Below are 50,959 nucleotides of genomic sequence, written 5' to 3'. Positions count from 1 at the left end.
TAGGTCATCACAGAGCACTGAGTAGAGTTCCTTGAGCTATACAGTAGGTTCTCATTAGTTATCTATTTTATTCATAGTACAAATAGTGTATATATGTCAATCCCAATCTCCCAATTCATCCCACCACCACCCCCATTCCCCCCTAGGTGTTCATACATTTGTTCTCTATGTCTGCATCTCTATTTCTGTTTTGCAAATAAGATCATCTATACCATTTTTTTAGATTCCACATATATGCTTTAATATATGATTTTTGTTTTTCTCTTTCTGGCTTACTTCACACTGTATGACAGTTTCTAGGTCCATCCACATCTCTACAAATGACCCAATTTCCTTCCTTTTATGGCTCACTAATATTCCATTGTATATATGTATCACATCTTCTTTATCCATTTCTCTGTTGATGGACATTTAGGTTGCGTCCATGTCCTGGCTATTGTAAATAGTGCTGTAATAAACATTGGGGTTCATGTGCCTTTTTGAATTATGTTTTTCTCTGGTCATATGCCCAGTAGTGGGACTGCTGGTTCATATGGTAGTTTTATTTCTAGTTTTTTTTTTTTTTTTTTTTTTTCTATTCTTTTTGCGGTATGCGGGCCTCTCACTGTTGTGGCCTCTCCCGTTGCGGAGCACAGGCTCCGGATGCGCAGGCTCCAGATGCGCAGGCCCAGCGGCCGTGGCTCACGGGCCCAGCCGCTCCGCGGCATATGGGATCCTCCCAGACCGGGGCACGAACCCGTATCCCCTGCATCGGCAGGCGGACTCTCAACCACTGCGCCACCAGGGAGGCCCTTATTTCTAGTTTTTAAAGGAACCACTATACTGTTCTCCATAGTGGCTGTATCAATTTACACTCCCACCAACAGTGCAAGAAGGTTCCCTTTTCTCCACACCCTCTCCAGCATTTATTGTTTGTAGATTTTTAAAACAATTTATTGGAGTATAGCTGCTTTACAATATTGTGTTAGTTTATATTGTACAGCAAAGTGAATCATCTGTATGTATACATATATCCCCTCTTTTTTGATTTCCTTCTCATTTAGGTCACCACAGAGCACTGAGTAGAGTTCCCTGTGCTATACAGTAGGTTCTCATTAGTTATCTATTCTATACATAGTACCAATAGTGTATATATGTCAATCCCAATCTCGCAATTCATCCTACCACCCCCCTTTTTCTTGGTATCCATACGTTTGTTGTATGTGTCTCTATTTCTGCTTTGTAAATAAGATTGTCTATGTCAATTTTTTCAGATTCCACATATATGTGCTAATATACGATATTTGTTTTTCTCTTGCTGACTTACTTCACTCTGTATGACAATCTCTAGGTCCATCCATGTCTCTACATATTACCCAATTTCATTCATTTTTATGGCTGTATATATGTACCACATCTTCTTTATCCATTCCTCTCTTGATGGACATTTAGGTTGCTTCCATGTCCTGGCTATTGTAAACAGTGCTGCAATGAACATTAGGGTGCATGTGCCTTTTTGAATTATGGTTTTCTCTGGGTATATGCCCAGTAGTGAGATTGCTGGGTCATATGGTAGTTCTATTTTTAGCTTTTTAAGGAATTTCCATACTGTTCTCCATAGTGGCTGTATCAACTTACATTCCCACTAACAACGCTTGAGGGTTCCCTTTCCTCCACACCCTCTCCAGCATTTATTGTTTGTAGATTTTTTTGATGGCCATACTGACTGATGTGAGGCAACATCTCACTGTAGTTTTGATTTGCATTTCTCTCATAATTAGTGATGCTGAGCATCTTTTCATGTGTTTGTTGGAGATCTGTACGTCTTCTTTGGAGAAATGTCTATTTAGGTCTTCCACCCATTTTTTGATTGGGTTGTTTGCTTTTTTTGATATTGAGCTTCATGAGATATTTGTATAATTTGGAGATTAATACTTTGTCAGTTGCTTCGTTTGCAAATAATTTCTCCCATGCTGAGGGTTGTCTTTTCATCTTGTTTATGGCTTCCTTTGCTGTGCAAAAGCTTTTAATCAGGTCCCATTTGTTTATTTTTGTTTTTATTTTCATTACTCTAGGAGGTGGGTCAAAAAGATCCTGCTGCAATTTATATCAAAGAGCGCTCTGCCTGTGTTTTCCTCTAAGAGTTTTATTGTGTCTGGCCTTACACTCAGGTCTTTAATCCATTTTGAGTTTATTTTTTGTGTATGGTGTTAGGGAATGTTCTAATTTCATTCTTTTACATGTAGCTGTCCAGTTTTCCCAGCATCACTTATTGAAGAGGCTGTCTTTTCTCCATTGTATATTCTTGCCTCCTTTATCAAAAATAAGGTGACCATATGTGTGTGAGTTTGTCTCTGGGCTCTGTATCCTGTTCCATTGGTCTATATTTCTCTTTTTGTGCCAGTACCATACTTTCTTATTTACTGTAGCTTTGTAGTATAGTCTGAAGTCAGGGAGCCTGATTCCTCCAGCTCCATTTTCTTTCTCAAGATTGATTTGGCTAGTCACCTCCCGTATACTTTAAATCAAATCTAGATTACTTATAATATCTAACTCAATGTAAATGCTATGTACATAGTTGTCAGTTTGTGACAAATTCAAGCTTTGCTTTTTGGAACTTTCTGGAATATTTTTTTAAATTATTTTCCACCCATAGTTGGTTGAACCTGCAGATGTGAAACCCGTGGAAACAAAGAGGCAACTATATACACATGACCAGCACTTGTAATACAAAATCAGCTCAAGTTCAAAATGGAATGCTTCTTTATACCAACCTAAGGTTATGGGTGTTAGTCAGGACACCAGAAAACTAATCTTTTGTGATCACTGTCTTTTTTCACCAGGATGGCCCAGATTAAGTTCTGGATATACAGGCTTAAAGGAATAACAGCATGAATAAAAGACAGAAAATTAGGCCTAGACAAATATGAAGATGTTTCATGTTCAGAATACACTGAACATTGTTTTAGAATAGCTGGTACCAGGGAAACTCTTAGACTTTGAACACATCAGGAAAAAAGTGCTTGCAAATAGTATGTGCAGATTCTGTTAGTGTCTCCTTCAGCATATTAAACTGAAAACATAATGAGTGTGTCCATTTTAGAAGTTCTGAAAGAGAATACACATTGCAAGGAAGGCACATATACAGGTCATACTGTCAAGCTGTTATGTGTATTTGTTCTCCTTTTTTTATTTCTTCCTCCTTTCTATCATTCATCCAAGCATCCACAGATAAACACATGCAACAAAACAGTACCATATTTCACTTAGGAATATATGCATATGTAATAAAAGTATAAGTTCCTAAGAATGAAAACTCAAATTCTTTATAGTAGTTACCTCTGAGGAAGGAGACTAATGTAACCATAAAAGAATTCAAAGTGAGTTTCAACTGCATATGTAATGTTTTATTTCTTAAGTTGAGTACATAGAAGTCTGTTTTATTCTTTTCTGTAACTTTTTGAATATCTGAAATATTTAATAACAGGTAATGTTTCTATGAGCTTTAATTTTCATTTTTAAAATGATCCATACAAATTTAGAAAAAGTGGAAAACATAGTAAAGTACAGAGATAAATATGTAACTAATCAGTAACACTACCACTCATTAATTTTTAAAAAATGTATATTGTCTGGCATTTTCTCTCATTATAGTGTTTATGCATGCATATAACAATGAATATACATACATCATTTGCAAGATTAAGATCACATACATAATTTTCAGCATCATGCCTTTTTCACTCATCATGATAGCCTAGGATATTAACTTGAATTTCTTTAGCTGCTGTAATTTGATATATTTTAGAAAGTTTTATCAGTCTGTATATTGCTTTTTTATGTGAATTATCTGCTGATATCATTTGCCAATCTCTCTATTCATTGTGTATATATACACAAATATATATCATTTCTATGTATGTATTATTCATATGACAAAACTGAGCCCAAATGACCAAACACCTTGGTCATATCAAATACTTGTAAATGAGTTTAACTCATCTATTAAAAAGTTTCGCATATTGCCTATCAAAGCAAAATCCAACACAACGCTTTTTCAAGTGATATACCTAAAACAAAGACAGTCAGAGAGGTTAAAATTCTAAAATAAGCAAATATATACCAGGCAGTTATAAATAAAAAGAAAGAAAAGGTTATAATCTTGGTGTTTAAGGAGTAAGAATTGAGATCAAAATGGATTAAAAGAGATTTTTAAAAACACACTTGATAACTGTAAACACTAAAATTCACAAGGAAGATGTGTTATTAATATTTATGTCCACAGACACATAACAAAAATATTCATAAAATAAACACCACAGGAGGTGTAAGGAGAAATAGAAAAAAACACCAATAATATATACTTCTACTATAACTTGCCTCAATCAAAGAATATTCAAGTGGACAAAAATTTCAGTTAAGTATAGAGAAGCTCTAAAGAACATAATCCAAAGGGTAGATCTTATGTATTGAACTCTGATGCCTGCTAATAGAGAACAAAACTACAATTCAAATAAACATGGAATATTTATGCAAATTGACTGTATCTGAGGCTCCTAGACAAATTTGGGACAAAGTGGAAATAGATTAATTTTGCACAATTTGATTACATAAATGATAATGAAAATACAACATATCAGAATCTACAGCTAGAGCAGTTGTCAGAGGGAATTTTTATAGAATTAAATAACTATAACAATAAAAATTAAAATAAATTAATATTCATTTCAAAAGCCTGATAAAGAACCACAATATAAGTTTTAAAATGCAGAAGGAAAGAATCATTAAAGGTAAAAGTAGAAATGAATGAGTTAGAAAAAACTACAGCAGAACTTAGGTCAAGAAAATGAACAAATCCCTAGGTAAATTAATCAAGAAAATAGAGGGAAATGAACATATACAACATGTAAAATGTCAAAGGAGAAATAGTCATTCAGTTTTATCTATTTTTATTTTATTTATTTATTTTTTTTGACCATGCCAAGTGGCTTGCAGGATCTTAGTTCTCAGACCAGGGAGTGAACCTGGGTCCTCGGCAGTGAAAGCACCAAGTCCTAACCACTGGACTGTCAGGGAATTCCTGAGAAATAGTCATCTAATCAAAGAAAAATTTCAAGATTCTTAAGTGAATAATTTACACAACTCTATTTAAATACATTTGAAAACACAGATGAAATAGATGTTTCTAGAAAAATGCAACTTATAAAAATTTACCCCAGTGGAGACAAAAAGTTCAAACAGACAAATTGAAGAAATAGAGAAATAGGTTAAATTTCTCCCCTGAAAATGTAGCAGGCTCAGATGCTTCAGTGGGAGAATTCTACCAAACCTTTTTGTTTGTTTATTTCTTTTTTTGGTTTGTTTTCTACCAAACATTTAAAGGTAAGATAATCCCAATGCTACTCACACTATTCTGGGGGTATGGAAAAGAAGAAACACTTCTAAATTCTTATGATGAAGCAAGTATATAATTGATTCCAAACCTAATAAAGATTGCATAACAAGTGAGAATTATAGAACAGTTTCCTACATGTATATGAAGGAATATTCTTAAGTAAAATATTAGCAAACTCAATCCAACGGCACATTAAAAAGTAGATCATAACATGTGTAGCTTATTCTAAGAACAGAAGGCTGTTTCAATATCAGGAAATCCATTAATATAATCTAGTGTAATAATAGAGTCAAGGAGAAAAATGCCCACGTCTATAGATGCTTTCAAAAGGTATTTGAAAGCATTAACACCCAGTAGAAGTAGTGAAATGTTAACAACAACAGACAGTGATAATATACCTCTAGCAAAAAATTCTATACAGAGAGATATACTCAAAAAAACAATAAATAGGGGCTTCCCTGGTGGCACAGTGGTTGAGAGCCCGCCTGCCAATGCAGGGGACACGGGTTTGTGCCCTGGTCCAGGAAGATCCCACATGCCGCGGAGCGGCTGGGCCCGTGAGCCATGGCCGCTGGACCTGCGAATCCGGAGCCTGTGCTCTGCAACAGGAGAGGCCACAAACAGTGAGAGGCCCGCGTACCGCAAAAAAAAAAAAAAACACAATAAATAAATAAAATTGGAATTCTAAAATTTGTTCAAGTAACCTATGGGAAAGCAGGGAAAAGAAAACAGAGAAACAAAAAAGAGAGGGAGCAAACAAAACAAAAAATAAAATTACAGACAATCCATTACATATCCATAATTATATTAAATGTAAATCATTTAAATATACCAATTACAAACAGATATTGGCAGAGTGGATGAAAGAAAAGAATGTGACACAACTCAATGCTGCCTATAAGTAACTCACTTCAAATACAGTGATATAGGTTGTTTGAAAGTGAAAGGATGTAAAACGGTAACAACAGTCAAATTTTATTGATAGAAAGCAGGAGTGGATATATTTGCATCAGATAAGGTAGACTTCAGAGCAAAGAAAATTACCAGACACACAGAGGGATATTACATAATGATAAAGGGGTCAATCCACCAACAAGATATAGCAATCCTAAATGTGTATTCATTGAACAGCAGAGCTGCAAATTATAGACATATAAACATATATCTACGTTTCAGATATGACTGAAGTAAAAAAAATCCACAATTTATTCAGACTTCAAAACTCCTTCCTCTAAAATTGATACAACATCTAGACAATCTCTGTCATTTAATTGGTGTGTTTAGACCATGTACAGTAATTGTTAAAATATTTGAATTTCAGTCTACCACTTTATTATTCCTTTTCTGTCTGTTCCCTCTGGTTTTCATTCCTCTGCTTCCTCTTCTTTGCATTCTTTGCTTTCTTTTGGCTTATGTGAACATTACTTGATACTTCATTTTAATTTTTCTATTTTGATTTTGACAATGTCTCTTTGTATAATATTTTTGGTTTTGTATAGCCATTTTTTTTTTTTTTTTTTTTTTTTTTTTTTGCGGTACACGGGCCTCTCACTGTTGTGGCCTGTCCCGTTATGGAGCACAGGCTCTGGACGCGCAGGCTCAGTGGCCATGGCTCACGGGCCTAGCCGCTCCGTGGCATGTGGGATCTTCCTGGACTGGGGCACGAACCCGCGTCCCCTGCATTGGCAGGCGGACTCTCAACCACTGCGCCACCAGGGAAGCCCCTGTATAGCCATTTTTAGTGGTTGCTATAAAACTCCCTATTCAACTTTTCAAAGTCTGTTTAAAATCAATATTTTACCACTTCAAATGATATGTAGTAACCTTACCATCCTGTAGATCCCTTTGCCCTCCGCTCTTAAGGTTATGGTTCTCTAATGTATTTTACTTACATTCACTGATATGTCATCAGAAAATATTATTATATTTTTTGCTTTCAACAATTAAAAATTTTAATGAACTCAAGAGGAGATGAATAGTCTATTATATTTACCCAGATATTTACCATTTCTGTTGTTTTGCCTCTGCAAATACAGTCATGATATTTTAAAAATCTAAGATGTTTTCCTTCCTGTAATATTGTAACCTGCCTTTATTCACTACTAATATATACTGAATGTCATTCAATGTCAATAATCTGCCATTTACATTATAGGTTTTGGTGCTTGCAAAAAGATTGATGCTCATAAAAAATGAAAGTATTAAAATTAGCTAACATTTTCTTTCGATCAAGTAACGACATTTAATTCTCACATCTACACTGTGAGGTTATTCATCCTCATTTTACAGATGAAGAAACTGAGAGACAGGGAGGTTAAGTACTTTTTCTAAGCTTGCACATTTAGAAAGTGACACATTGTGAATTTGACCCATATCATAATGGCTACAGACCATGAATATTTAGGGTGATAGTGTTTGAGACATAGAATCACACAGATAGTATCAAGTTTCAGGAATAAAAACATGCTGATGTACACTCAAACATACCATATATTTCCAAAACAATAAAATCATTAGTAAATTATCTCTTAATCTCTTTAAATGTCGCTTCTGTTTTTAAATTTTTATCTTCATACTGTGTCCTGTTTGTATTTCAAGCAATATAGAATTATATTCTAAATATTAAATGTATATGTTTGTTTACATATTATGTATAAATTTGCATATTTATATGTATAAATATATATTTTATATTCATAAAATGAAATCACCCTGAATCTCACTCTTGCCTTACTCTCTGCTCTGAGCCAAAGGTGTTCAATATCAATAGGTTGTTGTGTGTTCACCAGATGTGTTTCTTTGTAGGTGAATTATTATCATATAGTCACAGACACACAAAATACACATACCTTTTCTTCAATATTAGAATCACATTATCCCTAGTTCTTCAACATGCCTTTTTTCATCTAAAATAGTATATCTCTAGTTTTCATTTGTACTTCATTAGATAAACTGTTTTCAAATGTTTGTTGAACATGTATATTGCTCTTTACATGTATTCTGTGATTATATATGTATTAGTTATCTATTGATGCATAATAACATACTCCAAAATAAAAGCAGTTTGAAGTAACAAACATGTATTAATTCACCATTTTGGGGGGTCAGGAATCTGGATGTGGCTTAGCTGGATGCTTCTGGCCCAGAGTCTCTCACAAGGATTCAATTAAAGTATAGGCTGGGGTTACAGTCATCTGAAGGGTCAATTGGGTGAGGACCCACTTCTAAGCTCACACTTTTGTCTTTTGCCAGGCCTCAGGACCTCACTGGTTGCTGGCCAGAGACATTGGTTCCTTGACATGTGGGCAACACACAGCATGGTGGCTGGCTTTCCTCAGGGTGAGCATAAGAGTGTACTTCAAATGAAGCCACAGCCTCTTTGTAACTAATCTCAGAAGTAACATCCCATCACTTCACAAATATTCTATTCCCTAGAAGCAACTAACCTCAGCCCACATTCAAGGAAAGGTGATTACAAAAGAGCATGGATACAGAGGTGTGGATCATTGAGTGTCTTCTTGGAGGTTGCCTACCACTTCATTTGCCCATCTGTTATATATCACAAGAATTAGCCTATTATCACAACATTGTAATTCAACTATACTTCAATAAAAATAAATTTAAAAAAGAATTACCCTCATATAATTTGAAAATATTTACTCTAGCCTTTTCAGACAAGCTTTGCTGATTATTTTGCCATACAAAAGTTTTTAATTACAATACTATTTTAATTAAAAATATAATACAATTCACTATAAAAAATAGCAGTATATTGGATAGCATCAATTGCCCAGATACAATGGGAAAAGCTCTAGAATAATTCCAGCTTTAACTACTGAGCAGGCATTTGCAGAGAAATTTCCCTGATTTACTTAACCATCTCCAAACTTACTATGGTCTGACCTGAATGATGGATTTAATAACGTGTAACTTGAATAAATGTTAAAATTAAAGGAGACACAGCTTAGAGCTCCACTTGCTTACGTTAGTTTAAAAACATTAATATCCTACTCTCCAGATCATCTTTCCCAGAAGAAACACCTACTCTTCTGACTGAGCCCCTGTCTGCCATCTTAAAAACCAGTCAGTTCACACGGTCTCCATACCCAGGTCTTTTGACCCCAGGAACAGGATTTCATTTTCTTCATTATCATCATCATCATCACCACCACCACCACCACCAAGATTGGCTGTTGAAGAGTGAGCATCGATGAGGGAGTGTAAAATGACCAGTCCTTAAGCCCTGGTGGCCCATCATCTACATGCTAGATCACTGAATATATGAATGTTCCTCAACGTTTTTTCATTATCATCCACTTTATGGAGGATTTTTAGACACTTTTTTCCCTAATCATTGCCCCATCCACAGAATGTGAAAATTTTAATACCAGAGATGTGGTGTATATCTGTTTATGTACCTTGATCTTTCTGGGGGCAACACAACATAGTACTATCTAAGATCTCTTCACCCCTAAGAATCAATTTTCAGTTCCTTGGAGGTGATGCTGCTTCTGTTATGAATGCAAGGTATATTGTGATGTGGGCAAAAGTTGAACCCCCATTTTTGCCCCTAACTTCATGTGTGATGCTGGAATACTTGCTTAGCCTCTGTAAGCCTGCCCTTGGTCATCTGTAAAGGAGACCCATGATGTCTTTCTTACAGAACTGTTGTGAGGTGCAAATGAAAAACCCTGTAAAGAGTGTATAACATACAGTAGGACTTCAACAAATGTTAATCTCAACCCACCTTTCTCCTCTCTCCCAGAGAAAAAATGACTTTTACCTAAACCAAACAGTATAACTGCCATAAAGACCACCTGGAAATGTAGCATCAAGACGTAAAATGTGTAGAATGTGTATAATGAAGTTTTGGGACCACTTCTGTTTTGCAGGATGACTTTTCTGAGGTATTTGTGGTAAGGGAAGATCATCAAACCATCTTTTGGTGTTCCTACATCATCCAGTCACATAATTATAGACAGTCTGTTAGTTTTCTGCCACATTAACTCTCTGCTTAGCATGGCCTGTGATTTTACATGTTCACCCTCTGAGGGCTAGCTCATCTCCAAGAACCCTAGGATACCTCCCTGGGTCTCTGTGTACTGAGAATACTCCCCTACTGTCTCTTTAGAGCAAACAAACCTCCTGACAGCAGGGACATTCTCTGTTCCACCAAACTAGGCAGAGTTCCGCCAACTGTCTGTATCCCAGTCTAATTCTTCTAATTATTACGCTTTCTCATGTGGTAGCCTAAAGAGCGAAGGTGTTTTGCTTTCAAGCGAGAAGCCTGGGGGTGGAGGAGTGTGCAGCGGCATTTCCGGTGTGGGGGACTAGCCGGCATATCTCAGTTGCCATAGAAACCTGACGTCAATATGGCGACCGTGACGACTTTTCCACAGAGACAGACGTGGCCTGACGAGAAGAGGAGGTCCCGCCTTCAGGTGTTTGAGACTCAGCTGAGGGTGTGGGTCCCGGCGGTGAGGGCTGAACAGCCCTAGGGTGTGGGGAGACAAAGGGATCCAAGTCGTGTCTTTCCTGCTTTGGGAATCGGTGTCCCGGCTGTCTGGTGAGGCAGAGAGGTGTGCCCTTGGGGTGCCTCCCGGCCCCAGTGAGTGTGGTGTCTTGCTCCAGGGGTGTCCTGGAGCTATTTGCCTTTTAAAAACAGGGGCGAGGGAGGATAAGGCAAGGTCTTGGGTAGTGAGAGAGAGGGAGAGAGCACGTGCGTGTGTGTATGGATGTGTGTGCGCGTGTGTCTGTCCTATTTAGTTCCTAGCACATATTAGGAACCAAATTGGGTTATTGTTTCTTTTGGGCAGCTTTCCTTGGCCAGCTTGGTTAGCATGGTGGCTCAGTGACTGCTGTGGGATTTAGTGCAGACAGATCATCCATTTTTGATTCTTGGCTGAGTCATCTGTTACTATGATAGTTGTCAAGTGTTGCTTTTCTGATTCCCTCATTCCTTCCAGATTTATTAGTTGGCACTTAAGTGCACGGTAGAGCCTTTCCCTCCCCCTTATTTATGTATTTATTCATGTATTTATATCTGTATAACTCACAGATTCCTACTTTGCTCAAAGGGTTACCTTTTTTACATTTGTTACTATCATTATATATTTTGATGCTCAAATTGTCACAGAATTGGCCAGTGTTAGTCCCTTCTGGTTGGCTTCTATGTCCGTTGACACCTCCCTAGAACTTTTTGATCATGTACTTTGCTCTCAGATCCTGACGATCTCCCTGTCTGTAGAAAGGAAATAATGATACCCACTTCAGAGAATTGCTTTGAGGATTTGAAGAGGAAAAGTCCAAAAATTACAACCAACAGTGTATGGCATCTAGTAGGCCCTCACCAAATTGTATTTCTCCATTTCAACATTACCTCCTTCATTCTGTCAATTTGATGCCTCTGACATTACCATAATAGCATGACCTCCAGAGAGAATAGTTGGACATGTTAAACAAGCAGGAATAAGCGCACATGTCCATGATGTGAGAGCCTCAGTGTCAGTGCTGTGTGTGGAGGGGGCTGTGTGATGGAGCTGGGGAAGAGGAAAAGTATCATTGCACAACTTGCAGTGAACTGAGTGGGGACAGACAAGCACATCCTCAACCCCTTCCCCTGCATTTCACGTGTTTGCCCATCCTTTCACATTCCTCTCTATTCCATCTGCTGTCTTATCCTCTTACTCTTCCTTACAGTGGAACATCAGAGAAGGTATGGACTCTGAGCCACAGAAACAGGATCCAGTAGAGAAGAACCAAGTGTGATGTTGAATCTGCTAGGCAAGTTCCTGGAGCAAGAGTGAAGAGATCAGGCCCCATCACTGGGGTATTTTAGGTAAGTCACCACCCTTCCCTCCATTGTCTTTTATACAACAGGATAACAGTACCCAATGCTTCCGACCACCCAGGAGTATTGTGGAGTTTAGGTATGAGCCCATGTGGGAAAGCAATCTGTGATTGTAGGTGGGAGGGAAGGACCAGTGCACTTTCAAGTAATAATATTAACAGACACGCCACAGATATCATAGAACTCTGGTGCATGGTTCCAGATGCATGGTAGGCATCAGATTAATGCTACACAAATGTCAGCTGTTTAGCTCAGGATTTTTCCAAGTGTGGTCCGTGGACCACCTCATCAAAATTGTCAGGTGGTGCTTGTTAAAATTGCAGATACCTGGGCTCACCCTAGGTTGCTGAGCCCAAACCAGGGAGGTGGGGTGGTAGGTATCTACTTTTGAATAATTTCTTCAGTTCATTATGGTACTCACCCAAGTTTGAAAAATACTGCTATAGATTTGCAACAATATCTTCTTAAAATTTTGAGTCCTTTGATGTATAATTTTGTTGTCATTTGTTCCTGACACGCAGCTTTAAATCTGTGCCTGCTCCTTTGTGTTAAATAGGTTAACAATTCCTTGATTTAAGTAATATTTATTCAATGATGTGTATGAGAGGCACTGGGGACACAGCACAGAGAACAAGACGGGCAGGATCCCTGGAACTTTCATTCTAGTTTGGGAAAACTGGCAATAAGGAGGTAAATCAATAAACACGGCAATTTCATATGGGATTTGCACTTTGAAGAAAATAAACACATAAATAGAATAGAAAATGACTGGGACAGGGATTATTATACAATAGATTATTATCCAGTAGTTGTCAGTGAATCTCTTTATCAGGAAGTGACATTTGAGTTGAATCCTGAATGACAAGAGGAAACCAAGGCAGGCCTTTGGGTCATTCACCCTGTGGTGTGAGTCACACCAGTTGTTCCAGGAACAAAGGACAAGCTCAAGTGGCAGTTGCTTGGCAGACAACGTGCAGATGGTAGGAGATGAGGTCAAGGGCAGACAGGAGCCACATGGTGTGGGCTGTGTAAGGAGTTTGGAGTTTATTCTGAGGGTGGAGGGTTAGACGGTGGGAGTGACATGCTCTGATTCACGTGCTCACAAGGTGACTCTGGCCACTGTGTGGGGAATGGACTGGAGAGGGACAGGATAGCTATGGGGATAACCATTAGGAGAATTTGCAGGGTCCAGGGGAGAGACGAGGGTGGATCAGCCCTGAGCTGAAGTGGTGTGCAGAGGATGGGTGTCCTGGACAGGGCCTGTTGGAGGTAGGGCAGGAGGGACCTGCAGTGTGTGTGCATGGGGGGTATGTGAGGATAAGGCAGGATCCTGCATGGAGCCTCAGCTTTATGTTTGGCCATGTGCAGAAATGGTGGTGTGTTTCCTGAGATTAGTTGTTCCAAGTGCTTTTGAGACGTTCTCCAAACAACGAGGTCATTCAACAGTGGTTATAGTGAAATTTAGTGATTTAAATATGCATCAATTGATGAATAGGATTCAGTTGTTAGATCATTAAGCTTTATTAAAGACACATGCAAACTCAGTCTATCAAAATGATAAAAAACTTGTATTTCTAAAAATCATCTAGCATTTATTGAGTTGTTATTGTGTGTCTAGTACTGTTCTAAGAGTTTTCATGTATTAATTCTCAAAACAACAACCCCTGAGGTACAGATGATTGTTTTTGCCATTTTACAGAAAAGGAAACAGAGACACTGAGATACTTTCACTCTCCCAAGATCACAGAGAGTACAGTATTCCAATGTATCTGCAGTTGATTTTTTTAAATAATGTGCTTCTTGATCATTTTTCCTTATAAAAACCAAAATACAAGGCAATATTTTTAAAAACTTTTTTCTTCTATGATCAGTACAGTAAGTCCCCTACATACGAATGAGTTCCATTCCTAGATCATGTTCATAAGTCCAATTTGTTAAGTCCAACAGAGTTAGCCTAGGTACCCAGCTAACACAATTGGCTATATAGTACTGTACTGTAATAGGTTTATAATACTTTTCACACAAATAATACATAAAAAAACAAGCACAAATTTTTTTTTAAATTTTAATCTTACAGTACCTTGAAAAGTACAGTAGTACAGTACAACAGCTGGCATACAGGGGCTGGCAGTGAGTGAACAGGCAAGAAGAGTTACTGACTGGAGGAGGGAGAGGTGGGAAATGGTAGACCTGAAGGATCGTCCTCAATAGGAGATGGAGGGCAAGCTGCAATTTCACTCATGCCTGACGTTGATGGCACAGGTTTTGGTTCCTTGCTGGATTCAATTCTATCTACCCTCTTGAAAAAAATGATCCAGTGATAGCTGGGTAGTAGCTCTTTTTTCTCGTCATAGATGACATTTTAGTACAGGATTTCATTCTGAATGGCTGCTGCAACCTTCGTGTACTATTCTACATTTGGGTCCTGTTCCTCAAAAACTAGCAGTGCCTCCTCAAATAAAGAAAATCCTCTTGCCATTTCTTGCATCGTGAATCTCTTTAGTTCTTCAGTTACTTCTTCTTCCTCTTGTCTCTCCTTGTCCTTTCTCTGGGCCTCCAATTCCATCCAGTCATCATTAGTAAGCTCCTCATTTTTCACAGCAACAGTACTGTACAGTAAAGTACACAAAAGCACAACCACTTGTAGAGGATGCACACACGTGACAACGTACGCCAGACATGTGGACTAACTTACGTGACTGGACATGCGAATGCACATTTGCATTTTTGAAAGTTCGCAACTTGAAGGTTTTGTACGTAGGGGACTTACTGTACCATATAATCCTGGTTTTGCAGATGAGACAATTGAGTGACTGTAGGGTGAAATAAAATTATTCAAACTCACACAGTTTGTAAGTGGCAGAACTAGTAGCAGGACTCTGTTTCTAGAACCCACACTCTGAACCAGTGCACTTAGGAAGAAGAAAAAAGACCTTTTTTGAACTATCTCAGCCCACAGTGGTTAAGGTTCGGCGGGGTCATATCTCTTTGTGTGGAAATTATGCTTCAGGAGTCATTTTGTCATATACTAGAGTATTTAGAAAAACAGAAAGGGAATAATTATGAAGACAAAAGCATTGTGTGGATATTTCACAATATCTTTGTTATGGAGATTTGGATATTTTCCACTTTTTTGTCTTATTGAATAATGAGGCTATAAACTTTCTTGAATGGGCTTTTTTTTTTTTTTTCATTTCTTGGGTATGTTCCTAAGAGTAGCATTTCTGAGTCAAAGGGTATGTGTATGTTCAGTTCAGTCAATACTTCCAATGAGTTTTTCAAAGTAGTTGTTCCAATCTATATTCCCCCACAGCAGGATATAAGAGTTCCATTTGCTCCACATCCTTGCCAACACTTGGTATTTTCCACCTTTTTCATTCTTGTTCTTCTACTGCGTGTGCAGTAGTAGCTCATGTGATAGTAGCTCATGTGACTTTAATTTTAGCTTCTCTGAAATCTCTTTTTATCTAAAGAATGTCTACCCTCTTTTTTTTTAACCTTCCAGTTTATTTGCTTAAGAAACTATAACTTTTGTCCTGTGGAGTTTGCTTTCTGGATTTTGATGATTGTATCCCTGTTGTGTTTTTTATGTATTTATTATGTTCTACTGGCCCCCTCCTATTTCCTCTAAATTGGTAAGTAGATTTAGAGGCTTGATCAGATTCAGGTTTTTGGCAAGAGTACCTCAGATGTGGTGGTGTATTTCCTGTTGTGTTATACCTGGGGGCTCATCTTGTGTGGTTGTCTCTCCTTCTGTGTTGTTGAGATTGATCACTGGGTCTTAGGTGTTGTCAGTCTGATCCATCCATTTTCAAATTTTGCATCTGCTTTTCATCACACATTTTTTGCAGCCTCTGAAGATCATTGCTTAGATATGCTTTTAAAGGTTGCAGAAAGGTGATGTTTTAATTCTATACTTTCTTCTGCATTTATTAGCTGGAATTCTTCTATATAGTAACTATGAGGTTACACTGAGGTGTGGTACACACAGGAAGGTAGGAGGAACGTATGTGTAATTCTTTTGCATTATTTCCACTTTTCAGAATAATGAGTTCTTTCCCTGGGATCCACCAAAGGTGAGCAGTGAGTTTGTTTGTTTGTTTGTTTGAAGTGCTGTAGTGAGCTCACAGATGCTTACATATTTGATGTGGTTTAACCCATTGTAGTCATTAATCTTTTTGATGTTCAAATTGTTCTCTTTGTCTGGGGGGGGTGCCCTTCAGGTTGGCTTGAGTCTTTTTGATATGCTTTCTGGTATGAGAGTTTGGTCTAGAGTCACCTGGTACAGTCCCTGCCCAGACCTAAAAGGAAGCCTGATTCCTTTTAGTGGGACATGTTTTCAGATGACTCTACCTGGGGACTAGAATTGAGCATTGCTACTGGGTTGGTCATTGTTTCTTGAACTTTTCAGTGCATGAAGCAAGAGAATACACATCATTGCCTTGCATCATGGGCTGCTCCTCCATCTGCTTGTAGGTAATTTTGTCCGTTTTTGTTTTAACTTTCCATACTTTAAATATGCAAGCAAATGAAATATGTGTATTAGTTTCCTTCCCCATCCAGATTTAAAAGGTGGCACATTCTTCACCAGCACTGTCCAATAGAAATTTCTGCAGAAGTGAAAATGTCCTTTATCTGCACTAACACTATAGCCACTAGCAACAGGTGGTGGCTGAGCACCTAAAATGTGGCCAGTACGATCACTGGATTCTTAGTTTCATTTATTTTTTTAAAATTAAATTTATATAGCTGTTTGTGGCTAGTGGCTACCATATTAGACAGCAGCAGCTCTATACATTTTTTCTGCACCTTGCTTTCTTCATGTAACATTATATCCTGGTGATCACTCCTTAACAGTCTAGAGAGGGAATCTTCATTGCTTTTTATGGCTGCAGAGTACTCTCTGATGTAGATGTACTTTAGATTACTCAACCAGCCCCCTTTGGTGGACATTTGTCTTGTTGATAATCTTCTGTTGTTATGGACTGTTCTGCGAGGAATGGCCTTGTGCTTATTATGACTTTTTGTATTTTTGCATTGTTTGGGGGGGATAAATTCTCAAAAGAGAGATTACTGGTTCCAGGACTGAATACCTATGTAATTTTACTAGCTAGTATCAAATCTCCTCTATAGGGCAGTGTTATTTTACATTACCACCAGCAATATATGAGAATGTCTGTTTCTTCACAGACTATCTAATTGGTAAGAAGAGGTATCTCATTATAGTTATTTTTCTTTGCATTGCTTATCATGAGTTAGGTTGAGCATTTTTCTTGTGTTTAAAGACTTTTTTTTTAACTCTTGCATCTACATCTTTTTGGTGAAATACCTGCTTGTATCTATTGCCCCTTTTTTTCTCTTATGTTGTTTTTTTGCATCCACTTTTTCATAAGACTTCTACATATTAGGGATATAACTGTTACCTAAATTGTAAGTATTTTTCCCAATTTTTAATTTTTTGTTTTACTTTACTTATGTTTTTCTTTAACCATTCAATTTTTAATGAAAAAAAATTTGCGTATCACTCTTTCCCCTTATTACTTCTGGAATGTACGTCATAGTTAAACAAGTTTTCTCCACTACCAGGTCATAGGAGAATTCCTCTGACAGTGTAGTTTAATAGGCAGGAGATAGAGAAGAGAATTTGGATCATATTGGGGTGTTGGGTATAAGAGGAATGCTGAGAGGAGGTGTCCATCATGTGAGAAGTCTACAAAAACTGTTCCACTAAATCAGGAGACTTAGATGTTTAGACCAGCGTCCCAGTCCTGTGCTTGTATTTGAGAACTTGGTCTCTACTCTTTTCTGTCTCCTGTGGAACTTGGGCCAGGCCTGCTTACTGGTAGAGATCTTACTTGAAGCAGAAACTCCATGTCACCTCACATGAACCTCTCAGATGACTAAATGGAAGGGACCATCCCTTAGGGATAATACAGACACAAAACCAGTTCTGAAATCTACCACCAGACCTAAACAAGGAGTAAAGAGAAAGTAAAACCCATGAGGAGAATCAACACTGAAATCACATAAGGGTCACTGCATCCTTTACTCTGTATCTGAGAGTGAGATCCTGTCAGAAGGTAGTAGCCCCTTAGTAGTATGCAAAAGAACAGACATGAGGATTATAAAATGCCTCAGTTTCCCAAGGTGGCAAACTTTCCCCACTCAACGGCATCATTTCCTGTTTAGATGTTGGTTTTCCAGGACTCAGAGTGAAGCTTGGACTACACTTGCTTGGAATGGAGTCTGTTTTGGGTAGGCACTAACATCCATCTTTCTCCCTGTGAGCATTTCCAGTTATGCAGGTCTAGAGATCAAGAGAGGGAAGGTGTGGATGCAAATGTGGAATTGGACTGACAGTGCCTGGTACATAGTAGACTATACACATTAATAAATAAAAGAGATGTAGATGTAGGAAACAAAACTAAGTATACATCCTCTCAGTCTTTTAAATACATATGAATTTTACAAAGAGGGTTGGAACTACACTGTACTTTTTTTTTTTTTTAATTTTGGCTGCGCTGGGTCTTCATTGTGGTGCATGGGCTCTTCGTTGCGGGCTTCTCTCTAGCAGCAGCGTGTGGGTTTAGTTGCTCTGTGGCATGTGGGATCTTAGTTCCCCTGACCAGGGATTGAACCCACGTCCCTCGCATTGGAAGGCAGATTCTTAACCACTGGACTACCAGGAAAGTTCCTGTACTTATTTAGTTATCTACTTTTCAGAAACTATTTTGTTTCTATTTCTAAAAATTATGCCTTTTTTTGGGAAAAAATAATCCATAGAAAATGGAGAAAGATGCCACCTGGTGATATGCATCAGAATCACCAGCCCCCTAAGGGGCTTGGCAAAGGGTGAGGTAATGGAAGAGGGATTGAGGGGGGGGGTGAATGAATTCCATCGTATAGGCCAAAGCTTTCTGGAACTTTCCACATACTGGCGGTGATCCCTCTATATTTGTGCCCATCCTGGGATTTTCAAGCCCTAAAGCTAGAAGTCCCATCCCATGTGAGCTAAATGGAAAGCTGCATGAGTTGGTATGTGAGTAATTGGTATGAAGTTTGAGACATAGAAATACACACATACAGAGAAACAGTGTCAAATAAATCGTTATGATCTGCTTCTTTTACTCATAAAACGGTATGCTATGAACATGTTTCCAAAGCAGTGAATATATGAGCATGATATTTATAACCAGATCATAATTATTATAAGTTTTTAGCATTTTATACAATAAATGCTCCATATTTAAAACACTACGGAAATGCAAATTTATAAAATGAAAATATCCTCTCTCTCCCATCAACCCACAAACATTGAATTATTATCAAATAAATCTTTTTAATGTGTTATTTTCACACAACAGTATATGAACGTGTTTCTAAATCAATAAATGGATCTTTGCACTGTCATTTTGTGGCTTGGCTTGAAGGTTTTCCTATTCTACAAAACTTTATCTCAATAACTTTTTCAAATTACCAGTTAATACTTTTTGTTTTCTAACAAGCTTTAAATAATATTGAAATGTATATTAAGAAACTGAAATTATTCTATCTCTCCCTCTGCCTCCATCTTCTGCTCATCATAATACAGGTATCATCTTTTAATTTATTGTTGCCTATTCTCCAGATTTTTCTCTGTATGTAATAATGCACTAACTTATATTTAATGACACACACATACACACATTGATGTGTATTCTTTTGCAGAAATAGGATCATATTCTACATACTTTATGACTTCCTTATTTCATTTAATAAAATTCATTTTCATTTCATTTGTTTATTTGACATGGAATGTTTCCAAGTATTTATTGGGAATTTATATTGCTTTTTATGCACATTATCACTTGATATCATTGACCTATCTTTATTGTTTGAGTATTTTGCACATCAAGGTTATAAACCTTATGTCTGAATATAAGTGGTAAATAATTTTCCCAACTTTTCACACACATTTTGATTTTTAATTTTTGTTATTCACATGGTAGTTTATATTTTATAGTGATTTTCATTATTTAAAGAGTGCTTCACTCCATTGTTTGAACAAGTATAACAACAGTAATGCTTTGAGGTAATCTGAATGTTAGCTCACAGGACAGAGCGGGGAAAAAACTTAGTCTTTTTGTCATTTTGGGTTTTGAGTCCTGGAGCAGTAATTTATAAGGTTGTTTCCCTAGGTCAAGTTGCTTAACTTTTTACTTCTGTTCCCTTATCTGAGTAATAGGGATAATTATTCATCTTAAATAGAGTTAGCATTAAATGAGATAAAAGGTAAAACCCCTTTCATATAGTAGTTGTGTACATGTTAATATCCTACCATTCAGGTTCTCTTTCCAAAGGGCAACAGCTTGTGCTGCTTTCTGGGTCCAGTTCAGCACCTCAAGAATCAGCTAGTTATTGTGGCCCCCACACTCAGTCCTCTTGGCCCACAAAGTAGGATTTCATCCCTACCATCATCTTCATTTCCATTGGGGAGCATGACACAGCCCAGATTTCACATCAGGCGAGTTTTCCACTATCAGTCTTTAAGCTCTGGAATTCTGTCATCTAAACAGGAGGCTGCTGGTTGATCTGTGTAGCAGGCAAATTGTAGACATTTGACCCTGGAAAATTTACATACCTCTGAATCTGAGGTTGGCCATCTGTAAAATGGGACTAAGGGTGCATATCTCCAGACTTGTAAGAAGAAAAGGAAAAAAAAAAAAAACCTCAAATAATGTAGCAGGATTTTGAGATATATTACTCCCGGCCCATCCTGCCTCCTCTGTCCCATAAGATAGAAGATTTGAACCAGCATCTGGAATTGTATCAGCAAGAAGTGAACTTTGGTCCCATCTCATCATTTCTTTTTTTTCCACGTGCTTTCCTGTCTCCTTATTTTCCTTCTAGTTTGATCTGAGTGAAGCAATTTCTTATTGAGCCCCAGGAAGAAGAAATAGTGCAGAAGAGAAGGAATAATAATGGGTCAGCTAGACAGAAGATGAGAATCATCAAACATGTGTCCCAGTAGCCAGACCTATCAACAGAGCACAGGACCTTGGGTGAGTCCCTTCCCTCGTGCTAGCCTCGGGCCTAATATAGAAGGGCACTAAATATAGAAACAGTGGTTAGGGGCATGGGCTTTGGAGTCAGAAGGACTGGGATTTGACATTGGGACTCATTACTTGCTGGTTGCATGATCTTAAGCAAGCAGTTTATCTATTATGTGCTCTATGATCGTTGGTATCTTTTATTATTGCTTATTATTGTTATTATTATTGCTTATTATTATTTATTATTATTATTATTATTATTATTCCTACCACCCATCCAAAGGGTGAATGATAGGAGTGAAGATTATACTGCCTGGCATTACAGTGTTCCACTGAACTATGATTTTATAACTGTTGGATAGAGTGATTGACACACAGATAAAAGGAGGTCTATAGACAGCTCACGAGCAGACCCAGACATGTAACATTATTTAATATGTTACAGGTATGGCATTTCCAATCATATATATTGTTCAAGAGTTGGGGCTGGGTTAACTGGTAAAGCCTTCATTACAAATCATAGTTACATCTCATCTTATACCTTGTCATTTAATCAGAAAACTTTCTCTACATGCTAGTACTCTAGGCAAGAATTAAGATAAAAGCAAAACCAAAATAACAACAAGAAAAAAGGATACTGAATTGTATATAGAGTAAGATAATAGTTATAGGAAATGTGTATATAATACATGTATATTACATTTACATATTTACATGCAGAGGAAAATAATGGAACGAAATAGCATAGTGTGAATTTCAATGATGATGGGATTGCTGGGTATTGATACTTTTTAACACTGCATTTGACTCAAAATATTAAACATTTGCTAAATGGAGTATGTATTACATTTATGATTAAAAAAAGCTGAATCCCCTAAAAGTGTTACTACTTATGAAGGATTTCAGATGAAGAGCATAGAGCTATAAAATCAATCCAGATTAAGAGAAAACTTTACTCCTCCCTGATTGTATCCCCTTCCTCTCCCCTAGAGATAATTACTATCCAGAAAGGGATGATTATTCCCATGCATCGCTATATCCTTTTATTCCATATGAGAACTTTCCTAAACAAATTATAATATTTTTCTTCATGTTGGCACTATACACACACACACACAAAGTGTTCTTATCCTCTAGCTTGCTAATTTATTTAATATATAACGTGTGCACACACACACTCACATATACACACATATATTTATATGTGTGTATGTGTGTTTATATATCGATCTCCTGGTCCTTACACTCAAAGGAGTGATATGAGGAGTTCAAGGGTAAAATTTCATCAAGATCCCAGCATATTATTTGGCACATCGTCCACAACACCAATGTTTGCTTCCTTCTATCCTAACTTCCAATCTTTAACAGGGTTGTTATTTTTTTTTTTTTTTTTTTTGCTGTACGCGGGCCTCTCACTGTTGTGGCCTCTCCCGTTGCGGAGCACAGGCTCCGGACGCACAGGCTCAGCGGCCATGGCTCACGGGCCCAGCCGCTCCGCGGCATATGGGATCCTCCCAGACCGGGGCACGAACCCGTATCCCCTGCATCGGCAGGCGGACTCTCAACCACTGCGCCACCAGGGAGGCCCTAACAGGGTTGTTATTAACCTCAATAGCATTACTATATTTGAGTGAGCATTTGGGGATGTAAGAAAAAGAAGGGAACCACGCACCTAACTATGTTACGTAGGAATTTCAGTGCCATCTCTGTGATATGCAGTGTAATGGAGTTGGGCTGGGGAAAAAATCCTCATTCTTTCCAGTGAATAATTGTGCTTTTCCCATCCTCTGTTGGTGACCTGAGGGTTCGGGACCTACTTGGAGTTCTAGGAAGAGGTGACTGGGGGTTGGCAGGGAGGGACACTGGAACAAGAATCAGGATCTCTTTCTGGGTCCCAGAGCCTGAGCCACCCAGGGTGAGTTCCTTCCCCTGCTGTGTGTTATGAAACATGTGTCACTATTCATACCTCTACTGGCTCAGGGGCTACAGAGGTCATGTTTATGATTTCACACATTCTTGTTCCTTGAGGTGTTATGGTCACCTCTGTAGAACCCTCTTAATTTATAAAGAGGAGGAAGTTTTCAGAGACTCCTCAAAGAGGAGCTGGGCCTGGGACAGTGGGCCAGACTTATGGGGGCTGTATGGGAGAAAGTGGGGGGTAAGTCCACCCTGACTGGAGTGAAGAGTGGGGACTCCCGGGTGAGCAGACAGAGCTCGGAGGTAACTGATGGGACACTCCAGGGGTCTGAGGCTGTCCGGGTGTAAGACTGATTGGGGAAGGAACACATTCGCTTCCATGGGACACTACATAGCCCCTTTATACACTGAAATGGGACAACGATGGTAAGGAGGAAAGTGCCCTGCTGGTGTGTAGCTGGTCCATGGGGGCAGGGAAGAACCGGGAGCACAGACAGTAGGGAAGCTGAGTTGATGCTCAGTTCCCTAAACCTCCATTAAAGTAGGAAGCAGACATCAAGGGGAAGGATTCACGACTAATGGATCCCCCACACCGTCTGGAAACCATACACCCTCTTTAGTTTCTCTCTGACCCCAGGCCCCATGGACTCCATCTGCCAGCGAGATTCTACCTGCCTCCTGGAGTCACATTCTTAACCAGAACACTGTCTACCTGTTAGCTCTCCCCACACTCTCCTTTGTTTCATCTCTGCGTCATCCCTGAGGTCACTCAGGCTTTTCTCCTCCTTTGTTGCTTTTCTCCTTTCATCCGCTCAGTGAGGTGTATCACAACACAGCACTGCTCTGACAAGTTTAGGCTTTAAAAAAAAACATATTTTTCTTGTGCACTTATCATTTTTGCAGAGTTAAGATCTGACCCTTGCCCCAAATAGATCTTTTTTGACAAAACCCCTCCTGCCTTCTGCTTGGGTAACTCTGCTGTTGTAGACGCATGGGCTCAGTATACTTAACTTAAATGTGTTATTATCCATACTTTCTGACCTTTTCAACTCTGTTCAGTAGAGTCTCTGCACAGGATTTCTCCTGGGATATAATGGTTTGTTTCTGGATTTCAGCCATGTCATCTGCACACGTTCTTTCATAGACAGTTGGCCCTATCACTGGATCTTTTTTGGAGGGCTTCAGCGGTTTACCATGTGGGCCCACAATGCCTCTTTCCTTGTCTCTAAATTCATCTCTCTGCCAACTTACTGAAGGTGGGGATTAATGAAGATACAGGGTACAATTCTTGAGCTGCCCTGAGTCCCTTCACGTTGGAATAGAAGCATTTAATAACCAGGGAGTAGATATTACAGAATGCAGTTGGTGGTGTTAGAACAGATTTGAAACATTTGAAAAGCACTGTATTCCAATAGAGATATTTTCTAAGGGCAGAGGAAAGAGCATGATACCAAAGTAAGTGAGTGTTCATGGAGATGATGTAGAAATTTTAATTATCATTTAGAATCTGGGGAATATTTGTGCCCTTATCCTAGGATATCTTTCATTCTTTCACTGATTCATATCTATATGGGTAATAGGTAGCTCAAACAGTGGTGAGTATCTGCATGCCCAACTCTTTGCATTGTGTGATCAATAAAGTTCCATTATTATCCACCTTTTGTAGTAGAATAGTCTTCAGTATTTTCTCTACATTCATTGAGAACCACGTAACATAGTGTAATACTTTTTGATTCAACCATTCAACAGAATTTTAGAAATTTCAAGAGGAAAAGGAAAAGCTACTATGTTTATATATTTGCTCTTTCCAATTTTCTTTCTTCCTAACTGACATTCCAAGAGCACCTCTATTATCAATTCCTTTCTGTCTTAAGAACTTCCTTTAGCCATTCTTTTACTTTACATTCTGCTGGTGATAAATTCTCTTCATTTTCCTTCATCTTACAATGTCTTTGCATACCCCACCTTTCCTGAAGTAAAACATAACCACCGGATACAGAATTTTAGGTTAAGAGTTTTCTTTCAGCACTTGAAAAACGTTGTGCCACTTCCTTCTATACTCCATGGTTTCTGATGAGAAAATTGCTGTTATTTGAATTGTTTTTTTTCCTATAGATAACGCATCATTTCTCTCTCCCTCCTTTCAAATTTTTTCCGATTTTTTGGGGGGTTTGTCTTTAATATTTTCCTAAGTTTGATCATGATGTGTGTTTCATGGATTTCTTTGGAACAGTTCTTCTTGGGGTTTGCTCAACTTCTTGAACCTCTAGGTTTATGTCTTTTGCTCAACTTGAAATTTGTTAGCCATAATTTCTTCAAACACTTTTTCTCCTCTCCTTCCAAGAAAAAATGACATGAATATCACATCTTTTGTTTATTGTTCCATAGGTAGGTCCCCAAAGCATTGTTCTATATTTTTTTAGTCCATTTTTCTTGGTCGTTAAAGTTGGGTTGTTGCTGTTGTTCTGCCTTCACGTTAACTTTCCTCTTTCCTCTCCATTCTGCAGTTACATCCACCCATTGAATTTCTGTTTCAGTATGTTTCAGTTCTAAAATTTCCATGCTTTGTGACCACCTAGAGGGGTGGGATAGGGAGGGTGGGAGGGAGGGAGACGAAAGAGGGAAGAGATATGGGGATATTTGTATATGTATAACTGATTCACTTTGTTATAAAGCAGAAACTCACACACCATTGTAGAGCAATTATACTCCAATAAAGATGTTAAAAAGTAAATTAATTAAATAAAATAAAATTTCCATTTGGTTCTTCTGTGTATCTTCCATATCTTTGCTGAGACTTTCTACTCTTTTCATTTGTTTCAAGCAGGTTTATATTTTTTCATTGCAGTATTTTTTGAAACATTTTTATGATGACTACTTTAAAATTTACATTAGAAAATCCCAATATCTATTATTATTTTGGTGGTGTTGTTTGTCGTGGTGGTGTTGTTTGTTGATTATATTTTTTCACTCAATTAAGATTTTTTTGGATAGAAGAGTTTTGATTATATACAGGACATTTTGGGTATTATGTTATGAGACTGTGTCTTATTTAAGTCATCTGTTTTAGCAAGGCTTCAGTGACACCATGCCAGTGGGGGAAAGGGATCACAGTCTCATAGCGGCCAGGTGAGGATGAAAGTCCAGGTTCACCACTCAGTCTTCTCTGACTCAGGAGTTGGAGGTTAGAGAGGGAGAGGAAGGGGTGCCTGCCTCATTAGTGCTTGGTAGAGGTGGAATTTCAGGCTCCCCACCAGGCCTCCACCTACACTACCCTGGCTGGGAGAGGGAGCACACCTCCTTACTGTTCCCTATGTGGCCTCTACTGACACCATCCCAGGGGGAGGGGGTGTTCATTACTGCCAGGTGGGGATAAAAGTCCAGGTTCCCCACTTAGGCTCTACTAACATGGGGGATGGGGCAGGCATGGGAGTGGAAGGGAAGTGGAGCTCTGTTACTACTGCTTGGTGGAAGAAGGATTTCACTCCCCACCAGGTCTCCATCGACACCACCCAGGTAGGAGTGGGAAGGCACTTCTTGCCTGCCTTCCTTGTGGCCTGCCCTGACACTGTGGAGGGGAGGAGGACTCCGCATCACTGGATGGTCATGAAAGTTCCACTGTTTCACTTGGCTTTGGGTGGCACCAGCCCAGAGAGGGGAAGGGTGCCTTCCCTTCTATGAGAGAGGAGGGGAAGGGGAGCCTAATTTTCACTGGATGTGGGTGGAAGTCAGACTCCTTGCATGGTCTTCACTGACACCATGGGTGGGGTGTGTGCTCATTTCCACCAGGTGGGGATGAAAGCCCTTTTTTCCCATGGGGTCTTCTCTGATACCACCCCAAAGAGTGGGGAGGGGTATTTGTTTATAATCAAGTGAGCATGGAGTCCACATTTCCCACTCAGTCTTTGCTGCCATGGTGAGGGTGCAGCTGTGTTTCACTCTGTGATGTTAGGGCAGTTGTTGTCTAAAAGCTTTGTTTCTTGCTAGGTTCCCCCTTTTTCTGGTCCTGTGTCTAAATACAGCAGGCTTTTCTTAGAGCTCTTTTTGTCTTTTCCTTTTGGTGTTTTAGGGTCTTCTGCTTCTCCAGCACGCCATCTGGCGTGTATGAGGTAAAAATAAAGCCAAGGGAATTCACTGCCTTATTACTTGGATCTCAAAGTCCCCAGCCAGTCTGTCTTTTTTCTTTCCACTTTTCAGAGACATCTTATATTTGTTTTACCTGTAATATCCAGGATTTTTAGTGTACCTAGCCAAAGTAATAGGGAGAAGTATGTCTATTAAATCTTGTCCCCCAAACAAAAGTCCTTTCCTTTCATTTTTTAATATAAGTAAAAGTGTATATACAGTTGACCCTTGAACAATACAGATTTGTCCACTTATACATGGATTTTTTTTCAATAGTAAATACTGCAATACTATTTTATCCAAAGTTGGTTGAACCACAGATATGGAACCACAGATACAGAGGACCCATGGATATGGAGGAACTGAGTATATGGAGGGCCAACTATGAGTTATGTGCAGGTTTTCGACTGTGTGGAGGGTCAGTGCCCCTAGTCCCTGTGTTGTTCAAGGGTCAGCTGTATTTGAATTCCCCCAATTCTTAGATTAAAAAATACCATGTATTTTTAGATTTAAAAAAAGTCCATGTACACAAAGGTATATAACCTTTGTGTACATGGACTTTTTCTCTTAGCAGTATATTCTGGAGGTCCCACCGTAGCTTTATGTGGCGCTATTCATAATTCTTCTTTGAGCTTACTTAGTGTATAATGTGGGTTGTGTGATAGTTCATCCAGCACAGAATTGATGGATATTTAAGTTGCTTCCATTTTTTCTTATACAAATAGTGCCTCAATGAATATCTGTATTTATATCTGTCATCTTTTTGTGTCATTACCCATATATCTTTAGTATATAGATATAATGTTTCTGGAAATGGGATTTCTTAGTCAAAGCATAAGAACATATTTAATTTTGCTAGGTATAAACAAATTCCCTTTTATAATGGTTGCATTACTTTCCTATAGCTACCGTAATAAATAACTACAAACCTGGTATCTATAAAAAACAGAAATTAATTCACTCACTGGTTTAGAGGTCAGAAGTCCAAAATTAGTTTCACTGGGCCAAACTCAAGGTGTCAGCAGCATGACGCTTCTTCTGGAGGCTCTAGAGGAGAATCTGTTCCTTGCCTCTTCAAGCTTCTCTTGGCTGCTGACATTCCTTGGCTTGTGCCTGCGTCACTCCAGCCTTTGCATCCCAGGTCACATTGCCTTCTCCTTTTGTGTCTGTGTCAATTCTCCCTCTGCCTCTCTGTTGTAAGGACACTTACGATTGCCTCTAGGGCCTGGATAATCAGGATAATCTCTCCATTTCAAAATCCTTAACTTCATCACATTTGCAAAGACGCTTTTTCCAAATACAGTAAGATTTATAGGTTCCAGAGATTAGGATCTGATATCTTTGGAAACAAATATTAAACCTACTACAGTAATCATAACCTTTTGCATCGCCGTGAGCAGTATGTGAAAGGACATGTTTTTTTTTTACATCCTCATCAAATGAGTGTGTTGATAATCTTTTGGATTTGCCAATCTAATAATTTAGAAATGGTATATCTTACTGTAGTTTTAATTGCATCTCCCTTACTAAAAGCAACTTTGAGCATCTTTTACATATGTTTAAAGACAATTTGCATTTTTTCCATTAATTGCTTATTTCTTCCATGTCTCTGATAGGGTTGTTGTTTATTAATGATGTTTTTTAATGACTCTGATAAGCTTCTATATAGAAGGAATATCAACAGTTTGTTAGATATTAGTTACACATATTTTCCTTGTATCTTTAAAATTGTCTAGCATGTTTTATGCCATGCCAAATTGTTATTGTTATTTTTATGTAGTCAAATTTACAAATCTTTTTTCCTTAGTATGCTTGAATTTTGAGTCATAGTTAGGAAAGTTCTCCTTCCCATATAAGAGACTTAAACATGAATATCTCATAGAGATCAATTGAATTTGAAGCAGAAGGAAATGAAATATATGCATATTTATATGATGGATAAGCTTTGCTGACATTCTTATAGGATGAAATACCTGAGGATGTTGAGGAAGAGGAAGTAATCATCTTTTCAATACTTATTTTTAAAAAATAAGGGGAGTTATCTCATTTAACAAGAAATCTGGCAGAAAGCCAATTCCATGATTGGTTTAATTTAGCTGTTCCAACAGTGTCATCAAGGACTCAGGTTCTTTCCATCTTCAGTATGTGTTGGTTTGTCTGGTTCTCATGATCTCAAGATGGCTGCCATAGTTCCAGGCTTCACACCCAATTAACAACATTCAGAGACAGAAAAAGAGTGTCAGCATGCTTCTCTTTCCCACCCCCCTCTTTTGTTATTTGTGGCAAAATATACATAACAAATTTATCATTTTAACCATATTTAAATGTACAGTTCAGTGGCATTTAGTGCATTCACATTGTTGTACAACCATTGCCACTTCCCATTTCCAGAACTTTTTTATCATCCCAAACTGAAACTCTGTACCCATTAAAAAATAACTCCCTGTTATCTGCTCCCCCAAGCCCTGGAAACCACTATTCTACTTTCTGTCTTTATGAATTTGACTATTATATATATTTCATATAAATGAAATAATACAATATCTGTCCTTTAGTGTATGGAATATTTCACTTAGCATAATGTCTTCAAGGTTCACTCATGTTGTAGCATGTATCAGAATTTCATTCCATTTTAAGGCTGAATAATATTCCATCGTATGCATATACCACAATTTGTTTCTCCATTCATCTGTCAATGAACATTTGAGTTGTTTCTGCCTTCTGACTACTGTGAATAGTCTGCTAAGAGCTTTGTTGTGCAAATATCTGTTTGAGTGCTGCTTTTAATTCTTTGGGGTATATACCCAGAAGTGTAATTGATGGATCATATGAAAATTCTTTAATTTTGGGGGGGAGCCATCAACCTGTTTTCTACAGCAGCTGCACCATTTTATATTCCCACCAGCAAGGCACAAAGTAATGATTTCTCGACATCCTCACCAACACTTGCTAATTTCTGTTTTTTGTTATTTATTAATTTTTTTTTTTTTTTTTTTTTTTTTTTTTTGCCGTACGCGGGCCTCTCACTGCTGTGGCCTCTCCCGTTGCAGAGCACAGGCTCCAGACGCGCAGGCTCAGTGGCCATGGCTCACGGGCACAGCCGCTCCGCAGCATGTGGGATCTTCCCGGACCAAACCCGTGTCCCCTGCATCGGCAGGCAGACTCTCAACAACTGTGCCACCAGGGAAGCCCTATTTATTAATTTTTAATTAAAGTGTAGTTGATTTAGGATATTTTAGTTTCAGGTGTACAACATAGTGATTCAATATTTTTATAGACTGTACTCCATTTAAATTTATTACAAAACAATGGCTAGATTCCCTGTGCTGAACAATATTTATATCCTTGTTGCTTATCTCTTTTATAACATAGCAGTTTGTATCACTTAATCCCATATCTCTCTCTTGCTCCTCCCCTCTGCCCTCTTCCCATACTGGTAGCCACCAGTTTGTTCTCTGTGAGTCTTTTTTGTTATATACATTTGTTTTACTTTTTAGATTCCACATATAAGTGATAACATAGGTTGTCTTTCTTGGTCTGACTTATTTCACCAAGTATAATACTCTCTAGGTCCATCATGTTGTTGCAAATGGCAGAATTTCATTCTTTTTTATGGCTGTGTAATATATATATATATATATATATATATATATATATATATATATATATATATATCTCCCCCAAATATTCTTTGTCCATTTATCTGTTGATGGCCACTTAGGTTGTTTTCATATCTTGGCTATTGTATATAATGCTGCTATGAACATTGGGGTGCACGTATCTTTTCAGATTACTGTTTTCATTTTCTTCAGATATATATATATATAAAAAAAGAATTGCTGGATCATACAGTAGTTCTATTTTTAGTTTTTTTAGGAACCTCCATACTGTTTTCCAAGGTGGACGCACCAATTTACATTCACACCAACAGTGTACAAGGGTTCCCTTTTCTCCAAATCTATGCTAACATTTGTTACTTGTAGACTTTGATGATAGCCATTCTGATAGGTGTGAGGTGATACCTAATTGTGGTTTTGAGTTGCATTTCTCTCATGATTAGTGACGTTGAGCATCTTTTCATGTGCCTGTTAGCCATCTGTATGTCTTCTCTGCAAAAATGTCTATTCTGTTTGTTTTTTTTATTAATAGCCATCCTAATGGGTGTAAGGTTGTTCTCATTGTGGTTTGGATTTGCATTTTCCTAATGATTAGTAATGTTGAGCATCTTTTCAAGTACTCATTGCCTATTTGTACATATTCTTTGGAGAAATGTCTATTCAAGTTCTTAGCCCAGTTTTTAATCAAATTGTTCATTTTGTTGTTGTTATAGGAATTCCTTGTATGTTCTGGATGTTAATCCCTTATCAGATATATTATTTGCAAATATTTTCTCCCATTCTTTGTGTTGCCTTTTCAATCTGTTGATGGTGTCCTTTGAGGCATGAATGTTATTGATGAAGTTCAAGTTATTTATTTTATCTTTTATTTCCTGTGCTTTTGGTGTCATTTCTGAGAAGTTATTGCCAAATCCAACATTATGAAGCTTCTCCCCTATGTTTTCTTCTGAGTTTTATAGTTTTAGTTCTTACATTTAGGTCTTTGATTTATTTTGAGTTAATTTTGTATATGGTGTATGATAAATGCCCAACTTCATTCTTTTGCATGTGGATATCAGTTTTCTCAGGACCATTTATTGAAAACACTGTCCTTTCCCCATTGAATGGTCTTGCACCCTTGTTGAAAATCATTTGACCATAGGGGTGAGTGTATATTTCTGGGTTGTCTCTTACATTCCATTGATCTATGTGTCTGTCTGTATGATAATAGCACACTGTTCTGATTGTTATATTTTTGAAATAAATTTGATATGAGGAATTTGTGTCTTCCAAATTTGTTCTTCGTTTTCAAGATTGTTTTGGCTATTCTGCATCCCTTAAGATTCTATATGAATTTTAGGATTGGTTTTTAAAATTTCTCCAACAACACAATTGAGATTTTGATAGAGATTACACTGAATCTGTAGATCACTTTGGGTAGTTTTGACAGTTTAACAATACTAAATCTTCTAATCCATGAACACAGGATATCTTTCAATTTATTTATGTTCTCTTTAATTTCCTTCAATGATGTTTTGTAGTTTTCAGTTTGCAAGTCTTTTGCCTCCTTGGTTAAGGTTATTCCTAGAGTATTTTATTCTTCTTAGTGTAAATGTAATTGTAATTTTTCATAAATTCCTTTTTGGATTACTTATTTTTAATGTATGGAAATATAATTTAATTTTGCAGGTTGATACTGTATCCAATTTTTCTGAATTAACTTATTAGTTCTAATATTTTTTTTGTGTGTGGAATCTTTAGGGTTTTCTACATGTCAGATCATATCATCTCTGAACAGAGATAGTTCAACTTCTTCCTTTCCAATTTGGATACTTATTATTTCTTTTGCTTGCCTAATTGCTCTGGCTAGAGCTTCCAAAACTATGTTGCACAGTAGTGGTGAAAATGGGCATCCTTCTCCTATTTCTGATCTTAGTAGAAAAGCTTTTGTTTTCACCATTGAGTATGATGTTAGTTGCGGGTTTTCATATATGACATTTATTATATTAAGGTGGTTTCCTTCTATTCCTAGTTTGTTGAGTGTTTTTACCATGAAAGGGTACTGAATTTTATCAAATGCTTTTTAAACATGAATTGATTGTATGTTTTTTACCTTCATTCTGTTAATGTGGTATATTACATTGTTTAGTTTTTGAATGGTGAACCACACTTGTATTCCATGAATAAATCTCACTTTGTCATTGTGTATAATCCTTCTATATGCTTCTGAATTTGTTTTGCTAACATTTTTTAGGATATCTGTATCAATATAAGGGATATTGGCCAAGTATTCTTTTCTTGTAGTGTATATGTCTGGTTTTGGTATCAGAATAATATTGGTCTTACAAAATGAGTTAAGAAGTGTTTCCTCTTCTTCAATACTTTGAGAATATTTGAAGATAGACCATTTTCTTATAGCAGTTTTAGGTTCCCAGAAAAATGGACAGAAAATTAAAGAGTTCCCATATGACCCCTTCTCCAGCACACACACAGCCTCCCTCACTATCAAAATTCCACACCATTGTGGCACATCGATGAACCCACATTGACACATCATTATCACCCAAAGTCCATAGCTTACATTAAGGTTCACTCTTGGTGTTGTAAAGTCTGTGGGTTTAGGCAAATATATGCTGAGATATGTCCATAATTGTAATATCATACAGAAAAGTTTCACTGCCCTAAAATTGTTCTATGCCCAACATATTCATCCCTCTCTTCCCCCAACCACTGGTGATCACTGATCTTTTTACTGTCTCCATATTCATGCCGTTGCCAGAATGTCATATAGTTGGAATCATACAATGTGTAGCCTTTTCTGATTGACTTCTTTAATTTAGTAATATGCATTTAAAGTTCATCCATGTCTTTTCAAGGCTTGATGAGTCATTTCTTTTTAGCAATGAATAATATTCCATTGTATAAATGTACCACAGTTTATTTATCAATTCACCTACTGAAGGACATCTTGATTGATAACAAGTTTAGGCAATTATGGATAAAACTGCTATAAACATCCTTGTGCAGGTTTCTGTTTGGACATAAGTTTTCAACATATTTGGGTAAATCCTAAGGAGTGCAATTGCTAGATCATGAGGTAAGAGTATGTTTAGCTTTCTAAGAAACTGCCAAACTGTCTTCCAAAGTGGCCATACCATTTTGTACTTCCACCAGCAATGAATGAAAGATCTTCTGTTTATTCATGATTCGATTGGTAGGCTGTGTGTTTCTAGGAATTTGTTCATTTCATCCAGGTTATTCACTTTGTTGGTGTATAATTGTCCATTGTATTCTCCTATAATCCTTTTCATTTCTGTAAAATCAGTAGTAATGTCCCCACTTTCATTTCTGATGTTAGTATTTTTGTATTCTCTTTTTATTCAGTCAGTGTAGCTAAAGATTTGTCAAATTTGTTGATATTTTCTAAGAACCATTTTGGTTTCATTTATTTTTTTCTTTTGTTTTTCTACTTTCTGTTTCTATTTATCTCCACTCTAAACCACACATATTATTTCCTTCCTTTTGCTAGCTTTGGGTTTAGTTTGTTCTTCTTTTCCTAGTTCCTTAAGCTGTAAAGTTATATTGTTAATTTGAGATCATCTCTTTCATGTAAGCATTGACAGTTATAAATTTCCATCTCAGCACTGCTTCGCTGTACCATAAGTTTTGGTTGTTGCATTTTCACTTATATTTGTCTCATGGTATTTTCTAAATTCCCTTGTGGTTTTTTCTTTGCCCCATTGGTTGTTTAATAGTATGTTGTTTAATTTCCACACAGTTGTGAATTTTTTCAGTTTTCCTTCTGTTACTGATTTCTAGTTTCATTCTATTGTGATTTTAAAAGATAATTTGTATGATTTCAATCTTTCAAAATTTATTAAGACTAGTTTTGTAACTAACACGGCCTATTCTGGACAATATTCCATGTGCAGTTGAGAACAATGTATATGTTGCTACTGTTTGTTGGAGTGTTCTGTATATGTCTGTTAAGGCCAGTTGGTTTATAGTGTTGTCCTCCTCCCACCCACTTTATGTTATTGATATCACCAATTACATTTTTATACATTGTGTAACTATTAAAATAAATTTATTATTTTTGATGTATTTGTCTTTTAAATCCTGTACAAAATTAAAAGTGGATTTAGAAACCAAAAATTTTTAAATACTGATTTTTATATTTGTCCATATATTTACCTTACCAGAGATCTTTATAGTTTTATATAGCCACAAGTTATTGTTTAGTGTCCTTTCATTTCAACTTGAAGGACTCCCATTAGTCTTTCTTGTAGGGCAGGTCTAGTGCTAATGAACTTCCTCAGCTTCTGTTTATTTGGGAATGCCTTGATTTCACCCTCATTTTTGAAGGATAGTTTTGACAGATATAGACTTCTCATTTGATAGATTCTTTCTTTAAGTACTTTAAATATATTATCCTACCACATCTGGCCTCTAAAGTTTCAGCTGATAAATCAGCTGATAATATTATTGAGGATCCCTTGTATGTGATAAGGTGATTTTCTCTTGCTACTTGCAAGATTCTCTCTGTCTTTTCCTATTGACAGTTTGATTTTAATGTTTGTTGGTGTGAGACTGTTTCTGTTTGTCATAGCTGCGGTTTGTTGAGCCTCTTTTACTTGTACATTTACATATTATGTCAAAGCTGGGAAGTTTTTGGCCATTATTTTTTCATGTAATCTTTCTGCCACTTTCTGGCCCTCTTATCCTTCTGGGACTCTCATGATGTGTATTTTGGTCCTCTTGATGGTATCCCATAAGACCCTTAGGCTCTGTTCACTTTTCTTCATTATTTTTTCTTTCTGCTCCTCAGACTCAATACTTACAAATGTCCTATCTTTGAGTTCACTGATTCTTTCTTCTGCCTAATCATATCTACAATTGAACCATTCTAATGAATTTTTCAATTACATTATAATATTATTCAGCTCCAGAATTTGTTTTGTTCCTTTTAAAAATTTTTGTCTCTGCTGATATCCTCATTTTATTCATACTTCTTTTTCCTGATTGCCTTTAGTTCTTTGTTTGTTTTCCTTTGTCTCCTGAGCATATATAAGACAGTTGCTTTAAAATCTTTCTCTAGTAAGTCCTATGTCAGGGCTTCTTTGGGTGGAGATGGTTCTATCAATTTTTTCTGTGCCTTTGAATGGGCTATATTTTCCTGTTTCTTTGTATGCTTTGTCATTTTTGGTTGCAATATGAACATCTCAAATAGCAACTACCTCTACCAGTCTTTGCAGACTTGCTCTTTACAAGGGTGATCCTTTACCAATGAGCTGGACTTGCTCTGATCACAGGAATTAGCCTGAAGTGAAAGCTTAAGATCTTGTCAGGCCTTTTCTGCACATGCATGTTGTGTGGGCCTGTGTGTGAATGTCTCAGTTCCCCTTTATACGTGGCTACTTTTAAATGTCTTAATTTCCCAAAGAGTCTCATCCCAGATTCTTCTTGGCGCCTTAGATAGTCTATTGTATGCCTCCACCTATAATCTCTAGTCTCAGCCTTCTGTAGACCTATAGTCTCCTTGCACCTTTCACAGGCACTGTTGCCTTTCCCGCCTGTCTTCAAAGTTAGGAAAAACAAAGAGGAGTCCTTCAGGCAGCACTCAGACAAGTTAGAATATTGGAAATAAGGTCTACTCTACTTCCTCTGGTTTGAAGGACGGACTGGGAACTGGGTTGCCACCTCCTCCAAATCAAAACTGCTGCCACACTGGATAGGTGGTAAGGAAAGGGTAAAGTAATGACTCAAAACTTTCCCTACCATTTTGACTTAGGTCTTTTCCTGACTGGGTGTTCCTTAGTTGCTCTAGACCTTTGACTATTCTCAGATCTCTTATAAAGTTATTTTATTAAGTCTCTACTTATTTTTTATAATGTTTTTGAGGGTGAATGAGGGCCTGGAGCTTCTTAGCCTGCCATTTTGCTGACATCACTTCTCTTATTAGTTTTTAATGTATTTTCTTTTCTTCCCCTTTTATCTTCCATTTTCACATTGGAATAGCATTAACCCATTGAGCGCCAGAAAGAATAAAGTACAAAATAACAGAGTGTTAAAAAGGGTCTGCCATGTAACACACTGAAATCAGGATACCTGTGTCCTAAATACCAAATTTATTTTTTTATAGGACCAAGCATAGTCATTTCCCTTGTGTTGGCCTCATCCATAACAGAAAAAGTTTGTGTATCCCAGTGGTTAGCAACGTGGACTTTGGTGTTAGATAAAGTTAGATGTGAGCTGGGCAAATTTAATTACTGATTTCATGATCTTTATAGCTAATATTGAGCCTCCAGAGATATGAGACCTATATGTAATATATAAGCACTATATGTACATACATGGAGAATATGATTAGAGTAAATGCACAAACATCATACATTATTTTTAAATCACTGAATGGTAGGTTTCTTGTTATTTATTTATTTATCTCTGGACTAGGCAATATTTTCCACAATTTCTAAGTAATGGATCATTTTTCAGAGCAGAATTAAAGCTCATAGAAATAATGCTTGTTTTGAAAATTTCAGACATAGATTTATAGAAAATAATATAACAGACTTCTGTATATTCAAATTGAGAAATAAAATATCACATATGCAGTTGAAACTCACTTTGAATCTCCTCTGATTATATTAGTCTCCTTCTTCCCCAGAGGTAATTTTTATCAAGATTTTGGGTTTTTCATACTTAAGACTTTTCTTTATAGTTTATTACCTATGTATATATATATATATATTAATTTTATTACATATGTATATATCCCTAAGTGAAACACGGTATTGTTTTCTTGCATGGTTGTATCTATAGGTGCTGGCTACCTGATGGAAAGGAGGAAGGAAGAAACATAAGGAGAACAAATACACATTCACATCTCAACATTGTGACCTGCCATATATGCCTTCTTTGCTGTGTGTATTCTCTTGCAGAGCTACTAAAATGGACACAATCATTATTTTTAGCTTATGTGCAGTAGGGAGCACGAACACATTCTGCAGATACTATTTTCAACCCTTTTTTCCCTGATGTCTTCAAAGGTTTAGTTTCCCAAGTGCCATCTAGCTCAAAGTGCAGGCCTAATTTACTGGCTTTCATTCAGTTACTCATGTAGGCCTGTGTACCTAGAATCTAATCTGTAGTATCCTGGTGAAATTTAGTTTTTCTGTTTCCAGAATACTACCCATATCCCTTGATTGGCTTAAGGATGCATCCCATTTTGAACTTGATCTGATTTTGTATTACAAGTGCTGGGCATGGGTATATTTTCCTTTCCTTTTATTATTCTTAATTGCACAAGGAAGGAGATTCAGTGGTGTTTTAATATGCATGTGTTGATTGCTCCTGAATAAGCCTGTGACTAAACTTTAACCCTGAATCCCACTGTTTAAGGGTTTTCCCCCTCTGGATGCTGTGGAGCTGAACTCTGGGTGATCCCATGCAGACTGTCACCCTTTTACTCCCTTGTGGCATTCATTGTTTAGATTATTGGGAGGTTAAGCTGATGAGCCTTCTTTTAATTCAAGGAGCTTTATTTGGGAGAGTACATAAAGAATGTTGTGAAACTACTTTTATCTAAAATCCAGGGAAGTGGAGATGTCATCTGACTGTCAAATGTAAGGTTTATCTGTGAGACATGCTTGCCCTTCCCCTAGGCAATTATATTTTCCCTGAAGCTACCAAAACGGGACTGTCATGTGGATAGATTCATAAATTAGTTTGGTGGCCACCTCATTACCTAATTCTCTTGGTTTAGGAATGTTCTTTATCTGACACTGACCCACTGTGGAATGGCTGGGGATACTTATTTTTTCTCTTTATTCTTTTTGCTTCAGAACCCAAGTGCTTTTGTTGTAGATAAAAATGGGAAATTCAGGAAAGGTAAAAAAGAAAAATTAGAAACCCTTTAGAAGTCTACTACTTGTGAGTAGGCACATTAAATAGTTGAATATAATATTTTTCAGAAAACAAGACCTACCCATATGTTGTCTACAAGAAACTCACTTTAAATACAAAGATTCATATAGATTAAAAGTAAATGGGTGGGGTATATGCTAACATCCTAACACTAACCAAAAGAAAGCAGAAGTAGCTATATTCATTTCAGACAGAGCAGACTTCAAATCAAGGTGAGTTATCAGGGATAAAGAAAGGCATTCTATAATGATTAAAGAAGTTAGTTCTCCAAGACATAACAGTCTTTAACATTTATGTGCTTAACAACAAAGTATAAAAATATGTGAGGCAAAAACTAATAGAATTGCAAAGGGAAGTATAATAGATTAATTGCATGATCATGTCAGTGCATTTGACAGAGCATTTGACAAAATGAGACACTCATTCATGATTGAAAAAAAAAAAAAACCTCAGTAAACTAGGAATAGAGGAGAAATTCCTCACATTGATAATGAATATCTACAAAAAACTTACAGCTAACATCATATTAATGGTGAGAAACTTAAAGGTTTCCCACTAAAATCAGGTACAAAGCAAGGATGTTCACTTTCACAACTCCTTTTCAGTATCATACTGGAAGTTCTAGCTAATGCAAAAAGGTAAGAAAAGGAAATAGAAGGTATATAGTTTGGGAAGGAAGAAATATAATTGTCTTTGTTCACAAATGACATTATCATCTATATAGAAAATCCAAAAGAATCAACAACAAAAATACCCCTCTAGGACAAATAAGCAATTATGGCAAGGTTGAGGTATACAAGGTTAAAATACAAAAGTCAGCCACTTTCCTATGTACCAGCAAAGAGCAAGTAGGATTTGAAACTGAAAATACAATCCATTTACATTATCACCTTCCAAAATGAAGTACTTATGTATAAATCTAACAAAATATGTACAAGATCTATATGAGGAAAACTACAAAACTCTGATGAATGAAATCAAAGAACTAAATAAATAGAGATAGTCCATGTTCATGGACAGGAAGACTCAGTATTGTTAAGATGTCAGTTCTTCCCGACTGGATCTGTAGGTTCAATGCAATAACCCCCTCCCCAAATCCCAGCCAGTTATTTTGTGGATATTGAAAAACTGATTCTAATGTTTATATGGAGAGATAAAAGACCTAGAATAGCCAACACGATACTGAAGGAGAAGAACAAAGTTGGAGGGCTGATGCTACCCAACTTCAAGGCTTGTTATAAAGTTCACAACACTGTGGTATTGGTGAAAGAACAAATAGATCAATGGCACAATAAAGAGCCTGTAAATAGACCCACATAAATATAGTCAACTGATCTTCAACAAAGGAGCAAAGGCAAAAGAATGGAGTAAAGATAGTTTTTAGTACTAATGGTGCTGAAAGAACCAGACATGCACATGGGAAAAAATGAATCTAGACACAGACCTTACACCCTTTACAAAAATAACTCAAAATAGATCACAGACCTAAATTTAAAACATAAAACTATAAAATGGCTAGAAGATTTAGGAAAAAACCTAGTTACCCTTTTTTATGGCAATGTCATTTTAGATATAATACCAAAGGCACAATCTATGAAAGAAATAATTGATAAGCTGGAAGTCATGAAAATTAGAAACTTTCACTCTGCAAAGGACAGTGTCAAGAGAAAGAGAAGACAAGTCAAAGAATGGAAGAAAATATTTGCAAAAGACACATCTGATAAATGACAGTCATCCCAAATATACAAAGAATTCTTAAAGCTCAGCAATAAGAAAATGAACAACCTAATTTTCAAGTGGGACAAAGACCTTAACAGACAACTCATCAAAGAACATATACAGATGGCAAATAAACGTAAGATACTCCACATCATATATCATCAGAGAAGTCCAAATTAAAACAACAATGAGATACCACTACACATTTATTAGAATGGCCAAAATTCAGAACACTGGCAACTGGAGTTGGATTTGGAGAGGAATTGGAGCAACAGGATCTCTCATCTATTGCTGATGGGAATGCAAAATGGTTACAGCACTTTGGAAGACAGTGTGGTGGTTTCTTACCAAACTAAACATACTCTTACCACACAATCCAGTAATCACACTCCTAGGTGTTTACCCAAAGGAGTTCAAAACTTATGTCCACACAAAAACCTGCACACAGATGTTTATAGCAGCTTTATTTGTAATTGCCAAAACTTGGAAGCAACTAAGATGTCCTTAATTAGGTGAATGGATAAATAAACTGTGTTACATTTTTACAGTGGGATATTATTATTCAGCATTAAAAAGAAATGATCGGGCCTCCCTGGTGGCGCAGTGGTTGAGAGTCCGCCTGCCGATGCGGGGGATACGGGTTCGTGCCCCGGTCTGGGAGGATCCCATATGCCGCGGAGCGGCTGGGCCCGTGGGCCATGGCCGCTGGGCCTGCGCGTCCGGAGCCTGTGCTCCGCAACGGGAGAGGCCACAACAGTGAGAGGCCCGCATACCGCAAAAAGAAAAAAAAAAAAAAAAAAAAAAAGAAATGATCTATTAAGCCTCAAAAAGACATGGACAAACTTTAAGTGCATATTACTAAGTAAAAGAAGCCAATCAGAAGAAGACTACGTATCTTTTTTGAAGTAGTGTTTTCATATTTGGATAAATACCTAGAGGTGGGATAGCTGGATCATATGGTAGTTCTATTTATAATTTATTGAGGCATCTCCATACTGTTTTCCATACTGATTTTACCAATTTACATTCCAACATACAACCTATATATAGGTTCCCTTTTCTCCACATCTTTGCCAACACTTGTTATTTCTTGCCTTTTTGATAATAGCCATTCTAATAGTGTTCATTGCAGCATTATTTACAATAGCCAAGATATGGAAACAAACTAAGTGCCCATCAATGGATGAATGGATAAAGAAGACGTTATACACATACACACACCACACACACACACACACACACATGCACACACACTCACTGGAATACTACACAGCCATAAAAAGATGAAATCTTGCCATTTACAACAATATGGATGGACCTTGAGGATATGCTAAGTGAGATGAGTCATATGAAATGAGACAAATACCATATGATTTCATCCATATGTGGAATAAAACAATCAAACAAAATAAATGAACAAGCCAAACAAAGGCAGAGAGGGGGAAGGTAAAATGTGTAAAGGGGATAAACTGTATGGTGACAGTTGGAAACTAAGTTTTTGGCAGTGAGTACCCTGTAATGTAAACAGCATTAGAAATATAATGTTGTACACATGAAACTTATATAATGTTATAAACCAATGTTACCTCAATAAAAAATAAGAAGGGACTTCCTTGGTGTCACAGTGGTTAAGAATCCGCCTGCCAATGCAGGGGACACAGTTTCGAGCTTTGGTCTGGGAAGATCCCACATGCTGTGGAGCAAATAGGCCTGTGCACCACAACTACTGAGCCTGTGCTCTGGAGCCCGTGAGCCACAACTGCTGAGCCCATGTGCCACAACTACTGAAGTCCACATGCCTAGAGCCCATGCTCTGCCACAAGAGAAGCCACTGCAATGAGAAGCCTGCCCACTGCAACGTAGAGTAGCCCCCACTCATCACAACTAGAGAAAGCCCACGCACAGCAACGAAGACCCAACACAGCCAAAAATAAATACAAATAAATAAACAAATAAATTTATTTAAAAAATAACTTAAGGGCTTCCCTGGTGGCGCAGTGTTTGAGAGTCCGCCTGCCAATGCAGGGGACACGGGTTTGTGCCCCGGTCCAAGAAGATCCCACATGCCACGGAGCGGCTAGGCCCGTGAGCCATGGCCGCTGAGCCTGCGCGTCCGGAGCCTGTGCTCCGCAACAGGAGAGGCCACAACAGTGAGAGGCCCGCGTACCGCAAAAAAAAAAAAAAAAAAAAAAAGTAAAAGGTACATATTGTATGATTCCAACTATATGACATTCTGGAAACAGCAAACTATGAAACAGTAAAAATATCAGTGATTGCTAGGATTTTCAAGGAGAAAGGAAGAGGATGAATAAACAGAGCACAGAGCATTTTTAGGGCAATGAAACTACTCTGTGTGGTATCATAATGATAGATACATGTCATTATACATTTGTCCAAACCTATAGAATGTACAACACCAAGAATGAACCCTAAGGTAAACTGTGGACTTTGCATGATTATGATGTGTCCACGTAGTTTCTTCAATTGTAACAAATGTACCACTCTGATGGGGGATGTTGATAATGAGGGAGGCTATGCATGTATGGGGACGGGGGGTATATGGGAAATCTCTGTACCTCCCAGTCAATTTTGCTGTGATTGTACAACTGTCTAAAAAAATGTAGTCTTAATTTTTAAAAAAAGTTAATGTGAAGGAGCCATGTCATCTCAGATTTAACCTTTGAATTTGCCCATAATTCATTTCCCCTCTTACCCTCCTATTTCCAATATAGAGTTAATGAGATGCCTCCAATGGAACAGTATGGGAGTTAACAATATATATTCAGTTATTAGTGAATGGTAAGATGGATACTTGTGTGTCAAAGAAATGGAAGAAATTTGTGGAATTCTGCCTCTCAGGGAGGCAGCGGATGGTTGAAACTGTGGTGTGACGTGGCTGGATGACACGTGATCTGAGGACCCCTGCACTGCTGAATGGGAGACAGGTTTAGAATTTTCCCATAAATGTATTAACAGGCGGAGCAGTCCAGGAGCAGCAGTTAGGCAAACACCACAGCTTGCTGCCCTGGTGCCATCTCTCACTGAGCTCACCAGGTGAATCAAAGGCAAGCCTGTCTTCCCAGCGTGGGGAACTGGGTTAGGGTCTGCTCAGAGGCACGATGTTGGGCAGCTCTTAGGAGCTTCTGAGTCTCCCAAGAAGCTAGAGATCCTTCTGTCTTTAAAACTTTGAACTCAAGGCGTACCAGAGAGAGATTTGCTTCCTTCATAAAGATATCTATGTTCTCATTAGGAGAAACAATGAAAAACACCTTTCCATAATGCCTGCCTTAGCCCTAAGTCTCAGCCAGCCCCTGCTACTGAGTCTTGACTTTTAAAAAGCCTTTGAAGTCCCACCACGTGCCATATACTCTTGGCAGTTTTCCTCATTCACCCCTCAGGACAGCTCTGTGACATAGGTATCGTGAGTCCCACGTCACAAATGCCCAAGCACAGGCTGACAGAGCCTAGGTCAGCTCTCCAGTAAGTGGCAGGACGGGATGAGCTTCTATCCGTCGCCCTCCCTAGAGGACACAGAGTGGCCTCCCTTTTAAACAATGGGCTTCCAGGGCTGGAGAAATGGTCAGTCACACTCCCTGCTATTGTGGCTCCACGGGTACTCACTCACCAGCCCCTCAGGGTGAGGAAGATGACAGAGGAGATGAAATTCTGCCCCTTCTTCCAAGAGACCTGGGTGTCTGGGCCACATCCATTGGCTGATCCCTGAAGTGGGGAGTAGGGCTCAGACAGAAGCTCAGGTGTTGCCCTTGAGACAGGTGATCTGGAGGGAACAAAACTGATACGTAAGGAAGTGCTTTAAGAAATTGTACTTTATATTTTGTCTTCTTTAATCCTAACAGCTATTCACGTTACCCATCATTTTGGCCAACATCATACCAGGGTACTGACTTTAGGGGAGTTTATGTAAATCAGGTAGATACCTTTGTTATCTCCAGGTCAGCAGCCAACTGTGGAAATACTTTAAAGGTTTTTTGCATTTTCTCTTGATGCCTCCAGGACTCTGAATGCTCTAACCTGCCTGGAGGCTGGCGGTACATGCTCCTCACATTTTTTTTCCCTTTTTAAATAATACTTGCATTGTTTTTAAGTCTAATTATTGAAATTGAAAACTTTCTAAATTTAAAAAAAAGTTATGTTAAAAGAGGGGAGAAAACATTTGTAAACTACACCTCATAGTGGGTTAATATCCATGATTTGTGAAGCACACTCAGTAACAAATGATTGCCAACTGATTTCAACAAAGAACTCAAATAAATATATATATATATGAATAGTAAACATGTTAAAATATGCCTAAACCACTGGTGTGTTATTCAGGGTTCTACAGAGAAATGGAAACAGCAGGATATGTATTTATACATATTAAAGGAGATTCATCACAAGGAATTGGCTTGTGCAGTTATGGAGGCTGAGAGGTCCCACAGTATGTCCTTTGCAAGCTGGAGACCCAGGAAAGCTGGTGGCATAGTTCAGTCTGAGTCTAAAGACCTGAGAACCCCGGAAGCTGATGGTTTAAATCCCGGAGTGAGGGCCAGAGAAGGTGAGATGAGATGTCAGGCAGTGCAGCAGGAAGCAGAAGGGGGGGGGAACTCCTTCTCCCTCTGCCTTTTGTTCAATTCAGGCTTTGAACAGATTGGAAGAGTCCCACGCACAGCGGGGAGGACAGTCTACTGAGTCCACCAGTTCAAATACTAATCTCATCCAGAAACACCCTCAAACACAACCAGAATTGTGTTTAATCTGGGCATCCCATAGCCAGTTGAGTTAACACATAAAATTAACCATCACAACTACAACTAGTGAGATGAAAATATAAATCCTAAGAAGAATATTAAGTGGAAAAGACAATATGCAAAAGATGAATAATGTGATTCCTCTTTAGGAAAAGACACGTGTGTGTGCAGTTGTCTATGATCATGTACCCTCACCTACAGGGACACGTCTGGAGTGGAGGCACTGTTCTATGACAACAGATCCTTTTGGGTCAGGGGGCGGGAGTCAAGCCCGTAAGAGAGGTGAGAAAATGTACTTTCACATATTGTTTGGAACGTATTCAGGAAAAAAGCATTTTCATAAAAATTTGAAAACAAAGTACTGTCAACAGACTGACAAAGGTAATGTGAACATGTATTTATTACTTTGGAAAAGCATTCATTGTATTCAGTTTCCTGGGGAAATGAAGTAGATTTTAAAATGGAATTGACTCTGTGTGTGTGTGTGTGTGTGTGTGTTTCTAGGTCTCCTCTAGCTCTATCACGCCAAACACATGCTTACAAGTGCAGCTTTCTCTTTAGTTCGGGCCAGGGCTGGACACCCTATCTCAGGTTTAGAGACCCCAGAAAATGATGGACACAGAGGGATTGCTCACAGTAAGCGCAAGTTTCCAGAAAATACTGGCTGCAATCACTAAGCCAGGGTCACAACCTCCATCCCTTCGTTCCTCTTGCTGACCAGTCCCCTGGTCTGAGACTCTCAGAGCTTGCAATCCTGGGTCTGGCCACAAGATGACAACCATCCCTTTTTTTTTTTTTTTCTGCTTTAAGGGAAAGAAGTACCTTTTCCAAAAGTAACAAACGATATATGATTTGTTTACTATGATACCAATTCTTTTTGGAAAATTCATATCTATATTAAAACAGTTCCGCCTGCTTTTGACCACAAATCTACATCGCGTTCATTGATGTATCTCTTCCGTCAGTGTAGGCTGAAGTGTCTAGGCTGCAGAAGGTCCCTCCCAGAGAACACGGCATTTCACTCTGTATTACCGCACCCCTGTACAGGCTTCCCAGACCTTCCCCAACCCCCTGTTGGGCATCTCTTGTCCATGACCCTGGACACAGCTACCCAGACATCGCGCCTACGCCCCATCCTCTCTCAGTCACCTCTGCCTGCGGTACCTTCCACCCGCCTGCCGCCCACTGCCAAGGAGCTACTGCCACCTGGTGTTTCATCGTGTGCAGTCCCTGGAATATATATCTTTACAGTCTTCTTTTACGATGAGTTTTTTTTTTCAGACAATTTTAGAATTATTCAGTGCATAGGTTCAAAGGCTGGTGTTTAAGGGAGAGTACTGTATTTTTTTGCTCCTTGAATAAATGTCTTTGTAGAGAAGTTTGACGATAGCGGTACGTTGGTGCCACCTCGTGACATAAGCCTGAACTGCAGCTTGAACTTCCCGGAACTGGAAGGTGGGAGGGAAGGGTGGCCAAAACTCACCAGACAGATTTCTGAAAGCGTGGGTGGAAAGGGAGGCAATGCTAGTGTACAAGGATACTGAGAGGTACCAGACAGAAAATTCAGCCTCTTACCATGCTGAAGAGAAAGCTCTATGTGAGAACAAAGATATTTTTATTTTTATCCTTTGAGACCTAAGGCCAAATAGCTAGAGACCTGTGTAAGCAACAAAGCATCCATGTCATTAATGATCTTTTTTTTTAACATCTTTATTGGAGTATAATTGCTTTACAATGTTGTGTTAGTTTCTGCTGTATAACACAGTGAATCAGCTATACGTATACATATATCCCCATAGCCCCTCCCTCTTGCATCTCCCGCCCACACTCCCTATCCCACCCCTCTAGGTGGACATAAAGCACCGAGCTCATCTCCCTGTGTTATGTGGCTGCTTCCTACTAGCTATCTATTTTACATTTGATAGTGTATATATCTCCATATCACTCTCTCACTTCATCCCAGCTTACCCTTACCCTCCCCGTGTCCTCAAGTCCATTCTCTACATCTGCATTTTATTCCATTTTTTTTACATTCCATATATATGTGTTACCATATGGTGTTTGTTGTTCTCTTTCTGACTTACTAGAGTCAGAGTAAGACAGACTCTAGGTCCTTCCAACTCACTACAAATAACTCAATTTCATTTCTTTTTATGGCTGAGTAATATTCCATTGTACACCTGTGCCACATCTTCTTTATCCATTCATCTGTCGATGGACACTTAAGTTGCTTCCGTGTCCTGGCTATAGTAAATAGAGCTGCAGTGAACATTGTGGTACGTGACTATTTTTGAATTATGGATTTCTCTGGGTATATGCCCAGTAGTGGGATTGCTGGGTCATATGGTAATTCTATTTTTAGTTCTTTAAGGAAACTCCATACTGTTCTACATAGTGGCTGTATCAATTTACATTCCCACCAACAGTGCAAGAGTGTTCCCTTTTCTCGACACCCTCTCTGGCATTTGTTGTTTGTAGATTTTCTGATGATGCCCATAATAACTGGTGTGAGGTGATACCTGAATGTAGTTTTGATTTGCATTTCTCTAATAATTAGTGATGTTGAGCAGTTTTTCATGTGCTTCTTGGTCATCTGTATGTCTTCTATGGAGAAAGGTCTATTTAGGTCTTCTGCCCATTTTTGGATTGGGTTGTTTGTCTTTTAACTATTGAGCTGCATGAGCTGTTTATAAATTTTGGAGATTAATCCTTTGTCTGATGATTTCTTTGCAAATATTTTCTCCAATGCTGAGGGTTGTCTTTTCGTCATGTTTATGGTTTCCTTTGCTGTGCAAAAGCTTTTAAGTTTCATGAGGTCCCATTTGTTTATTTTTGTTTTTATTTCCATTTCTCTAGGAGGTGGGTCAAAAAGGATCTTGCTGTGATTTATGTCATACAGTGTTCTTCCTGTGTTTTCCTCTAAGAGTTTGATGGTGTCTGGCCTTACATTTAGGTCTTTAATCCATTTTGAGTTAATTTTTGTGTATGGTGTTAGGGAGCATTCTAATTTCATTCTTTTACATGTAGCTATCCAGTTGTCCCAGCACCACTTATTGAAGAGGCTGTCTTTTCTCCACTGTATATTCTGGCTTCCTTTATCAAAGGTAAGGTGACCATAGATGCGTGGGTTTATCTCTGGGCTTTCTATACTGTTCCTTTGAACTATATTTCTGTTTTTGTGCCAGTACCATACTGTCTTGATTACTGTAGCTTTGTAGTATAGTCTGAAGTCAGGGAGCCTGATTCCTCCAGCTCCATTTTTTGTTCTCAAGATTGCTTTGGCTATTTGGGGTCTTTTGTGTTTCCATACAAATTGTGAAATTTTTTGTTCTAGTTCTGTGAAAAATGCCACTGGTACTCTGATAGGGATCACATTGAATCTGTCGATTGCTTTGGGTAGTAGAGTCATTTTCAAAATGTTGATTCTTCCAATCCAAGAGCATGGTATATCTCTCCATCTATTTGTATCATCTTTAATCTCTTTCATCAGTGTCTTATAATTCTCTGCATACAAGTTTTTGTCTCCTTAGGTAGGTTTATTCCTAGATATTTTATTCTTTTTGTTGCAGTGGTAACTGGGAGTGTTTTCTTAATTTCACTTTCAGATTTTTCATCATTAGTGTATAGGAATGCAAGAGACTTCTGTGCATTAATTTTCTATCATAGCACTTTACCAGATTCATTGATTAGCTCTAGTAGTTTTCTCGTAGCATCTTTAGGATTCTCTATGCATAGTATCATGTCATCTGTAAACAGTGACAGCTTTACTTCTTCTTTTCCGATTTGGATTCCTTTTATTTATTTTTCTTCTCTGATTGCTGTGGCTAAAACTTCCAAAACTATGTTGAGTAATAGTGGTGAGAGTGGGCAACCTTGTCTTTTTCCTGATCTTAATGGAAATGGTTTCAGTTTTTCACCATTGAGGACAATGTTGGCTGTGTGTTTGTCATATATGGCCTTTATTATGTTGAGGAAAGTTCCCTCTATTCCTACTTTCTGGAGAGTATTTATCATAAATGGGTGTTGAATTTTGTCAAAAGCTTTCTCTGAATCTATTGAGATGATCACATGGTTTTTCTCCTTCAATTGGTTAATATGGTGTATCACATTGATTGATTTGTGTATATTGAAGAATCCTTGCATTCCTGGGATGAACCCCACTTGATCATAGTGTATGATCCTTTTAATGTGCTGTTGGATTCTGTTTGCTAGTATTTTGTTGAGGATTTTTGCATCTATGTTCATCAGTGATATTGGCATATAGTTTTCTTTCCTGTCACATCCTTGTCTGGTTTTGGTATCAGAGTGATGGTGGCCTCGTAGAATGAGTGTGGGAGTGTTCCTCCCTCTGCTATATTATGGAAGAGTTTGAGAAGGATAGGTGTTTGCTCTTCTCTAAATAGCAGTATTTGCCTGTGAAGCCATCTGGTCCTGGGATTTTGTTTGTTGGAAGATTTTTAATCACAGTTTCAATTTCAGTGCTTGTGATTGGTCTGTTCATATTTTCTATTTCATCCTGGTTCAGTCTCGGAAGGCTGTGCATTTCTAAGAATTTGTCCATTTCTTCCAGGTTGTCCATTTTATTGGCATATAGTTGCTTGTAGTAATCTCTGATGATCCTTTGTATTTCTGCAGTGTCAGTTGTTACTTCTCCTTTTTCATTTCTACTTCTATTGATTTGAGTCTTCTCCCTTTTTTTCTTGATAAGTCTGGCTAATGGTTTATCAATTTTCTTTATCTTCTCAAAGAACCAGCTTTTAGTTTTATTGATCTTTGCTGGTGATTCCTTCATTTGTTTTTCATTTATTTCTGAACTAACCTTATGATTTCTTTCCTTCTCCCAACTTTGTTTTTTTGTTGTTGTTGTTCTTCTTTCTCTAATTGCTTTATGTGTAAGGTTAGGTTGTTTATTTGAGATATTTCTTGTTTCTTAAGGTAGGCTTGTATAGCTATAAACTACCCTCTTAGAAGTGCTTTTGCTGCATCCCATAGGTTCTGGGTCGTTGTGTTTTCACTGTCATTTGTTTCTAGAATTTTTTTGATTTCCTCTTTGCTTTCTTCAGTGATCTCTTGGTTATTAAGTAGTGCATTGTTTAGCCTCCATGTGTTTGTATTTTTTACAGATTTTTTCATGTAATCGATATCTAGTCTCATAGCATTCTTGTCAGAAAAGATACTTGATATGATTTCAATTTTATTAAATTTACCAAGGCTTGATTTGTGATCCAGGATATGATCTATCCTGGAGAATGTTCCATGAGCACTTGAGAAGAATGTGTATTCTGTTGTTTTTGCATGGAATGTCCTATAAATATCAATTAAGTCCATCTTCTTTAATGCATCATTTAAAGCTTGTGTTTCCTTATTTATTTTCATTTAGGATGATCTGTCTATTTTTGAAAGTGGGGTGTTACAGTCCCCTATTATGATTGTGTTATTGTTAATTTCCCCTTTTATGGCTGTTAGTATTTGCCTTATGTATTGAGGTGATCCTATGTTGGGTGCATAAATATTTACAATTATTATATCTTCTTCTGGGATTGATGCCTTGATCATTATGTAGTGTCCTTCTTTGTCTCTTGTAATTGTCTTTGTTTTGAAGTCTATTTTTTTCTGATGTGAGAATTGTTACTCCAGCTTTCTTTTGATTTCCATTTTGCATGGAATAT

The 50,959-nt window shown here is 37.9% G+C and overlaps 1 long non-coding RNA gene across 2 annotated transcripts; it reads left to right on the top strand.

The window, feature by feature from the left end:
- The first annotated feature begins 10,825 nt into the window (after positions 1 to 10,825).
- LOC309796844 lies at positions 10,826 to 39,844 on the top strand. Of its 2 annotated transcripts, none has more exons than XR_014292511.1 (4): positions 10,826 to 10,940; positions 12,074 to 12,212; positions 21,114 to 21,265; positions 37,717 to 39,844. It is a non-coding gene; the product is annotated as an uncharacterized lncRNA (long non-coding RNA). The 2 variants fall into 2 exon arrangements; XR_014292512.1 differs by having other exon boundaries at positions 10,826 to 10,982.
- The last annotated feature ends 11,115 nt before the right edge of the window (positions 39,845 to 50,959 follow it).

This window comes from Mesoplodon mirus, assembly GCF_964341445.2.
Source record: "Mesoplodon mirus genome assembly, chromosome: X".
Classification (NCBI taxonomy): Eukaryota; Metazoa; Chordata; class Mammalia; order Artiodactyla; family Ziphiidae; genus Mesoplodon; species Mesoplodon mirus.
The sequence above is the reverse complement of the archived record's forward strand: the minus strand, read 5'-3'. Positions and strand labels throughout refer to the sequence as shown.